This window comes from Silurus aristotelis, assembly GCF_946808225.1.
Source record: "Silurus aristotelis genome assembly, chromosome: 15".
Lineage (NCBI taxonomy): Eukaryota > Metazoa > Chordata > Actinopteri > Siluriformes > Siluridae > Silurus > Silurus aristotelis.
In genome coordinates this window covers 1,033,216-1,105,304 of record NC_139588.1, presented here as the reverse complement: position 1 = coordinate 1,105,304, position 72,089 = coordinate 1,033,216, and the positions used below count along the sequence as shown (strand labels likewise).

Below are 72,089 nucleotides of genomic sequence, written 5' to 3'. Positions count from 1 at the left end.
CTATCACTAGTGTTGATTATATTCATTCCCTCTCACTTTATCACATCTCTGTATCTTAACTCTATCTGCTATTATAAGCACTATGCCGGCTGTGTGTCTGTCTTTCAGCACAGGTGAGGGCTCGTTCGAGTTGCAAATGGTGGAGTTGAAGATGGAGGTTTTAGAGAAACAAGCAAAGCATGCCCAGCTGTGAGAGTGGAATGCGGTGCTGGAAACATCCCGGACGGACGCTCACTCGTCCCAGATAAATTCCCGGGTTGAATCTAACTCTCCCAGCAACTTAACTCTGCGTGTTTCTCTGCCCAGACACAGCGCACCTACAACGCGGCCCGCCCGGGTATCGTTCACTCCAGCACTGGTGCACCAAAAGAGGAAAGGAAGAGGAAAACGGTGCGTGTGCTTACTCTTTGTTTCAGTACTGGTTTATTTACTGAGTAATGAACCTATTTATCCCTGATCATGTGCTATTTATTTCCCATTAAGATCGTTGTCCGAGATGCTAACCAGGACAACAAGGACATCACGGAGGAGATCATATCAGAAGCTGGCAGAAGTCGGAAGCCCACTCTGCCAGTAGGAAATGTCTTTTCCGTCCCTATGCCTCTGCAGGTAACAGTCACACACGCATTCATAGAGGAAGCAGATTCTTCTGGCGAATAGCTCACCAGCCTTCCTCCTTATATTTGCCTGTATTACCATTTCCCTTTTCCACTATTTTTTACTCATGTGAGCCCGGTCCTGCACAAGCCGTCACACCAAAGCCAGGTGCCAACACTGGAGTATTTCTTTAAATAACTATATATAAAGATAGAAATGCTGTCGTTCACTTCGGTGAATGTGTGAAACCTACATTTACACTACAAATTCACAGTAATCCTGGTGTTTTATTATTAATTGGGTGTGTTTGTGTGTTAGGATAAGCCAGAGCTCGCTTTCCAGCAGTCTGACTTTGACCTTGAGCCAGTCTCAACCACAGTCGAGAATTTCAGTGTGTCTCCTGTGGAGCATCTGGCTTCAGCAGAAACACCAGCAGATGAGATCGAAGTGAAGGAAGCTGAGCCGCCGAAGAACGAACCCACTCGTTCCTTCCTCAGAGCCTGAGAAGGAGAATAAGAGGACACAATATAGTAGAGAGTTTCTTTTGAGCATCCAGTTCATGCCTGATTGTATGCAGAAGCCAGAGGGGCTTCCATCCATACCTGATGTGGTGCTACACAAGGTAAGCCTCCTGACATGTGGGCTTTATTTTAACTTTAAAACCAAATAAGAAATATTGTTTCACAGATCATTAGTAATAAATAAATTATATCAGTAATAGCTTAAATATTTTGCCTTCTTTTTTTGCTTTATAACGTTTGCCCTTTTAGCAGCCGAATGCAATTTGGAGAGGCCTCCACCCTGCAAGTTCCTCTTCAATGTGCTATGAATGAAGAGGTGGAGTTGAAGAAGGCTGAGGATGCCTGGAAGCCTTCCATGAAAAGAAGGAATTCCACAGAGGACCCCGAAACCCAGAAAACTGATGTTAGCACATGATCCTGCAGTTGCACACTGTCGTTGCAGAAAGATCTACATTGCAATAAATTGGTCTGTTGGATGCAGATATGAATTTAAAATACAGTCGTGCTGATGTTGTGTGTTGTGCAGGAGCTTTTCCGGACGGTGCCGGTATCCTTAACAAACTGACGGCAGAGATGTTCAATCAGCTGATGAAGCAGGTGAAAGAGCTCCACATCGACACAGAGGAGCGACTTAAGGGTGTCGTCAACCTGATTTTTGAGAAAGCTATTGATAAGCCCAACTTCTCCGTGGGGTACGGGATCATGTGTAAGTCTCTGGCTGCGGTAGGTAAAACATCACATCTCCTTCTTTATGTTTTAGTGCATTTAAGCTTATTTGTGATTTTAACTGTGGAATTTTCTTCTTATTTCTCTTTTTAGTTAAACGTGCCCATGGCCAAAAAACCCAAAAGCAATGTGAATTATCCAAAGTGGATCATCTGTTATCAGGCTTGAACCCGTCCTTCTGTAAAATTTCTATGGTATCTTCATGTGTAATATTTGTATTTTTTTAATTGCACAGATTTTTTGTTTTTATGACAATAATGATTGTCTTTTCCAGGCCAGTAATCGTGAGGGGCTTCAGGATGAGCTGGAGAAGGCAAAAAACAAAGCTCGCAGAAAAATCAAGGGTAACGTCAAGTTCATCGGGGAGCTGTTTAAGTTGCGGATGTTGACCGAGTCCATCATTTATAACTGCGTGGTGAAACTGCTGAAACAAAATGACGAGGAAATTCTCGAGTGCCTCTCTATTCTCCTCACGACCGCCGGCAAAGAGATGGACTTTAAGAAGGCCAAGGTAAACAACCAAAGACGCCATTGTAGAGCATTTTCATTGTTCGAGATTGTTCTAATTACCATCCTGCAAAGTTGTACACTATTATACCTTTAATGTAGCATATTGAATATGCATTAAGTCTCTACCTTTTGATTCAGGCCTCGCAGTAAATCAATTCATCATTCATCTTTCTGATCATTGTACATTTCCAATGCCAGCTTGAAAAGAATTTTAGATTGTATACATGGGAAAAAATGATCACATATTCCCATGTTTTGCATTTCCAGTATCAATAACGAATTTGCTGTGTTTCTGGACTGTGTGCAATTTTAAATTATGCTAAAAAACATAGGATACCAAAATTATTTAGATTTTTTTTTATTACATTTTTTTAATAGAGCAGTGTTGTGCTGTGTCATTGGCAGCGTATTCACTGGGATTTCACAGTAGTGAAATTAAAGTTTGTGTGTGTGGTTTAGTAAGCTTTTGCTGCTGCTTATGTAATACTCGGCTTTGGAAAAGTTTCAAGTTAAAGCCTGTAATCTTTAACTGAGCACATGTTAAGAGAGCACTTGCTTATACCGTATTTTTCGGACTATAAGCCGCTACTTTTCTTTTTACAAACTTTAAGCCAAAAAACTGAACCCCATAACATTAGACCAATTAAATTTCCAAACGCAAACGAAAAAAACGCACCTCACCTGTGTTCTGAGCTGCACAGCATCGGGAGAAAAACATCGCACGACGATGCCAAAAGATAAACAACCCAGAGAAATACAGTGGTACCTTGACCTACGAGTTTAATTCATTCCGTGGACAAGCTCGTATCTCCATTTGCTCGCACATCAAATCAGTTTTCCATATTAAAAATACTTAAAATGGCACGCCACAGAAAACGCCACATCTCCTGTGTGTGTGTGTGTGTGTGTGTGTGTGTGTGGAGGGGGGTAAAGGCGATAAGCAGAGGCGGAGGGAAAACTCGTTTTTTTACTATCACTCCTATTCACTACGTATCCCTAAACTTTAAAATTTGTACTTTTTCTTCTTTGCTTATCTTAATTTTCGTCACAATCTTCGCTTTCTGGCTTCGCTTCGTCATCTAGCAGCGGCGTCTCGAGCTCCTACCTCAATTTTTTGCTGGCGTAACAAAGCAAAAAAATCGACCGAGTGACCGCTCGTACCTCGGAAAACTCGTACATTAATGCACTCGTAGGTCAAGGTACCACTGTAGTTGTGAAAGGAAGGAGGAAGACAGTGAACAATGACTTTCTTGGTTGGCTACTGTTTAGATACAAGCCGTTGTAACGCATTGAGTCTGGGTGAAGGGAGAGCTCACTAACTCCAGTTACAACAGAGATCATATAAGCACAGACAGGTTTCCAAAACTCATGCTTTTTATTTTTGTTTGCAACAGCGTTACGGGTTAGTCAAAGAAACTTAGAAATGAGCATCAGAAAAAAAAAAGGACATAATCCTCAGTCTCCACACATGCAGTAATACCAGAAGTGTGCAGTGCCGGTCTTTTTTTCCAAAATACCGCTCTGCTCCTAAAGGAAGCGCAACATATTTCACCCGTTACACCGTGTGTAATGTGTCTTTCGTTAAAGCCTTTGTAAAGTACGTTAGTGTAGACGTACAGAATACAGTATATGAAAATGAGCTCCAAAAACGTCCTCATAAAAGTGTAAGTAGCACACACTTGCAGTAGGATAGATTCTGTATACCAGAAATGTAAATGATCATGATACAAAGTGTACTGATAATTAAACAATCAATGGCTGTTTCTTCCAGTGTTATAAATCACTATATACTGCTCCTTTATCTGCTGACACTTCAACATTAGAGGCCTTTTTCAAAATGGATGTATTCCTACAATAAGTGAGTTTATATCTGATACAGAAACAGCCTTAGCAAGTCTGCCATCTGGTAAATCTGGAGAAAGTTCTGCCTTGTGTTATTTCACCTGACCAGACAGGCTTCATCAAGAACAGTTACTCTTCTTGTAATATTGGGCGCATGTTGAATGTTATATATAACCCATCTCTATCTGACACTTCTTTAGAGGTGGAGGAGCAGAAGGTGGAGAAGCAGAAGGTGGAGAAGCAAATGATGGAGGATCAAAAAAGAACAGACTGAAGTCCTTCGGACTTTTGGAGACTTTAGAGAATGTGAGAAAATGTAGAAACTGTGTGTAGATAATCAGGTAAATTATTATTTATGAGTCTGACTTTGTTGAAGGTGTTTATGTCTCACCATAAATCTGATTATCATGAATCACACAGCACAACTTACTCAAAAGTCCAATGCTAAATGTTTCCTGTTTTTTTTTTTTTTTTACCTAAAGAAATGTAAATGAAGTGATGAACACACTGCATGTTGTTGTTCTGTAGACAGTCACACTGCTGCTGAGAAATCTGGACTGTACTGTGGATGACGGACGTGTATGAAGCGTTCCTGAGATTTGGGACTGTCCTCACTGCACACGTCATTTATAACTACTGATCCTTACATTTTCCTTCTTTCCCAGTAACTTGGGGTTTCCTCCCCGTACTCAGCTGGAGTATTTTCTGAATGTGGAGAGCTCTGATATTGTGAACCTCTAACACGTTTGATGTGCGTTCTTTGCTTTGTGTTTCTGCTCGCTGTCCCGTACAGGTCATGATGGAGAACGGACGCTTAAAAGACATCGGGTATGTGATGTTTTCATCTCCTGATGAGGTTCGAGTAGAAAAAACAGGGTGCTGGGCAGCAGGACTGTGTACTTAAGTCCCTCTCAGACCACCCAGGGACGAAGTCATGGCAAGAAGGTAGAAACCATCTCACCTTCAAAACCCTGCCCAGACCCAAGACCCAACGCCAACAAGAACATCCATCCACAGAGTGAGTCAAAGCCGTCCGATTAGTTTTGTGTTAAGTGCAGTTAAAGATTTAAAACAGAAGAGAACTATTAATGTTAGCTAAATTTACCTTCTGAATGGATGCTTACATGAGATGACTGTCTGCATCTACAGATGTTCCAGTTGCAGATCCTGGAAAAGAAAACCAGCAGCAGTGGAACAGGCGATTCACACCGCAGCCTCTCAGACTGGACACACAGGTACTGTTCTGATTCTATTTCCAGTGTGTTTTATAGAGACTTTCATGATCTGGAGCAGGTTTTGGTCACGGCTGTGTTTGGTCACATGTAATAATTGGTTAATACTGAGTGATTGATCAGTGTGTATTATTGAAGTCAGCAATACAAACACACACATGCACTCAAACATTGGTTGCTGAATTTGTTCTGTTTTCTGTAGGAAGTGGAACTGTTTGTGAAGAACCTCAACTACGGTGTGGATCAAAATCTCCTGCGTGATTTGTTCTTGCCTTATGGAAACATCACCAGTGCAACTGTCACTTACAATCACTAATCCCTATATTTTATTCCTTTCCCAATAAAATATTCACTCAGGATCAGATCCTCTATTATACCAGAACCAGTGTACACTTGCAGCAAGTTTCTGCTCTCAGAAAATGACCTTTTAAATAAAAGTGCTTCATTGTTCATTCACCAGTGAGACCAGAACATTGATAATAAAAGAACACAGCTGATCTGTTTATATTATGGGATACAGACAGTGCTTGTTATTTCTCATGGTTTTCTACATGAGAGTGGTGTAATGCTCATGTTTTTGCTTTCTCTATCTCCTCACTCACTCCTTCAGGTGGTACTGCACAATGGATGGTGCAAAGGCTTTGGATTTGTCTGATATTCCTCTCTGGATGAAGACACTAATGCCATCAGAGAGTTGAATGGAAAGCTGGTGAGCAGGAGGTCACTGTGTATCACTATGGCTGAGCAGTGGACAGGGAGCAGCCGCCCCACCAAGCCCTACCTCCATCCATCCAGGAACATGCAGTGGTTCCATCTACAGCGTAAGTCATACTGTCCTCATAATGTCCTACAAAACTTTACTAAACACACACTGTGTACCGGTCAAACACACACATTATGTAAAGTAACACATCTCTGTTTTTCTCTTTCAGGTCATCGTGCTGTCGGTCTGTTCCACTGGATTCATCATTTTATTTATTTTGCTTTTAATTATCATTTCTTTCTCTTTTTTACAGAAATAGTTTTATTACTGTAAATAAATATGTAAATAACTAACAGTAATGAAGGTGTTTCATTAACCCAGCCATTAGGGGGGCACAAGCCAGTGTACTCTTAGTGCCGGTCCCAAGCCCGGGTAAATGGGGAGGGTTGCGTTAGGAAGGGCATCCAGCGTAAAACATGTGCCAAATCAAATATGCGGATCACAAATGAGAATTTCATACCGGATCGGTCGAGGCCCGGGTTAACAACGACCGCCACAGGTATCGTTAGCCGACAGGGTACCGGTGGAAATTGGGCTACTGTTGGCCGAAGGAGGAGAAGGAGAGGAGGAAGGCGTCTACAGAGACGGCAGGAAAAGGAGCAGTGTAGGAGAGTGGAGGTTCGGGTTGGTACTTTTAATGTTGGTACTATGACGGGTAAAGGGAGAGAGATAGCTGATATGATGGAGAGGAGAAAGGTAGATGTGTTGTGTGTTCAGGAGACCAAGTGGAAAGGGTGTAAGGCCAGGAACATTGGAGGTGGGTTTAAACTGTTTTATCATGGTGTGGATGGGAAGAGAAATGGTGTAGGGGTGATTCTGAAGGAAGCGTACAGTAAGAGTGTAGTGGAGGTGAAGAGAGTTTCTGATAGGGTGATGATCGTGAAGGTGGAAGTTGAAGGGATGATGATAAATGTCATCAGTGCCTATGCTCCACAAGTTGGCTGTGAGATGGAGGAGAAAGAAAGATTCTGGAGTGAATTAGATGAAGTGGTAGATGGTGTACCTAGGAAAGAACGATTGGAGATTGGGGCAGACTTTAATGGACATGTAGGTGAAGGGAACAGAGGTGATGAGGAGGTGATGGGTAGGTATGGTTTTAAGGAGAGGAATGTGGAAGGGCAGATGGTGGTAGATTTTGCTAAAAGGATGGAAATGGCAGTGGTGAACACGTATTTTAAGAAGAAGGAGGATCATAGGGTGACGTATAAGAGTGGAGGAAGGTGCACACAGGTGGATTATCTTCTGTGTAGGAGATGCAACCTGAAGGAGATTGGAGACTGTAAGGTGTTGGCGGGGGTCAGTGTAGCTAGACAGCATCAGGTGGTCTGTAGGATGGTTTTGGAGGCGAAGAAGAAGAGGAGGAAAGTAAGGTTTGAAAGAAGAATAAGATGGTGGAAACTGAAGGAGGAAGAGTGTAGTGTGAGGTTCAGGGAAGAGGTCAGACAGGGGCTCGGTGGTGGTGAAGAGGTGCCGGATGATTGGGCAACTACTGCAGGAGTGATGAGGGAGGCAGCTAGAAAAGTACTTGGTGTGACATCTGGAAATAGAAAGCAAGACAAGGAGACGTGGTGGTGGAATGAGGAAGTGCAGGAGAGCATTAGGGGAAAGAGGTTGGCAAAACAGAAGTGGGATCGACAGAGTGATGAGAAAAGTAGGCAGGAGTACAAGGAGATGCGGCAGCAGGTTAAAAGGGATGTGGCGAAAGCCAAGGAAAAGGCATACGAGGAACTGTATAAGAGGTTGGACACTAAGGAAGGAGAAAAGGATTTATACCGATTGGCCAAGCAGAGGGACCGAGCTGGGAAGGATGTACTGCAAGTTAGAGCAATAAAGGATGGAGAGGGAAATGTGTTGACTAGTGAGGAGAGTGTGTTGAGAAGATGGAGGGAGTATTTTGAGCAGCTGATGAATGAGGAAAATCAGAGAGAGAGAAGGTTGGAGGATGTGGAGTTGGTGAAGCAGGATGTAGATAGGATTAGTAAGGAGGAAGTGAGAGCAGCGATTAAGAGGATGAAGAATGGAAAGTCGGTTGGACCAGATGACATACCGGTAGAAGCGTGGAGATGTTTAGGAGAGATGGCAGTGGAGTTTTTAACCAGATTGTTTAACAGGATTCTGGAAGGGGAGAGGATGCCTGAGGAATGGAGAAGGAGTGTGCTGGTACCGATCTTTAAGCATAAGGGAGATGTGCAGACCTGCAGTAACTACAGGGGAATTACGTTGATCAGTCACACCATGAAGTTATGGGAAAGAGTAGTGGAAGCCAGGTTGAGAGAAGAGGTGACCATCTGTGAGCAACAGTATGGTTTCATGCCGAGGAAGAGCACCACAGATGCCTTATTTGCTTTAAGGATGTTGATGGAGAAGTATAGAGAAGGACAGAAGGAGCTGCATTGTGTATTTGTGGATTTAGAGAAAGCGTACGACAGGGTGCCGAGAGAGGAGTTGTGGTATTGTATGAGGAAGTCAGGTGTGTCAGAGAAGTATGTGAGGGTGGTGCAGGACATGTATGAGGACAGTGTGACGGCAGTAAAGTGTGCAGTAGGTACGACAGACTGGTTCAGGGTGAAGGTTGGACTGCATCAAGGATCGGCCCTGAGCCCTTTCCTGTTTGCAGTGGTGATGGACAGGTTGACGGACGAGGTCAGACAGGAGTCTCCCTGGACTATGATGTTTGCAGATGATATTGTGATTTGTGGTGAGAGTAGAGAGCAGGTTGAGAAGAGCCTGGAGAGGTGGAGATATGCGCTGGAGAGAAGGGGAATGAAAGTCAGTAGGAGTAAGACAGAGTACATGTGTGTGAATGAGAGGGAGGGCAGTGGAGTGATGCGGTTGCAGGGAGAAGAGGTGGAGAAGGTGGAGGAGTTCAGGTACCTGGGGTCAACAGTGCAAAGTAATGGAAAATGTGTTAGGGAAGTAAAGAAAAGAGTGCAGGCAGGGTGGAGTGGGTGGAGAAGAGTGACAGGAGTGATTTGTGATAGAAGAGTATCTGCAAGAATGAAAGGGAAAGTTTATAGGACTGTGGTGAGACCTGCGATGTTGTATGGATTAGAGACAGTGGCATTGAGTAAAAAACAGGAGGTGGAGCTGGAGGTAGCAGAGCTGAAGATGTTGAGGTTTTCGTTGGGAGTGACGAGGATGGACAAGATTAGAAATGAGTTTATTAGAGGGACAGCACATGTAGGATGTTGTGGTGACAAGGTGAGGGAGGCGAGATTGAGATGGTTTGGACATGTGCAGAGAAGGGACGTGAATTATATTGGTAGAAAAATGATGAAGATGGAGCCACCAGGTAGGAGGAAAAGAGAAAGGCCAAGGAGGAGGTTCATGGATGTGGTGAGGGAAGACATGCAGGTAGTTGGTGTAAAAGAGGCAGATATAGAGGACAGGGTGGTATGGAGACGGATGATCCGCTGTGGCGACCCCTAATGGGAGCAGCCGAAAGAAGAAGAAGAAGAAGAATGAAGGTGTTTCATTATTGATCATTCATAAAATTCCCTCTTAATACATAAGAACTTTCATTAGAACTAAAAGAGACGGCGCTGTGAAAAGAGAACAGTAATAACAGAATTGTGTTTGTGAAAACCCTGGAAACAGATCATGTGAATACACGACTCTGACGCTGACACCATTTATTTAATGGATGAATAAAATTGATCTGAAATAAATTCAAATATTTAGGCTGTAATACTGCACTGTAATTAACATATAATATCATTATTATTATTATTATTATTATTATTATTATTATTATTATTATATATTGTTATAATTTTAAATGTACTGATAGATTTTTTTTTTAATGTTTAATTTCAGATTAATTTCAGTTAATAACTTTTTTATTGTATTTAATTTTAGTGTCGGTTTATGTTCTAATCTCTAATATACACTAAAAGCCTTTATATTTATAAATGTGTATTTGAATCACAGATATTAAAAAAAAGAATAATATCTAAGAAGATCTAATATCTACCAAAAAAATCACTCAGTGTTGAATTGAGATGTTTGGACATTTCTTCCAGCTCATAAATCCTATAAAACATGCAGCATTAAACATGAACTTCCAGCAGATGAACATCTCATAATACTGTCTGGAAGTGAGAAATGTACAGGTTGCTTTTACTCCATACACATGAACTTACTTTGATCAGAAACACAATCATACTCCAAATCAATTAATCAATAAAGTCAATAAAAGAATCCCAAACTGCTGTGTGTCTTGTCCTTGCTATTAATGACGTCATTAGAGCTCCACTACTTCTAATGACCTGCTGTGACAGTGAGCTCTAATACACATCACACTGCCACCTACTGGTCATTTATGATTCTGCAACATTCAGCACATGCGCAGGAGAGCACAGATGTGACGTCGCAGAAGAAGGGCGGGGCTTCACTGTGTGACGTCACAGTAGGACAAGTCTGTATAAGTCAGAACAGTCAGTATTTCTCATTTCTCTGATCAGTTACTGTGAGTAACAAGACATAAAGTTAAGAATGGAAGTGGAAGAGATTTTTCAAAGCATAAGAGAAAAGAAATTTAAACAGGCTGCTGAAAAGAAGGAGGCACTGAAACACATAGAGAAAGTAGCAGCAGAGTTGGATTCATTTCTTAATCTGATAAAGGAGAAGAGAACACCAGAGACAGAAGAGAAAGACATTCTGGTACAGATGGTACAAGAGCTGGAGGCTACTTTGGCCTCTGAGCGAAAGAACCGGAAACAGGAGATAAATGAGAGAAACGCCACATACCTCCAGAACATCACTAAGCTTCTGTCTTTACTGAAACTCCATGAGGAACAAGAGAAAATTGTAGAAAGTGAGAGAGAAAGCTGGGCAAGAGAACAAAAACAACTGCAGGAACGTGTTGCTCAGTTGGAGGCCACATTAAAAAGAGAGAAAGGAAAGAAGGCAAAACTTGACATGGAGGAGAGGAACAAGTTACAGCTCCAGACCATCACGGAGCTTCAGGATTCCCTGAATTACTGTAAAGAAGAGCGGAAAACTGCAAAGAATGAGAGAGAGATTTTGATTAGAGAACGAAGACAACTGGCGGAACAAGTCGCTCAGCTGGAGGCCATTCTTAAATATGAGAGAAATTATTGGGAGAAGAAAAGAAAGAAGGAAAAGCGAGTCATGAAGACGAGTAATAACTTACAGCTCAAGACCAGCAGGGCGCTCCAGGATTCCCTGAATCACTCTGAGGAAAAGAAGTGTGCAGATCATGAGAGAGATCATTTGAGGAGAGACAGAGAGCGACTGGAGCAACGTGTTGCTCAGCTGGAGGCCACTTTGAATTTTGAACAAAATAAATTTGAAAAGGAAAAAGAGATGATCAAACTAGACATGGAGGAGATGATCACCATACACTTTCAAACCATCAGAGAGCTGCAGGATTCCCTGAATCATTGTGAGGAAGAGAAAAAAGATTTAATGAGAGACCGAGAGCGACTGGAGGAACGTGTTGCTCAGCTGGAGGCCACTTTGGAATTTGTACAAAATAAATTTGAGAAAGAAAAAGAAAAGGCCAAACTAGACATGGAGGAGATGATCATTAGACAGGTCCAAACCACCAGGGATCTGCAGGATTCCCTAAATCATTGTGAGGAAGAGAAAATTAATTTAATGAGAGGCCGAGAGCGACTGGGGAAACATGTTGCTCAGCTGGAGGAGACTTTGGAATTTGTCCAAAATAAATTTGAGAAAGAAAAAGAGAAGGCCAAACTAAACATGGAGGAGATGATCACCTTACAGCGCCAAACCACCAGAGAGCTGCAGGATTCCCTGAACCACTGTGAAGAAGAGAAGAAGATTGCAAAGCATGAAAGAGAAAGTTTTTTTAAGAGACCGAGAGCGACTGGAGGAACGTGTTGCCCAGCTGGAGGAGACTTTGGAATTTGTACAAAATAAATTTGAGAAAGAAAAAGAGAAGGCCAAACTAGACATGGAGGAGATGATCACCTCACAGCTCCAAACCACCAGAGATCTCCAGAATTCCCTGATTTACTGTGAAGAAGAGAAGAAGATTGCAAAGCATGAGAGAAATAATTTAATGGGAGACCGAAAGCGACTGGAGGAACATGTTGCTCAGCTGGAGGAAACTTTAAAATTTGAGCAATATAAATTCAGGCAAGAAAAAAAGAAGACCAAACTAGACATTGAGGAGATGATCACCTCACAGCTCCAAACCACCAGGGATCTCCAGAATTCCCTGATTCACTGTGAAGAAGAGAAGAAGACTGCAAAGGATGAGAGAGATCATTTGATGAGAGACAGAGAGCGACTGGAGGAATGTGTTGCTCTGCTGGAGGAAACTTTGGAATCTGAGAGAAATAAATGGAAGGAAAAACTAAAGGCCAAACGACAGATCAATCACTTAATACACAACTTCCTCAATAATTCATTAAGAACAGGAAATAGCAGCAGTGGAGAGCAAAATATCTGCAAAGCTCTGGGCAGGTTTAGATTCTGCATGTGAGCACATGTTATACATATAATAAAGTACAAAAATAGATCTATCTTTATTGTAATAGTTAATACAAATTACATGTTTAAATATAGTGTGTGTTTTGTTTCTGTTATTAAAGAGAGAGAGTGAGAGAGAGAGAGAGAGAGAGAGAGAGAGAGAGAGAGAGAGAGAGAGAGAGAAAGAGAGAGAGAGGGTGACAGGAAGAGAAGGATATGGATTATTAAGTGTCTTTATTTTGTTGTATGAAAGTTTTTGTCACTGTGCAGTTTGGACTCCGGCAAGACTCGCTATGGCAGCATAACTAAAAGGGAGAAGCAGAAGGAAACACAGACATGAGGGATCTCTGGGATAAGAGACGACCCACCACACCACCGTCAACAAACCCGAGTGAACGTGTGAATGTGAGGGGACGACAGCGTAAACTGAAAAAACCTTCAAAATGAGCGTGTTAATAACACGTTAACCCAAATTCATTTTAACAGCACTAATATTATTAATGCACAATTAATGCAGCACACATTTCTTCATTTTTATTAAAATAGTATTATATTATATATAGTATATAACTAAAATTAGTTATATTTTTATCATGCCCCAACAAACACTTAAATCTTGGAGAGGTTTTCCATACGAACTACGATTCCCATGGAGTCTTTTCTGATCAGGGAAGAATCACACAGCACACAGAATGATGCATATGTTCTTATTCAGTTTAATGCAAATAACAGACAAGTTACGAGCATCGCGCTAACAACAAGCAAACGGCTAGCGCTCAACTACTCAGCTTTCCTTTTCCCAAAAGTCTTGGGGATCATCAAGATGTTTTCTGGCAAAAAGTGAGACGAGCCTTTACGGTCATTTTGCTTAGCAGTTTCGTCTTGGAAAAAACATTTTTGCCAGGTCTTTTTCTCATGGTGGAGTCATGAACACTGACCTTAACTGAGGCATGTAAGGCCTGCAGTTCTTTGGATGTTGTTGTGGGGTCTTTTGTGATCTCTTGGATGAGTGGTCGCTGTGCTCTTGGGGTAATTTTGGTCAGCTGGCCACTCTTGGGAAGGTTCTCCACTGTTCCATGTTTTTGCCATGTGTGAATAATTTCTCTCACTGTGGTTCGCTGGAGTCCCAAAGCTTTAGAAATGACTTTATAACCTTTTCCAGACTGATAGATATCAATTACTCTCATTTGTTTCTGAATTTATTTGGATCTTGGCATGCTGTCTCGCTTTTGAGGAGCTTTTGGTCGACTTCACTTTGTCAGGCAGGTCCTATTTAAGAGATTTCTTGATTGCTAACAGGTGTGGCAGTAATCAGGCCTGGGTGTGGTGAGAGAAATTAAAGTATTTCACACAGGGCCATGTTGTTTTGGGTTTTGTTTTCCCTCAATAATAAAAAAAAAAATACAAAAAAAATACAAAAATTAAAATTGCATGTTGTGTTCACCACTAATATATATATATATATGATAAGAGAATGAGGAGAAACTAATTATGAAGCTACCAACAGGCCAACAGCAACACTGAAGGAACTACAGGAATTTCTGGCAGGTGCTGCTCACACCTTACATGTGACTACTGTATACTGTATTCTGTACAAGTCTGGGCTGTGGGGTAGGGGGCAAGAAGGAAGCCATTTTTACAAAGAACAATATGCAAGACTGTCTGTCTTCTTCTTCCTCTTCTTCTTCTTTCAGCTGCTTCTATTAGTGGTCACCACAGTGGATCATCTTTCAAACCAACCACCTGCATGTCATCTCTCACCACATCCATTAACCTTCTGCTTAGCCTTTCTTTTTTCCTCCTTAGCCTTCTCCAATATACCCCCCCCCACACACACACACACACACACACACACACACACACACACACACCAATATCTCAAAAACCCAAAGGTGATTGGGTTAGGGTTAGGGTTAGGGTTTATCAGAGCTATTGGTTGGTCAAAATTAACACCATAAAGCAGGGGTCACCAACATGGTGCCCGCGGGCACCAGGTCACCCGCAAGGACCACATGAGCCGCCCGCAAGCCTTTTCTAAAAATAGCTGTTTCCTACTTTGTTAAATCATTGTTGATAATTATTGTGAGAAATCATTTAGATTATCAGTGTCTTCACATAGATCAGGGGTGTTAAACTCAGGCCCGCGGGACAAATCCAACCCGACGTACAATTATATACGGCCCGCGAGATGATTTTATAAAGATCTATTATTATTATTATGAATGGCCTGGCGATATGTAGCTCTGATAACACAAACTACAGATCCCATAATGCAGCGCTTCAGCTGTCTTACCGAACTCTAGACCACCTGGGAACATTCCAGCGTCAATCAAGTGGAGCTTCTGTTGATGTATTTAACCCTATTGTAAAGTTATTGTGAAACAGCGCCTCACAGTGGCGAAGAGAAAAGTTGATTCTGAAAACAGAGCCTTTCAAAACCGATGGGATTCTGAGTAGATGATTACTGACACTGGCGGTATATACTGTGGATAACGAGGATTTTGTGCTCAACAAGACATGCACAACATGAAATAAAAATTTGATCACAGTGTTCTAGTTTTGTACTTATTTGTTTGGTATTGATATTTGTTATTTATTTCTTCTTCTTCTTCCCCACAGCGGATCATCCGTCTCCATACCCCCCTGTCCTCTACATCTGCCTCTTTCATACCAACTACCTGCATGTTTTCCTTCACAACATCCATAAACCTCCTCCTTGGCCTTCCTCTTTTCCTCCTTGCTGGTGTCTCCATCCTCAGCATTCTCCTACTGATATACCCCATGTCCCTCCTCTGTACATGTCCAAACCATCTTAATCTCGCCTCCCCCTTACCTTGTCTCACACTTCACTCTTCCTCTTTCAGTTTTCACCATCTTATTCTTCTTTCAGTCTTCACTCTCCTCCTCCTCTTCTTCTTCAACTCCAAAACCATCCTACAGACCACCATCCGATGCTGTCTAGCTACACTGTCCCCTGCCAACACCTTACAGTGTTCAATCTCCTTCAGGTTACATCTCCTCCATAGAACATAGTCCACCTGTGTGCACCTTCCCCCACTCATATACATCACCCTATGATCCTCCTTCTTCTTAAAATACGTGTTCACCACTGCCATTTCCATCCTTTTAGCAAAATCCACCACCATCTGCCCTTCCACATTCCTCTCCTTAAAGCCATGTTTTATGCTGGATGTCCTTCATAACACAATCCTCCACATTTATCCAGACTTGAGACCGACACTAAGAGTGACCTGACTTGTGCAACACTAATGACTGTGTTCTTCATTAAACACTGTAAACCCTTTATTTCAGCTGATTTCTAACAGTAACAGCGTTAATCAGCGGCACGTTCACACACACACACACACACACACACACACACACACACACACACACACACACACACACACACACACACACACACACACACACACACACACACACACACTACACTTCCACTCTGTAAGTCTATAATGTATTTAAATACTAAAGTTATAATATTTCTGTGTGATTTATCAGAAGTATTTAGTGTGTGATTTTAGACATTAAGGAATCTCACTGACTCAAAATATCAAGAAAATAAAAAAAGATAATATTAATTATAAATAAGTGTTATTTATAACTGAATAATGCATAATTCTCCTTATTGTTCCTTATATTATGCTAAATGATGGTATCACTAGATGATATTGTGTAAAAGGTTTGTGAAGATCGATGATCTCTGATCATGTAAAGGTTTTATATGAGAGATTGAAAATCAGGAAGCTCTTGAAGCTGGAATCCAATTTAGAAACACTGAAGTCCATCTCACCATGTCCTCAAAGGACACAGGAGAATTTCTTAAAAACACCAATCACCTGCATGTACATGTGATCTGGGAGGTAGAACTCCTTCCACTCCTCTAATATCTCAGGTTCATTTCTGTATGATGTTTCTGCCAAGGATCCGACCGTGAAACTGTGCTCCTCTATCTGTTTTAGATGAAGCTTTGAACCGCTGTGTTTTGCAGCAACACAGAGTGAATCACAACCAAACATCACAGAAGAGCTTCTTCATTCTTCTAAACGTCAGGCTCATCAGCAGGTTTATAAACTCTTAGCATTTGTGGGATCAGGGAGAAGAAAGTCCTTCACAATGTCTTCCTCTTTACTGCAGGAGCACAGAGGAGAACATCATTATATTATAATATTATATTATCATTATTATTAATACTATGATGATGTGGATGATGATTATTTTTATTGTTATTATTAATATCATTATTGTTATTATTATTATTATTATTATTATGAATAGTATTATCATTATTATTATTATTATTGTCATGGTTGTTGTTGTTGTTGTTAAAGTTTTATATCTGGAGATTAGGGACCTGCTTACCTCACGTCTGTTGACATTCTGGTGATCGGATGAAACAGAACTAAAAACCCAAAACAGAAGAATAAAACACGGAGCTCTGTCAACAAGATCTCACCATGGCAACGGAGTGACGTTACCGCGCATGCGCACAACCAGCCTGAGAGTTTATAACTGCTTTTTATATCAGAATTCTTGTGAGTATCGTAATGGATTCTTATTCCAAAGAGTAAATATGAAAATACCTTGTCATCAGGAAAATGACACAAAGCTGTTTAGCATAAAAACTTAAAGAAGTCACGTGTTCTGTAAGAATCACATCACGTGGTTTTCTATGGTGCTTTTCCACAAAGTGCCGCAAATCCACGAAAAAATTTACAGAACTGTGACCTTAGTTTTTTTACTGCCGGAAACAGGCTTCCATACATATCTGATATTCCGAGAGGAGAGAGAGAGAAAGAGAGAGGGGGAGAGAGGGGTAGAGAGAGAGAGAGAGAGAGAGAGAGAGAGAGAGAGAGAGAGAGAGAGAGAGAGATAGAAGAGACTTTAAGCAATAACATTCCATGACTTTACCATGATACAAAGTCGTGATGAACTTCATCAACATACCTGGTGGATTTACACCCGTCTCTAAAATTCTGATTCGTGATCCGCATATCAGATTTGGCACATGTTTTAAACTGGATGTTCTTTATAACACAACCCTCCACATTTATCAAGGCTAGAGACCTGGTCAGTGATGTGAGTGTGATGGTCAGTGATGAGAGTGTGATTGTCAGTGAAGAGTGTGTAATGGTCAGTGATGTGAGTGTGATGGTCAGTGATGTAAGTGTGATGGTCAGTAATGAGTGTAATGATCAGTGATTAGTGTGATGGTCGGTGATGAGTGAGATGATCAGTGATGAGTGTAATGGTCAGTGATGAGTGTGATGGTCAGTGATGTGAGTGTGATGATCAGTGATGTGAATGTGATGGTCAGTAATGAGTGTAATGATCAGTGATTAGTGTGATGGTCGGTGATGAGTGAGATGATCAGTGATGAGTGTAATGGTCAGTGATGAGTGTGATGGTCAGTGATGTGAGTGTGATGGTCAGTGATGAGTGTGATGGTCAGTGATGTGAGTGTGATGGTCAGTGATGTGAGTGTGATGGACAGTGATGAGTGTGATGGTCAGTGATGTGAGTGTGATGATCAGTGATGTGAATGTGATGGTCAGTAATGAGTGTGATGGTCAGTGATGTGAGTGTAATGGTCAGTGATGTGAGTGTGATGGACAGTGATGAGTGTGATGGACAGTGATGAGTGTGATGGTCAGTGATGTGAGTGTGATAATCAGTGATGTGAATGTGATGGTCAGTAATGAGTGTAATGATCAGTGATTAGTGTGATGGTCAGTGTTGTGAGTGTGATGGTCAGTGATGTGAGTGTGATGGTCAGTGTTGTGAGTGTGATGGTCAGTGTTGTGAGTGTGATGATCAGTGTTGTGAGTGTGATGATCAGTGTTGTGAGTGTGATGGTCAGTGATGAGTGTAATGATCAGTGATGAGTGTGATGGTCAGTGATGAGTGTGATGGTCAGTGATGGAAGTGTGATGGTCACTGATGTGAGTGTGATGGTCACTGATGTGAGTGTAATGGTCAGTGATGAGTGTGTAATGGTCAGTGATGTGAATGTGATGGTCAGTGATGAGTGTGATGATCAGTGATGTGATTGTGATGGTCAGTGATGTGAATGTGATGATCACTGATGATCAGTGTTGAGTGTGGTGATCAGTGATGTGATGGTCAGTGATGTGAATGTGATGGTCAGTGATGTGAATGTGATGGTCAGTGATGTGATTGTATAGAACAGTGATGAGTGTGATGATCAGTAATGAGTGTAATGATCAGTGATGGTCATCGATGTGAGTGTGTTGGTCAATGATATGAGTGTAATGGTCAGTGAAGTGAATGGTAAAGTTAGAGAAGAGAGTTAATAGGAAATGTTAACAGTAAGTGAATCGTATTCTGCAGGATTCGAATCTGCGCACTACTACACAGTTAGTTGTCACCCCATACTTAAACTGGAATCCCTATTACCACAAGAAAACGCAAATGAACAATATCTGTATAATTAATACGAAATGTGAACAGAAAACGAATCGTAGTCGGCAGAATTCGAACCTGCGCGGGGAGACCCCAATGAATTTCTAGTCCATTGCCTTAACCACTCGGCCACGACTACTACACAAGTCTCTATCTTCCCCTACTTAAACTGGAAGCCCTATTAACACAACAACCTGTAAACTAACTGGAATCGGGGTAATTAATAGGAAATGTAAACAGAAAGCAAATCGTAGTCAGCAGGATTCGAACCTGTGCGGGGAAACCACAAAGGATTTCTAGACCATCGCCTCAACCACTCAACCACGACTACAACAGAAGTCTTGACTACCCCCCTACTTAAACTGTAAGCCCTATGAAACACAACATACTGTAAGCTAACTTTATCGGGTAATTACTAGGAAATGTAAACAGAAAGTGAATCGTAGTCGGCAGGATTCGAACCTGCGCGGGGAGACTCCAATGGATTGCAAGTCAATCACCTTAACCACTCAGCCACGACTACTACACAGTTAGCTGTCACCCCTACTTAAACTGGAATCACTATTAACGCAAGAAAACGCAAATGAACAATATCTGTATAATTAACAGGAAATGTAAACAAAAATCAAATCGTATTCGGCAGTAATCGAACCTGCTTGAGGAGACCCCAATAGATTCCTAAGCCATCGCCTTAACCACTCAGCCACGACTACTACACAAACCTTTACCATCCCCTACTTAAACTGAAAGCCCTATTAACACAACAACCTGTAAACGAACTGGATTGGCATAATTAATAGGAAATGTAAACAGAAAGTGAATCGTAGTCGGCAGGATTCAAATCTGCGCAGGGAGCCCACTAATGGATTTTTAGTCCATTTCTTTAACCACTCGGCCACAACTACTACACAAGTCTTGATCAGCCCCTACTTAATCTGGAAGCCCTATTAACACAACACCCTGTAAACGAACTGGATCGGTGTAAATAAAAGGAAACGTAAACAGGAAGCGAATCGTAGTCAGCAAGATTTGAACCTGCGCAGGGAGACCCCAACGGATTGCAAGTCAATCACCTTAACCACTCGGCCACGACTACTACAAAATGTTCTATCATCCCCTACTTAAACTGGAAGCCCTATTAACACAACAACCTGTAAACTAACTGGATCAGGGTACCTAATAGGAAATGTAAACAGAAAGTCAATCGCAGTCGGCAGAATTCAAAACTGCGCGGGGAGACCCTAATAAACTTCTAGGCCATCGCCTGAACCACTCGGCCACAACTACTGCACAATGCTCTATTATCCCCTACTTATACTGGTAGCCCTAACAACACAAGAAAACGAAATTGAACCATATCTGTATAATTAAGTGGAAATCTCAGTTGTCAGGATTCGACCTTACGGGGGGAGACCACAATGGATTTCAAGTCCATCACCTTTACCATTTGGCCACGCCTACGAAACAGATAGCTGTCACCCCTACTTAAACTGCTATCACTATTAACACAAGAAAACGTAAATGAACAATATCTGTATAATTAACACGAAATGTGAACAGAAAATGAATCGTAGACGGCAGGATTCGAACCTGCACAGGGAGACCCCAACGGATTTCTAGTCCACCGCCTTAACCACTCGGCCACAACTACTACACAATTTTCTATCATCCCCTACTTATACTGGAAGCCCTATTAACACAAGAAAACCAAATTTAACCATATCTGTATAATTAACTGGAAATGTAAACATTAAACAAATCTCAGTTGGCAGGATTTGAACCTGCGCTGGGAGACCCCAATGGATTTCAAGGCCATCACCATTACCATTTGGCCACAACTACACTGTTAGCTGTCACCCACTACTTAACCTGGAACCCCTATTAACACAAGAAAACACAAATGAACAATATCTGTATAATTAACAGAAAGGGAATCGTATTTGGCAGTAATCGAACCTGCTCGAGGAGACCCCAATAGATTCCTAGTCCATCGCCTTAACCACTCAGCCACGACTACTACACAAATCGCTATCATCCCCTGCTTAAACTGGACACCCTATTTACACAAGACAACGAAATTGAACCATATCTGTATAATTAACTGGAAATGTAAACATTAAACAAACACAACACCCTGTAAACTAACTTTATCGGGGTAATTAATAGGAAATGTGAACAGGAAGCAAATCGTAGTCGGCAGGATTCGAACCTGCGTGGGGAGACCCCAATGGATTTCAAGTCAACCCCTCTGTCCCTGATGGTAGGAGAGTGAAAAGTGTGTGTGACAGGTGTGTGTGGTTGTCCACAATGCTGTTTGCTTTGCGGATGCAGCGTGTGGTGTAAATGTCCATGATAGAGGGGAGAGAGACTCTGATGATCTTCTCAGTGGTCCTCACCACCTTAGTGGGGTCTTGCGCTCCGAGACTGTGCAGTTCCCAAACCAGGCAGTGATGCAGCTGCTCAGGATGCTCTCAATGGTCCCTCTGTAGAACGTGGTCAGGATGGGGGGAGGGGGAGGAGCTTTCCTCAGTGCTCTCAGGAAGTAGAGATGCTGCTGGGCTTTTTTGGTGATGGGGCTGGAGGAGCCTTTCCTGTTTGCACATACTTGGTTATTCACCATGAAGTTAAAAATCCTGAATCGCATTGACCTGGATGCTTCACCAATAATTTAATACAGTCCTAATAACTAATATGTTTAGCTTTTTTTGCTGTTGTTTTTCTGTTACTTAAACAGCAAATACACAATGTTGTGATTGCAGCTTGAGAAACTTCATGCCATTGGATACAAGCCTGTTCTGCTTCTTGGCAAGGAGACCAAAAAGAATGAAGTCAAGTGTGAAATATTAACCCCTCGCTGCACACTCACCAACTATGCCCAGGACTACCTTCAGAAGATGGGTTCACTTTATGAATACCTTCGTGAAGGTAAGATGCAGCACTGCATTCTTAAAGTCACAGTTCACAACATGTGTTAAGTATGGCAAAGATTTGCATCAACGTTTAAATCTTAAAGGGACGGTTCCCCCCTAAAACTTGAATTCATCGCCTTAAACTCCTAACCTCCTTGACAGTGGAAACTTAGGAGAGGTTTCCATTTTTATATAACCAACACAGAGTGTGTTAGCACAATACTGGGTCTTTTAATACAATTCAACTTTTTAAATATTAATTTAGCTTTAGACACGACCAAACAGCACTTCCTCAAACCATTTTCTAATATTTGGCAAACTACAACATGTCTCCAAAATATATTTTTTACCTGTCCACTGTCACAGTTTTATCTGCATAGTATTGTGAGGATTGAAAGGAAATGCACAAAATTTGCTGATGAAGAACTATGACGGTTTGATTTTCATATTCATCAGTCGTTGATGACTGAAATGTAGTTTTAGAGTGAACCATCTCTTAAACTATTTTCTTATTCAGTCCCCAAAAGAGAGCAAGCTTTTGGGAATGTTGGGAAGAGCACAACACATGCATGTCAAGTTCCAGCTTACCACATTTGCAATTTGGCATCCACGAACCCACAGAATTTGACTGTATGATTTAAACAGATTAACATTTAAAACATAGAGATTAACCATGAGTTTAAACTACACCTGTTTTAAGTAAGCAAAACACTTGTTCAACTTGCAGAGGATGGAACCAGGATTCCAGTGGCAATGATGATAAGCTGATGACGCTGCATCTCACACCCTGTGATCCATTGGAGAACACAAGCAACCCGGAGGAGGTGAGGACCACACAGGTGGAAGAGACAAGAACATGATGGTGGAGCCCATGAGTAATACAGAAGGGCAGGTGAAGCGGATGAGCACTGCAGAGGAGCAGGTGGAGCAGATCAGCACTATGGAGAAGCAGATCAGCACTATGGAGAAGCAGGTGGAGCAGATGAGCACTACAGAGGAGCAGGTGGAGCAGATCAGCACTATGGAGGAGCAGGTGGAGAAGATCAGCACTATGGAGGAGCAGGTGGAACAGATCAGCACTATAGAGGAGCAGGTGGAACAGATCAGCACTATGGAGGAGTAGGTGGAGAAGATGAGCATTACAGAGGAGCAGGTGGAGCAGATCAGCACTATGGAGGAGCAGGTGGAGAAGATCAGCACTATGGAGGAGCAGGTGGAGCAGATCAGCACTATGGAGGAGCAGGTGGAGAAGATCAGCACTACAGAGGAGCAGGTGGAGCAGATCAGCACTATGGAGGAGCAGGTGGAGAAGATCAGCACTATGGAGGAGCAGGTGGAGAAGATCGGCACTATGGAGGAGCAGGTGGAGAAGATCAGCACTATGGAGGGACAAGGTAATTAAGACATCTTTAAAGTTAGTTTAATTTTGTAAAGGCTTAAATTGTTTAAACCATGTGGTACCTTAAAATTGCTCAATGTCTGAGGCTTTTCCCCATTGAGCTTTATGCAGGTCCGGGTTGCATGATATCTTTTCAGCGTCGGCGCTGCAATGTAATAATGCAGTAAGATAATTACACTTGATAAGATTTCTTAAAATAAGAAAACATACCTAGCCTTTAGAAAATAGCAAAGTGTTTTAAAACAAGGATTAAAATACTTATTTGAAGCAGTATATTTAGTGTCATTTACTTAAAACAAAGTTGTTCATTCCTTTTTTTTAAGAGTTTGCTTTTCTTAATTTGAGTGAAAAGATCTTAAGACCAGAGCTATTAAACAAGACAATTCTTCTTAATTTAGGATTTGTCATAAGGTAATCTGTCTTAAAATGAGTAAAGCATTTAAACTTAAAACACGGTTATATAAACTAAAATCAAGACAATGCATTCAGAGTCAAAAATTATTTATTCAAATGAAAACCTGTCTTCTTACACAGAATAGTTACCATGCACAAAACAAAGCTTACTTTGTACAAAAACATACAAGTCTTCTGTATAAAGACCCCCCAAACACACACAAAAAAAGAGTTAAACTCACTGAATTGACTTTAACATTTACCCCTACTACTTCCCAGTAATCACCAATATATTACTTCCCAATAAAGTCTTTCCACTCTGTCATGGCTTTTTTTTATGAAGCTGTGGCACCCCCCCCCCCCCCCCCTCATGAATTGAATCCCCTAATATTTCTGTCTGAATGATGCAATTGCACTTAAAACTGGAAATTAATAAATTGTAATAAATAAATGGGTTGTACATAAATACAACTCTAAAATAATATGTATGTAGGCTTGTTAAAAAAAGGTCAAGTTTAATTGCTTCTTCTGGAGAAGTGGGTGGGTTTAGATAGATTTCTGACATTACTAGGCAACAAACAGTCTCATCACATAGATGTGGTCCTCTTGACAGGCATTCCTCTTTACAAGCGTGTACTTGTTGCTAGTGTAACGAAGGTCATAAGAACCGTATCAAAACCAAAAAAGAGAAGAATTATACAAATGCACAATAATTTAATATCATATTTTAAATATTTTATTTTAAGGTTTTGGGAATCAAATATTGCCAAAAGAAATTAGTAAATGTCACAAACCAGAAATATTTATGAGATTAAATAATTAAGAGTAGCTCCGCCCTTAATGATTGTTCTTCGTCATCATTGGTGCTGATCAGAGGGGGAGGAGCCTTGAACAGAAAAAAAGATGCATGCCATTAGCAGTACTAAAAAGGACAAAAAAAACTAAATGAAAACCCAAGCTGATGACTTTGTGAAAGGGATTTCCCTTAGTTCATCTGGTATTATTTAATACCATTTCTCTTTCTTGGTGTTAGTTTTTTCCTTTTTTTTGTGCTAAGACAACCTTATTGAGTTATGGGTTGTGTATTGTTCAGTCTTTTGTGAAGTCAGACATTTTAAAATCATACTGTGGATAATTCCTCTGAAATGTTTAAACATCTGAGTGAAGTGATAAATGAACAGTTGATTTGCTGCTTAAGTGTTCATGTAGATTGCCAATCGTATTAGTGTGGTGTGTGTAACATAGGTCATGTGGTGTTCTGCTAACCATGCAGTCTCATGCTCTGATATCAGCTATAGGCGGATTGAATGCTCACAGATAAATTAAGCAATTATTCAGATAAAAGAAACAATTTAGTGTCAGTAAATGTGTTGATGCATTTTGAACATTATTACATTGAAAATTATAATTAGAAATATTAATGTGTGTAAATGGGAATTTACTGCAATAAATTATTTTCCTGCCTTGTCTTCGCATGGTTGTTTTTTTTTTTGTTCCCTCCCTTTGTTCCCTCTTCCTAATTTGTTTGATATCTCTCTTTGATGCTGGATGAGGAGTTCTCGGAGCTCTGGAATTAGAATCGTTTCTACCATCAGCTAGGAGCTCAACATTGATGGAGACTGGTGAGCCCCTTGTTTCTTCTGAACCTGGATCATTTTCTGTTCTTCATCTGTGTGGTAGAACCATAAGTGCACCATTTCCCTTTCCTTTTTTTCTCTCTTCCTGGATTTCCATGAACTTTTTTTGGAATGTGTTGCAGGTCTGAATGACAGGAAATGATGTATATTTACACATGACATGAAGTTGACCAAACAAAACATGAAATATTTTGTGTTCATATTGTCTGAAATGAAATACAAGTCAAAGTAAATTTAGAAATCACTACTTTCTTTTTTTATTTGCGTTTTCCATACTGCCCCAACTTTTTCTGATTTGGGGTTGTAGTTTTCAAGTTTTTCCATTGCGGGACGATTTTACAGTCTTTAAAACGATTTGCATGAAAACTGAATACATAGAATCTATCGAGTCTCGCCATAGATAAAACATTATCCCTGCTGTGGGCCATGTTTACTGCCTGGTCTTAGTATTCATGTTCCTCCAAATGTCACACAAATCAAAGTTCTGATCAGCTGTACAGGTGTTTTTTGAGAGCTAATATGTGGTTCTATGTGATTCCTATCCAGTTTATCATCTTCAGTGCAATTAAAATCTCCAGCTAGAAACAAAAAACCTTCTGAATTGATGTTTTTTAAAGTGGAGCTGATTTTGTTTAGAAAGAGGATTTTTTTCTGCCCCTTCGTAGGTGCGTAAACATAACAAAAAAAATGTCTGTGTTTTCGAATTTTGCTTGTACTTTTAAAATGTGCCCTTTAACTATTTCTTCCATTTTGTAAGAGGTTGGTAGAAAGTGTTTTGAAAAGAGTATTGCTACTCCTCCACTAGTAGAGAACATCCGATCCACTTCAGTTTTATGATCCCTGTGTGATTCCTGAATAAACATGACATCAATCCGTTTCAGCTTTATAAACTCAAACAACACCATTCTTTTCTGACCAGCTCTAGCAGCATTTAGATTAAGAGTTCCTACTTTTACATACTTCATATTGGAAATAGAGAACAACATACCTATACAGTACAGTACAGTACAGTAGTGACACTGGGCGCCAGTTCTTCAGCTGTGTCAGGTCTCCCTTCTTTGGCAGCAGGCGCTTTTCTTTTAAACAGTTGTAGCTGCTAATTCCAGGTCTTTCTGAAGCTCTCCACAAGTGGTCCTTGGCTCTTGGACAACTCTTTTGATATTCTTTTTGCTCCTCTGTCTGAAATCTTGTGAGGAGCACCTGGTCATGGCTGCTTTATGGTGAGATGATGTTCTTTCTACTTCTGGATTATGATCCTAACAGTTCTCGCTGGAACATTCAGAAGTTTAGAAATCCTTCTGTAACCAATGCTAATAGTATGTTTTGCAACAATAAGGTTGTGAAGGTCTTGAGAGAGCTCTTCACTTTTACCCATCATGAGATGTTTCTTGTGTGACACCTTGGTAATGAGACATCTTTATACAGGCCATTAGTTGGGACTGAAGCAGCTGATATTGATTTTCACTGACACGGGGAAGGACTGCTTTCTAATTACTGATTGATTTCAGCTGGTGTCTCGGCTTCCATGCCTTTTTTCACCTGCCTTTCTTCATGTGTTCAACACTTTTCACCAGATGGTGAAATATAAAATTAAAGTAACGAGTCTGTTTTTGAAAATGTAAGAAGTAGAAAGTACAGATATTTATGGGGAAAAAAATAATGAGTAAAAGTAAAAAGTTTTGCGAAAAATAAATAATAAAGTAAAAAAGACTGATTAAAATTACACTTAAATTGTACAAGAGTCTGTTATTATCAATATAATCATCTTTATAATAATAATAATAATAATAATAATAATAATAATAATAATAATAAATCTAGTAATATATCTTGTAGGTTCCCTGGTGGTCTTTAGGCCATTAGGGTTGCACAAGCCTTAGTGCCGGTCCCAAGCCCGGATAAATGGGGAGGGTTGTGTTAGGAAGGACATCCAGCGTAAAAACATGTGCCAAATCAAACATGCGGATGATCCGCTGTGGCGCCCCCTAATGGGAGAACCCGAAAGAAAGTTTTAGTAATGTATTTTGTATCTAACAATATTCTACATATATATAAAAAAAAGGATAGCTATTATAAAATTTTAAAAAATATAATAAAATAAAGAATATATAAAAGTAACAACAATTTCATTCATTTTATTAATCTTTATCATTACTGTACATTCTGCCCAACATTTAACATTCATTTGTGTATACAATGTATGTGTATATATATATATTTTTATATATAGTAGACTGTTTATTCAGCTTGCTACTCCCTAATGCCATAATCTTGTGATCTGTAACCTTTCATTTCTGCACATTTTCTTAATTACTGTACACCTCTATATTTATTCACTGTACTTCTGAATGTCCACACATCTCTGCACTGAAATAGCCTTTATATTTATTCACTGTATATACTTTCATATATACCACTTGCTGTAAATATGCTAGATAGTTATCTGCACTGTAAATATGCTAGATATTTATCTGCACTTTTGCACGACTGCTAAATTTTGCACTTCTGGTAGATGCCAAACTGCATTTCGTTGCTGTGTACCTGTACTATGCAATGACAATAAAGTTGTTTGTATCTATCTATCTATCTATCTATCTATCTATCTATCTATCTATCTATCTATCTATCTATCTATCTATCTATCTATCTATCTATCTATCTATCTACCTATTGTTGTGTATTTCGTCGTCTTGATGGAGTGTAGCTGTCGGTTGGAAGGAATCTCCGTAGACGCAGTTATTTCGTGTAAATAATGATTTTTATTCAGCACAGAAATATAGCATCTTTACAGGCCTTCCGGTCAAGCCTGGAGTCAGCACGCTCTGATTCAAAGTCTGACTCCCGATCCATGGCTGCACACTCATTATATATTCTGATCATTCTCTGGGTCCGCCTCTTAATGCATAACAGATGTATATGAGCCTACTGTGCAATAATGTTTATCTTAAAGAGAAACCTGTCTTTGTCCAGATTTAATATATCTCAAATGTACCAGCGCTAACTTTCCCAGACCATTCATCTTAACATACAGTGAGAACGGGTCAGAGGTCTTTTCCCAAGAGGATGTGCATCCTGGATCATATTCTATACTTCGGCTTATACTGATTTAAAGACGACCATCCGTTTCATTTTCTCAGTCACGGCTCATAAGATAAGCACTATGGGCCTTTCATACATTTGGCTTAAAGGAAAACATCTGGCCAGATGGTTCAGTAATTAACTTTGGCCGTTTCAGGACACCATTTGTAGAATTGTATGAGTTAAGGCTTTTAGATATTACACATTTAAGATACTATACGTTTAAGACACTACATATTTCCCCCCTTCGGGGGATCAATAATCCCACGATAAACAAAAAATATAACATACATATTCATCATTGGTTACAGAAATAGTAACAATACATTCTGTCACAGAACCTTAACAATATAATGAATTTATGTAGTGTGAGAGTGAAAAAACCTGTCAGGCAGCCGTTTCTCCTTAGATATCCTTCAAACAATCAAGACAGGAAAACCGCTCTCACGGCCCCTCTGCCCCAGGTGGCCACAAATTGTACTCCAGCCCAATCAAGATTTTAACAAGAAGTAATACATATGCATTGGTTATGTATCAGAAGAAACTTAAAAACTATCATGACTTACTATGATTACTACTAGTATAAACATTTTCTATCAATGTCACTGGATATACTGTAACACATAAAATCCTATAATAAACATATATATGTGTATGGGGGAAATGTCCATCCGCGGCTGCGTTGATTCTCAGTATGGGGTCACCGATGTGTAGAATCACAGCATTCCTTGTTCCGAGCCTTCAAATCTCCCCCAATATTGTTTCCTTGGAGAGAAGAAAAGAAAAAAAAAAAACAACCAGTATCGTCTTCTCAGGCAACAAATGAATCATATCACATTCCATTCCCCCCTTTCACCCGAACACAGTATAGGGGGAAACTATCAAAAAGTAAGCCTATAGCCAAATAACATGAAGAATCACAATAAGAACTAATATAAAAACGGATACTTCTCCATCAGTTCACCATCTAATTCCATTCCATCCTCATCTCGTATGTTTCGCAGCAGCGCCATCTGGGTACCGTCCCCAGGCATCACAACTCCAACCCATCGCAATATCATCGCTTTCGCAAAGGTCAGCAACAGCGTGCAAAAGCAAAACATCACACACAACGATACGACAACTGCCATAAAAATCTGTACTAGGACAGCACCTAACGGACCTAATTTGTCTTGCAGCCAAGAATTGGCAGACCATCCGGCTCCTTCAGCTGGACCGAAGGCATCTCGTATGTTTCGCAATGCCTCTATAACACTAGTCATATTATCAGAAGAATCGGGGATCAAGGTGTAACATGCGTCACCAGTTAAGTTCAAAGCCACACATAGGCCACCTTGCTTGGCCAATATATAATCTAACGCCATGTCATGCTTTAGCAGGGTCAATCTGTGACTTCTTTGAGTATTAGACAGAAAATCAAATCCCCTTATTGTCTCATTGGCGAAACCCTGTAATGTATAAGTGATGTTATCAATATGATCAGCTAAAAATGTCACACCATACCATGGGAACAGACCTATACCCCACTTTTCTCCTAGGCTTATTCTCCAATGGTATGACTCCAAATTATGGAACTGTGCCAATGCTCTTTTCCTCCTATTAGCAGAAACAACATTTGACTGATTTGTATCAGGACCGTCTCCCTTCTGTACTGTAAAAACCTCATATGGGAGCTTCAGTTTTGCCATGTAACAGCATCCTATCCATCCATAAGGCAGAAATATATATGCCTTATCACCACAAACCCACCAAATATCTCTAAAATTTCCTATTGTCACATTTCCAGGCAAATCTTGATTCCTTACCATCAAAGTTTTACTATATTTCTGATGTGGCGCACGAAACTTTACTTCATACAACTTACTAATATTTTTATTATCATGTTGGCCCAAATTCATCAAATAGCTGTTACAATCAGATACTCCCATATACATCCCCGAACCAGTATACGTTTCATTTGAACAGAAACAACCAGCAGCTTTCACAGGTGTCACTTCCATCGGCTCAGGGACTGCTGTTATTATATTTTCATGTTGATCCAGTAGATTCACATAAGGTAATTCTTCCAACCATGAACAATCATATTTAGGTCTAAACAGACTACTTGACAAAGCCATTATTATATCCGTCGATGCCTGCTGCTGAAACAACAACCATGATAATGCAAAGGACTGACACCTAATAGTTAGTGGTTCTGGCACCGTTTCTAAAATTGAAGGCCATGTGCCTGGTGATGAAACTTTCACCACACATGGACAATTCAAATTTCTAACTGATCTAACAGAATGAGTTATCTGCTGGAACCATAAGTTCCTACTTGCCCAGGGGTCAGCAATCTGTAACACCGATGAATCGAAACCATATGCTTTCCAGTCACTGTCTCTCTTTTGCAAAGTACGAACTTGAGTAGAATTAAAATAGTCACTCATTGTATCTGATATATTTTCCTGAGTTATCTCAGCTGAGGCTACAACATGCTCATCCCACATCTGTTTCCCGGCCTCAAAGGTCTCTCCTCTACCATTTACTGTAGGCTTTGTTTTTAACATGGGTTCCTGAGTCATATTTAACACTTCTGTCGATTCTAAGGTCACTACGTCCGGCGCCTGTGTTACGTTTACAAACTTCACAGGCATCAAAGGTATTGGCACTATTGTATCATTATACTCTTTTACAATCGTAGATAAAGTAGGAGTAGTCTGGGTTAATGTAATAACACCCGTAGTTGTATCCAGAGCTGTAGTGACAAGCTTTATCTGTGACAAAGTAGTAGTCTGGGTTGATGTATCAACATTCTTAGTTGTACCCAGCACTACTGTAACAAGCTCCGTTTGAGAATTATTCATTCTCTGAGTAGTCATTGCATTAGATTGATCTTGAACCTTTGTAATATCCGCGACATTTCCACTAGGTTCCAAACCTTTTATCACAAGTGTCACTTTACGCGTTACATAATCATCCTCCCAATAATTAAGAATTGGCACAAATTTAAATGCTGGTTCTAAATAAGTGCACACATATTCACCTGCATCTTCCCATGTAGCATTACGCAAAACTAGTGAACAATCCGTCTGCATCTTCACCAACTTCATGTCATTGTACAAAAAATACTTTCTTTGATCGCGAGGCACACTTTCAAATCCGGGTCCTGTCAACAACACATCTTCACCACGATTATTCCTCCACTTAGGAGGATTAGTACTACCAACATTCCATCTTCCACATTGACAAGGAAGAACAACCGCTTTCCCTAACTTAGCTCTGATAACAACCTTCGGAGGAGAGGGTGTTGTAGCGATCTGCTGAGGAACTATAGCCACATGGGCTCTAGTTCTCGTATCGTTTTGGTCTAACCCTTCTCCGAGCCGGCCTCGGACTCCTTCTGTCAGCTGTCTCTCTTGATTCTCCTGCAGTTGAGTTACAGTCCTTCTTAACCTGTGACGCATTTCTCTCCACCGCCACAGGCTCTGCTGATTCGGGAACCTGCTGGAAATCAATGTCCCCAAATGTTCTTTCCTGTCCGTTAACTGTACTGTCATTTCTGGCATCATCAAAAGCATACAAATCATCATCACCATTGCCCATATCACGGACAATCTCCCCTTCTGGGATTTGACTCTGGTTATTGTCATGCATCTCTTCTCCTGCTGCATGCTCACCCATACCTTCTTCCAATTCTCTTGAACCTTCAACATCCTGACTCTGGGAACACGTTATCTCCTCTTTTGGTGCTTTAACACAATGTGATAAATGATACCACGTTGGAGACCCTTTGACCTGGACCGCTGTTCCAGTACTGCGGACCACTTCAAATGGTCCTTCCCGACGTTCGTTATACCACTTTCTTCTAAACACTTTCACAAACACCTTGTCTCCGGGTTGCACTGTGGTGCTCTTTTGCTCATCAAGTTTCTGCTGCGCCTCGTCTTTCCTCTGCCTGTCAAAAACATATGTGGATATCTTTTTATGTAAGCTGACCATATATGTTACATAAGTTCGCATTTCGTCTTCCAAAAGTGCTAGACTTGGACCTTTCCCACTGGTACGCAAACAAGGAGTCGGCATCCGTCTTCCCGTTAGCAACTCATGAGGTGTCATATGCAAATCACGCAGCTCACTTGATCGACACGCCATCAGTGCCAACGGAAGCGCTGCTACCCAATTTAAACCCGTATGCTGACAGATCTTAACAATGCGATTCTTTAAAACACCATTCATTCTTTCACACATTCCTTGACTTTGTGGGTGGTACACTGCTCCAAGACGCTGTTTAATTCCCAACTTTTGTAAGATTAATTTGACTGTTTTATCCACAAATTCTTTACCGTTATCTGAGGATATTCGATCCGGAAGTCCCCACCTGCTTATAACCTCTCTACACAAGAACTTGGCAACAGACTGAGCATCCTTTCGCTTAGTTGGACAGGCCTCAGGCCAACGAGAAAACCTATCCACGACGACCAACATATACCTTTTCCCTTCAACTGGTCTTATCATATCAACAAAATCCACAACTAATTCGCGCATAGGACCCCTCGGAGTGGGAATGTGCCCAGGAGGAACTGGCACACACCTTCGAACGTTATTTTTCAAACAGATAACGCACCTACCTATGACATAATCGATCTGTTCAAGTAAACAGGGTGCCCAAAAACCATATTCCTTCATGATTTTCCTTCTAACTTCCCCCCTTGCCACATGAGCTAACCCATGTGCTTCCTGAATCAACAGACCTAACAAATCTGGAGGTGCTATTATCAGTCCCTCATGATTTCTCCAGAGACCAGCAGAATCCTGAGTAGCACCTCGATCTAGCCACAACTGTTTATCCATGGCGGGAGCAGCTTCCTGCATTAAAATCACATCTCTAATGGTAATTTTGTCTTCCAAATCCACTCCATGAGTAATCAGAAACACTTTACCCAATTTGTCCGCTCCTGTGACAGCCTTAGCAGCTTCATCAGCTGCCTTATTCCCTTGAGTGGCCCTTGACATATCCATCCTATGTGCTGCACACTTAGCTATTGCTATTTCCTTAGGTCTCATCATAGCATGTAACAGCTTCATTATTTGAGCATGATGTTGTATTGGAGAACCATCTGTCTTCTTAAACCCTCGGTTCTTCCATACAGCTCCAAACAAGTGGCACACATTATGCGCATACGCGGAATCAGTATATATTGTCACTCGCTTGCCTTCGGCTAGCAGACATGCTTCAGTCAGCCCCACAAGTTCAGCAAGCTGAGCAGATGCAGGCTGTGGTATAACTTCAGCCTTTTCTACTACAAACCCTGCTCCTTGTGCTCTTACCACTGCGTAGCCAGCACTCAATTTATCTCCCACCCGATAGCAGGACCCATCAGTCCAGTACTCCAAATCTGACTCACGCAGCGGGAGGGCTTGCAGATCTGATCTAAGCCTGGAATATTTTTTTGCTTCTTGTACACAGTTATGGGGTTCGCCATCTTCTAGAGTTGGCAAAGTTTCAGCTGGGTTCACTGTAGCACATCTCACTAGAGTAACATCTTCCTGCTCTAGGAGTCTATAGTAATCTCTGAGTCTAGGCATAGTTAATGTGTATTTACCATAATTCAAGAGATTTCTAAGGCTATGATGGGTAAGGATTGTTACTGGGTAACCCATAGTGACAGATGAAGCTTTATCGTACATCAAATAGACCCCTACCATTGTACGATAACACCACGGTAGCCCTAGCTCTACTTCTGAATATGCGGTGGAATAATAAGAAATGGGTTGGGGGCTTGTCCCAATACCTGTTGGCTGACAAAGAACTGCACATGCATATTTACCTCCGGTTGAAGTAGATACATACAACAAAAAATTATTTGTGTAGTCAGGAAGTGCTAACGCTGGAGCCTCCTGCAGTCTCTGTTTAATCGTTTCAAATGACAAAAGGCCATCCTGCGTCCAGGTAAGATTACAATGAAGCTGAGCATTGCCAGTGTCTTTAATCATAGCTCTCAAAGGCCCTGTTAAACTAGCATAATCTTCTACCCATGCTGAGGAATAACCAGCAATACCAAGAAATGTCATCAACTCTCTGACAGTCCTAGGCTTTGGGGCCTTACGGATGGCTTCTACCTGGTTGCCGGAGATGCTTCTGTGTCCCTGCATTATTGTCTGACCCAAATAAACTACCTTCTCTTGACAATACTGTAGCTTTTTCTGAGAGGCCTTATGTCCCTTCTCAGCCAGTATCTGTAGCAATTTAATTGAGTCCTTGTGACACGTTTCCTTATCTGGTGAACAAATAATAATATCATCCACGTATTGAACAACAGTACTTTTCAATACCTGATCTATCCCTGTCAAATCATCCTTCAATACTTTGTTGAAAATATGAGGACTATGTTTAAACCCTTGTGGCAATCTTCTGTATTCATAACTCTGACCATTGTACGTAAACCCAAACAATCCCTGACTTTCAGCACTGAGTGGGACACTGAAAAATGCACCACACAAATCTAAAACTGTAAAATGTGTTGCATCAGGCGGAATTTGAGCTAATAAAGTATGTGGATCCGGTACGTCTGCCGGAAAATCCGCTGCTATGTCATTTACTGCTCTTAAATCATGCACCAAACGATAAGAATTATCAGGTTTCCGCAAAGGTAGCAACGGTGTATTACTCTGTGGATTTTGAGTTATTTTCAAAACATCGGCTTTTAAAAGTCCCTCAATTTGTGATCCAATCCCTCTTATTGCCTCTTCTTTCAGTGGATATTGATTTCTCCACGGGGGTTTAACTCCTGGTCTAAGTTCCACTTTCACTGGTTGTGCTGACTTCACAAGTCCTATATCCGTGCTATGTTGAGACCACAGACTTTCTGGGACTTGCTTCAACATCTCCTCTCTCATGGGGTCTGAGTCTATTTTGACATTACAAATTGACTCATGTGTCAGCCGCACGGTTTGTGGCTGTCCCAAACCTTGAGCAGAGATCATGCTCTTAATAAATCGTTGATCTTCACTCTTCCATATGGTTAAATTCTCTGTTAACGGCACAAAAACGGCTTTCCCTGCTTCTGCCATCATCTCTCCTACATGCTTCTGATCATACTCCTCAGCTACCAACAAAGTCACATGTGGAACACTGTTCTTAATATCAAATTCCTTTTCCAAATAATCATCCACGTGCACCTTCATAGCTGCTCCTTGTGGTCCTAAAATGATACAGCTCGAACTGAGTTGAACTTGGTATGGCTGACTCCTCAACCATTCATCTGGGCTTGTTTGAGCAGTATTCTTAAAATACTTAAGCGTGCAATGTAGTGGATACTCGGGAGTTTGCACATTGGGCATATTTGCCATAATAAATTTTTCCCACAACTTAGCAGGCTCCAAAAATTCAGCACTAAGACTTCCAACCCAGAATACAGAGGAAGCTTCAGTTTCCTTAGTCATCAACAATTCGCAAGCAGTGTCATTTGGCACTTCCACCCGACAGCCGTCAGGTGTGCATTTTATAGTACAATTCAATCTACACAAAGCATCTCTTCCCAAAAGTGCAATAGGTGTATGTTCTGACACTAATATAGGTATTGTAGTTTTCAGATTTTTATAGCAGAGCTCGATTGGTTCCGTGAGAGGAATCAGCTGTTTTATTCCCTCAAACCCGATTGTCCGAATCAATTGACCAGACATGGGGAGATGTGTAGCATCTTCAGGCCGAATACAGGTGAAAGCAGCTCCGCTATCTGCCATTACTTCTAATGGTTTATTGTTTACTTTCACCACTATTGTTGGATCTATCTCCGGCCCCGATACTACCAGCTGACATCCCCCGCTCGGATCCTCTGGGCACCCCTAAAAACCTGGTTCTGGGCCCCTAAACGGGTTCACCAGTCGTCCAGATGGCCTAAACTGGCCCCTGAAATTTCCTCTGAAATTTTTCTCTGGAATTTTCTCCTTGTCTATTGCACTCACGGGCGAAATGACCAATCTGTCCACAATTGTAACATGCTTCCTGTGGCTGTTGGAAGTTTAAATTAAATCTTCCTCCTCTACCTCTCCCAAAAGTTCCGCGACCTCGACCTCTCCAGGTCTGAAATTGACCTGGAGCTGGCTGTGGATAAGAAATCGCTGGACCTGCTGATGGTGGCTGCGGTAATTGATACTGAAACTGATATGGCTGAGATTGTGCCTGATCCACCGGGGGCGGAGCCTGCACAATCACAGCCTGCTTTTTCTCTTTCTTTTTACTATCCACCAACTGTATCTGATTAAGCTTCCTAAGGGTCTCTAGGTCCTGCTGTTTCTGATCAAATTCTTTTTTACGATATAATTCCACCTGATGAGCTATGTTATCTATATATGTCCCCTTTACAGCATTCCTAAGACCGACCACTTCGGCTAACTTACTCCTTACTGGTTGGGGCAGTCCCTTCTCTATTTTAGCTCTTAAAATAGACTGCTCCATCTGGTTCAAATCTGGATCATTTCCTGTGATGCTTCTCCACACCTGATGAGCTCTTGACACATAGGCCCTCGGATTCTCTTCCTGACCTAGCGGCTCAATAAAAATGTTATCGGGATGTACATTTGTTGGAAATATATCCCTCAAAGCTCTCCACACACGACCTCTGTTTGCAGAAAACAATTCTGAATCATTAACAGCGGTTCCCAGCCCTCTGTAGGACTTCCTCCATGCCTTGAACCCCAAGAAGACTGGCTAATAATCTCTTAATGTCTCCTATAGCCATTTGTGTTCCCACCATAATCTCTTCCAGCTTTGAAATCCAAGGGTATGCTCCACTCTGTAGAGTAGGCAACTTTTCAAGTATGTCAGACATATCTGTATTCTGCCAAGGCTTATATTCTAGATTTTGTCCTCTTATTAGTACTGGGCACAGTGCATCACAATCCTTTACTTTAGAGCGTAAAGAGTAATGCTTCTCTGTTTTCCGAGACTCTCTCTCCTGTGACCCTTTCTGCTTTGAATATGACCTCTCCAACTCCCTAGGGGTGAACAGATGCGAAAGCCGTCGACTCATGCTTCCTTCCATCTCTGTTGAGGCACTATCTTGGCGCTCCTCTAATCCCGGGCTAAATTTCTTTGAATAAAATTCTCTCAAACCACTCTTATTCTCCAAATCCTCATCACTATCTCCTTCCTCACTATCTGTAGAGCTATCGTTCCTTACCAACTCTCTATCCCTCATTCTATCTCCTTGTTTTTCTGCCTTGGATAATATACGCCTGACAGCAGGATGATATCCACCTAATGCTCCGCCTTCACTCTGATCACCATCATCCATAACCTTTGTCCTTCTAACCCTCAGATTCCCCTTGTTTCCCAAACGTGTTGCTTTTCCCTTACTTTTGGTACTTGGATACATTTCTATAGTCATATCTGCCTGCCCTGTTTCTATTATCCGATCATTATCGTCTCTGATACTGTAACCACCTTCCTGGTTAATTATTGGGAGCTGAGGATAAATGTCCTCAAACTTTACCTGTTTCTCATATGGTGGGGGATCCTTTGCTAAATCCACATGAGAGAAAGGTGCGTTAATCTTTGCCATCAACTTTTCTGTCTCTTTCCCACTTTTTGCTATGGTCTCCACACCCTTATTTCTCTCATCATTAACAGCCTTTGACCGCTTCTGTCCCTCATTTTCAAATAACTTGAGAATACCCAGCTCTATCTGTCTTTTATCATTACGCTTTTTCCCTCTCTTACCGGTTTTCTGCTCCGCTTTATACGTTGATATAAGCACATGCATTGTCTGGATCACCTCGGGGTTAAAGGTCCCCTCTTTGGGCCATGGTCGTTCAATATCAGGCCATCGCTTATGCCATTTCTCCATCATCTTTACGATGCCCTTAAGTAAAGGATTATACTTCTGTACCACATCTACAGGAGTAATTATTTTCGACATTATTACAACTTTCTGTACTTTTGTACGCATAAATTGATACCAACTGCCAAATTAAATACTACTTAAATTTAACTTCAACGAAAAACCCACAGATAAATTGTAAAACTTACGACAACAACGCTTGACCGAGTACAAATCAAATAATTCACTAGTTAAATACCACGACTGGTCAGTCCGTTGCCAAGTCTCCTTTAAACTGCATAACACAAAGGTCACACACAAAATGTAATTCACTGCGATACTTCTCAAGCTGAGAGATCAAACCGCACAGTAACAAAAATAGATATTTGAATACGCACACATGTTCAAATACACATCCAAGCATTTAAAAAAAATATTTTATTTATTTATTTATTTATTTATTTTGGATAAAACAGCACTGGCCTTAATCAAACAGAAGCCATGCGTTTATCATGTTGCTCCGGTCACGGGCCTCAATCCGTGTGACGTTCTAAGCAACTGTCTCAGCAACGCGCACACACCAAAGATTCAACAAAAGAGGCAGACAGGACCTTAGATCCTTTCTTAGATTTTTACAGCTAACACCACATATAATTCAATATAATTCACACACAATATCCATCAGCATTTAAGATTTTATACTTTACAGATTTCCTATTTCCTTTTAACCTCTAAACACCATTATTGTTTAAACTTTAATTTGCTTTACTTTAATAATCACCCCAACTTTTTATCAATCAGTATTACTCAAACAATATATATACATATACAATAATCACTTTATAGTTGCTCATACACGCACACACACACACCCTCATTAATTTCTCTACTTAAAATTTCCTTTTTTGGGAATTATATTATTCATTCAGGGCAGGGGAGTGTTTTGTCTCACTGTAGGGATATCTTTGTTCATTCAGTATTAAGGGGCTTTGACTTAGTATTTAGGTCCTGTTAAAAAGGCTCATAAAGTTATTTGGCCATACACAAAACATTTTCTCAAAAAGGCTCATCTTTTTTTATCTTGTCTTTTGTTATTTAACAGAAGAAGGTCTTCCGAAGGAAGCTCATAAGTTTTAACAGATTCAGTCCTCTCATGTAATGAGGCTCATTGTTTTATTCTTAATAGAAGATAAATATTATCCTTATAGTTACTAGAAACTAACCCTTGTTTTCCACCTTAACTCTCCTATGTATTTATTCATATCTATATATCACACATCTCAGCACATATTGCAATCAGTCACGCACACACAAATTTTCCAGAGAGTGAGAGAGAGAGAGAAAAAGAGAGAGAAAGGGAGGGAGAGAGAGAGAGAGAGAGAGAGAGAGAGAGAGAGAGAGAGAAAGAGAGAGAAAGGGAGGGGGTCCCGCCCGCCTGCAGCGGAGCGCAGACCCTCACACGCAGAGAGACAGAAAAGCAGAGGGAGAGAGGGGGGGTTTCGCCCACAGCGGAGGAAGAGGTACTTCACTCGTAGCTGAGCGCACACGCGCAAACACAAACACACACTTAGTTCCGCGCGCACAGAAAGGGAGAGACACCCCTTATCTTCTCTTATTATTATTTATTTATTTATTTATTTATTTATTTATTTATTTATTTATTTATTTTTTTCAAAGCGCACACACGTTTTCCTCAACACACACACACAAATTCCACATACACTATAGTCGACTCAGTCATACAAACTTATAGCATGCTATTTTGCCGCACCTTTATTCTATTTTCTCTTTATTTCCTTCCTTTATTAAATTTTTGCTACCTCTTTGATATGCAGAAATTCAAATGACAGTTGCATCATCACCTAGCTCGTCAGCTAATTAGTCAGAGTGGGAACTTCAATTGAATTTTAATTCTGCATCATCCAGTTCCCAGAACTGACCTGAAATCCACCTAGTGAATGCCCAGGTTTTGTGGCCTGACTTAAATGTCACCTCCCTGAGGGTTTTTGTCCAAATCTTGCGGCTTCCTCTTTAAACCTTATTCTTACTTTTCCCTTTTTATTTCAACCTTTATATTCCTGTTTTCCTTTATTTCCTCAACTTTTTACCATATTTAACTCTTTCTCAGAGTCATTCACCTTTTACTTTTTACTTTAGCTTCAACTCTTATTTTCTTCACTTCTCTCTTTATTCCTGTTCCTTTTTTTTTTTCCTCTTGAACTTTTTTACTTCGCTTCTTTTCTATTGTAATTCAACGTTTAAGTTTCCTTAAAGCATTATTACAGTCAAATCCCCCCTTTTGCGCTGCCCAGCAGTGCAAAAAATTTTAGAACGGAGAGCCACCCAAACCGACAATCACAACACAACACTCAACAACCCAATAACCCACACACAGGCCTTTAACGGTGCGACCCAACAGCAGATAAACGGAACCCCAAACGCTCACCGTTTCAGCCGGCCGGACAGATCAGGGAGCCGTCGTCGGAGCAGAACCCGCGAAGCTGAGGAGGCCGCAAACCGCCCAGGATTCGTGACGCCAGGAAATGTTGTGTATTTCGTCGTCTTGATGGAGTGTAGCTGTCGGTTGGAAGGAATCTCCGTAGACGCAGTTATTTCGTGTAAATAATGATTTTTATTCAGCACAGAAATATAGCATCTTTACAGGCCTTCCGGTCAAGCCTGGAGTCAGCACGCTCTGATTCAAAGTCTGACTCCCGATCCATGGCTGCACACTCATTATATATTCTGATCATTCTCTGGGTCCGCCTCTTAATGCATAACAGATGTATATGAGCCTACTGTGCAATAATGTTTATCTTAAAGAGAAACCTGTCTTTGTCCAGATTTAATATATCTCAAATGTACCAGCGCTAACTTTCCCAGACCATTCATCTTAACATACAGTGAGAACGGGTCAGAGGTCTTTTCCCAAGAGGATGTGCATCCTGGATCATATTCTATACTTCGGCTTATACTGATTTAAAGACGACCATCCGTTTCATTTTCTCAGTCACGGCTCATAAGATAAGCACTATGGGCCTTTCATACATTTGGCTTAAAGGAAAACATCTGGCCAGATGGTTCAGTAATTAACTTTGGCCGTTTCAGGACACCATTTGTAGAATTGTATGAGTTAAGGCTTTTAGATATTACACATTTAAGATACTATACGTTTAAGACACTACACTATCTATCATGCTACCTATGTTGTGCTACTATGGCTCTAATTCGAATCATGTTGTGCTGGTAGGTCCCTGATGTGAATCACAGTTAGCATTAGAGCTATAGTAGCAGCACAGTGTTTCACATCAGGGCCCTAGAGGCACAACATATATTAACTTAGAGCCATAGTTGGCCCACATGATTAGTTTGGAGTCATATCGGCGTTACATAATTAGCATTAGAGCTACAGTGGCACATCAGTGTTTTACATCAGGGCCAGCACAGCATGAATTGAATTAGAGCCATAGTAGCACAACATAATTTGAATTAGAGTCATAGTTGGCTAACATCATTTTAATTAGAGTCACATCAGCACTACATAATTAGCATTAGAGCTACTGTAGCACAACAGTGTTTGACATCAAGGCCCTAGCAGCACAACATATTTTAAATTGGAACTACAGTGGCACGCCATCATTTGACCTAGAGCCATAGTTGGCCAAAATAATTAGAATTAGAATTATAGTAGCGCAACAGAATTAGCATTAGAGCTATAGTTGAAGAAGATTGATCCACATTAGGGCCATAGCAGCACAACATACTTCCATTCAGAGGCATAGTAGCACAACAGAATCTGAATTAGGGCTATAGTAAAACAACATAATTTAAATTTGGGCCATGGCCGCACGACATAATTTCTATTACTGCCATAGTGGCACAACATCTTTTGAATTAGAGTCATAGTAAGACTACATAGTTAGCTTTAGAGCTGTAGTAGTACAACAGTGTTTCACATTAAGGCCATAGCAGCACAACTTAATTTGAGTTTGGCTTAGTGCAGCACAAAGGTATTCAGCGTTAGGGTTACCACTTTTCAATTGAGGGTTAGAGCGGCCTGAATGGAACAGGGTTAGGGTTGGCACTGTTCGAATTAGGGTTAGCGCAGCCTGAATGACATGGAATTTGGGTTAGGGTTAGGGTTGGCACTGTTCGAATTAGGGTTAGTGCAGCCTGAATGACATGGAGTTAGGGTTGGGGTTGCACTCTTCGAATTAGGGTTAGCGCAGCCTGAGTGACCTGGAGTTAGGGGTGGCACTGTTCAAATTAGGGTTGGCGCAGCCTGAGTGACATGGAGTTAGGGTTAGGGTTGGCACTGTTCAAATTAGGGTTGGCGCAGCCTGAGTGACATGGAGTTAGGGTTAGGGTTGGCACTGTTCGAATTAGGGTTGGCGCAGCCTGAGTGACATGGAGTTAGGGTTAGGGTTGGCACTGTTCGAATTAGGGTTGGCGCAGCCTGAGTGACATGGAGTTAGGGTTAGGGTTGGCACTGTTCAAATTAGGGTTAGCGCAGCCTGAGTGACATGGAGTTAGGGTTAGGGTTGGCACTGTTCGAATTAGGGTTAGCGCAGCCTGAGTGAAATGGAGTTAGGGTTAGGGTTGGCACTGTTCAAATTAGGGTTGGCGCAGCCTGAGTGACATGGAGTTAGGGTTAGGGTTGGCACTGTTCGAATTAGGGTTAGCGCAGCCTGAGTGACATGGAGTTAGGGTTAGGGTTGGCACTGTTCAAATTAGGGTTGGCGCAGCCTGAGTGACATGGAGTTAGGGTTAGGGTTGGCACTGTTCAAATTAGGGTTAGCGCAGCCTGAGTGACATGGAGTTAGGGTTAGGGTTGGCACTGTTCGAATTAGGGTTAGCGCAGCCTGAGTGACATGGAGTTGGGGTTGGGGTTGGCACTGTTCAAATTAGGGTTAGCGCAGCCTGAGTGACATGGAGTTGGGGTTAGGGTTGGCACTGTTCGAATTAGGGTTAGCGCAGCCTGAGTGACATGGAGTTAGGGTTAGGGTTGGCACTGTTCGAATTAGGGTTAGCGCAGCCTGAGTGACATGGAGTTGGGGTTGGGGTTGGCACTGTTCCAATTAGGGTTAGCGCAGCCTGAGTGACATGGAGTTAGGGTTAGGGTTGGCACTGTTCGAATTAGGGTTAGCACAGCCTGAATGATCTGGAGTTAGGGTTAGGGTTGGCACTGTTCGAATTAGGGTTAGCACAGCCTGAGTGACATGGAGTTAGGGTTAGCACCGTTCGAATTAGGGTTGTTCTGCTACTATAGCTCTAATGCTAACTATGTTGTGCTACTATGGCTATAATACAAATTATGTTGTGCTGCTAGGGCCCTGATGTGAATCACAGTTAGCATTAGAGCTATATTTGCAGTACAGTGTTTTTACATCAGGGCCCTAGTAGCACAACATAATTTTAATTAGAGCAATAGTAGCACAACATAGTTAGCGTTAGAGCTATAGTAGCAAACCAATGTTGTGCTACTATGACTCTAACTCAAGTTATGTTGTGCTGCTAGGGCCCTGATGTGAAACATAGTTAGCATTAGAGCTATAGTAGCAGTATAGTGTTTCACACCAGGGCCCTGTAGCCACATTAGGGCTGGGGTCCCTAGCAGCACACCATAATTTGAATGAGAGCCATAGTAGCACAACGTACTTTGAATTAGAGCCATATCAGTACTACATAATTCTCATTAAAGCTACATTGGCGGAACAGTGTTTCCCACTAGGGCCATAACAGCACAACATAAATTGAATTTGGGCCACAGTAGCGGAACAGTGTTTCCCACTAGGGCCATAACAGCACAGTTGGCCAAGATCATTTGGATTAAAGTCATAGTAGCACGACATAATTAGCACTAAAGCTGTAGTAGCAGCTCAGTGTTCCACATCAGGGCCCTAGCAGCACAACACAATTTGAATTAAAGTCATAGTAGCACAACATTGTTCTGCTACTGTAGCTCTAATGCTACCTATGTTTTGCTACTATGGCTCTGATTCAAATTATGTTGTGCTGCTAGGGCTCTGACGTGAAACACAGTTAGCATTAGAGCTACAGTAGCAGCACAGTGTTTCACATCAGGGCCGTAGAGTCACAACATATATTAACTTAGAGCCATAGTTGGCCCACATGATTAGTATTGGAGTCATATCGGCGTTACATAATTAGCATTAGAGCTACAGTGGCACATCAGTGTTTTACATCAGGGCCAGGACAGCACAGCATAAATTGATTTTGGGCCACAGTAGCGGAACAGTGTTTCCCACTAGGGCCATAGCAGCCGCCATTATTTGAATTAGAGCCATAGTAGCACAACATAATTTGAATTAGAGTCATAGTTGGCTAACATAATTTTAATTAGTCACATCAGCACTACATAATTAGCATTAGAGTTACTGTAGCACAACAGTGTTTGACATCAAGGCCCTAGCAGCACAACATATTTTAAATTGGAACTACAGTAGCACACCATCATTTGACCTAGAGCCATAGTTGGCCAAAATAATCTGAATTAGAATCAAAGTAGCGCAACTGAATTAGCATTAGAGCTAAAGTTGAAGAACATTGATCCAGATCAGGGCCATAGCAGCACAACATACTTCCATTCAGAGGCATAGTAGCACAACAGAATCTGAATTAAGGCTATAGTAAAACAACATAATTTGAATTTGGGCCATGGCCGCACAACATAATTTATATTACTGCCATAGTAGCACAACATCTTTTGAATTGGAGTCATAGTAAGACTACATAGTTAGCTTTAGAGCTGTAGTAGTACAACAGTGTTTCACATTAAGGCCATAGCAGCACAAATTCATTTGAGTTTGGCTTAGTGCAGCACAAAGGTATTCAGCTTAAGGGTTACCACTTTTCAATTGAGGGTTAGAGCGGCCTGAATGGAACAGGGTAAGGGTTAGTGCTGTTCGAATTAGGGTAAAAGCAGCCTGAGTGACATGGAATTAGGGTTAGGGTTGGCACTGTTCGAATTACGGTTAGTGCAGCCTGACCTGATTGGAATTAGGGTTAGAGTTAGCACTGTTCAAATTAGGCTTAGGGCAGCCTGAGTGACATGGAGTTAGGGTTAGGGTTAGGGTTGGGACTGTTCGAATTAGGGTTAGCGCAGCCCGAGTGACATGGAGTTAGGGTTAGGGTTGGCACTGTTCGAATTAGGGTTAGCGCAGCCTGAGTGACATGGAGTTGGGGTTAGGGTTAGGGTTGGCACTGTTCGAATTAGGGTTAGCGCAGCCTCAGTGACATGGAGTTAGGTTTAGGGTTAGGGTTGGCACTCTTCGAATTAGGGTTAGCGCAGCCTGAATGACATGGAGTTAGGGTTAGGGTTGGCACTGTTCGAATTAGGGTTAGCGCAGCCTGAGTGACATGGAGTTAGGGTTAGCACTGTTCGAATTAGGGTTGTTCTGCTACTATAGCTCTAATGCTAACTATGTTGTGCTCCTATGGCTATAATACAAATTATGTTGTGCTGCTAGGGCCCTGATGTGAAACACAGTTAGCATTAGCGCTATAGTAGCAGTACAGTGTTTCACATCAGGGCCCTAGTAGCACAACATAACTCGAGTTAGAGTCATAGTAGCACAACATTGTTCTAACTATGACTCTAACTGAAGTTATGTTGTGCTGCTAGGTCCCTGATGTTTCACACCAGGGCCCTGTAGCCCCGTAGCCAAATCAGGGCTAGGCCCCTCGCAGCACACCATAATTTGAAAGAGAGGCATAGTAGCACACTGTACATTGAATTAGAGTCATATCAGCACTACATATTTAGCATTAGAGCTACAGTAGCACAACAGTGTTTTACATCAGGGCCAGAACAGCACAAAATTATTTGAAATTGGGCCACAGTAGCGGAACAGTGTTTCCCACTAGGGCCATAGCAGCAAAACAAAATTGAAATTAGAGCCATAGTTGGCCAACATAATTTGACTCAGAGCCATAGTTGGCCCACATAAATTGACTTAGAGTCATAGCAGCACTACACAATTAGCATTAGAGCTATAGTAGCAGCACAGTGTTTCACATCAGGGCCCTAGAGGCACAACATATATTAACTTAGAGCCATAGTTGGCCCACATGATTTGTATTGGAGTCATATTGGCATTACATAATTAGCATTAGGGCTATAGTAGCAGCACAGTGTTTTACATCAGGGCCCTAGAGGCACAACATATTTCAAATTAGAGCCATGGTAGCACAACGTAATTTGAATTAGAGTCATAGTTGGCCAACATAAGTTGAATTATAGTTATAGCAGCACTACATAATTAGCATTAGAGCTATAGTAGCAGTACAGTGTTTAACATTAGGGCCCTAGCAGCATAACATAATTTGTATTAGAGCCATAGTAGCACAACATAGTTAGCATTAGAGCTACAGTAGTAGAACAATGTTGTGCTACTATGACTTTAATTCAAATTGTGTTGTGCTACTAGGGCCAACCCATAGTTGGCCCACATGATTTGTATTGGAGTCATATCAGCATTACATAGTTAGCATTAGAGCTACAGTGGCACATCAGTGTTTAACATCAGGGCCAGGACAGCACAGCATGAATTGAATTTGGGCCAAAGTAGCGGAACAGTGTTTCCCACTAGGGCCATAACAGCACAACATGATTTGAATTAGAGCCATAGTAGCAGAGCATCATTTGGATTAGAGTCATAGTAGCACAACATAATTAGCACTAGAGCTGTAGTGGCAGCACAGTGTTTCACATCAGGGCCCTAGCAGCACAACCGAATTTGAATTAAAGTCATAGTAGCACAACATTGTTCTGCTACTATGGCTATAATGCTACCTTTGTTGTGCTGGTAAGTCCGTGACGTGAATCACAGTTAGCATTAGAGCTATAGTAGCAGTACAGTGTTTCATATTAGGGCCCTAGAGGCACAACATATATTAACTTAGAGCCATAGTTGGCCCACATGATTTGTATTGGAGTCATATCAGCGTTACATAATTAGCATTAGAGCTACAGTGGCACATCAGTGTTTAACATCAGGGCCAGGACAGCACAGCATGAATTGAATTTGGGCCACAGTAGCGGAACAGTGTTTCCCACTAGCGCCATAGCAGCACAACATAATTTGAATTAGAGCCATAGTAGCACAACATAATTTGAATTAGAGTCATAGTTGGCTAACATAATTTTAATTAGAGTCACATCAGCACTACATAATTAGCATTAGAGCTACTGTAGCACAACAGTGTTTGACATCAAGGCCCTAGCAGCACAACATATTTTAAATTGGAACTACAGTAGCACGTCATCATTTGACCTAGAGCCATAGTTGGCCAAAATAATTTGAATTAGAATCAAAGTAGCGCAACAGAATTATCATTAGAGCTATAGTTGAAGAACATTAATCCACATCAGGGCCATAGCAACACAACATACTTCCATTCAGAGGCATAGTGGCACAACAGAATCTGAATTAGGGCTATAGTAAAACAACATAATTTGAATTTGGGCCATGGCCGCACGACATAATTTATATTACTGCCATAGTGGCACAACATCTTTTGAATTGGAGTCATAGTAAGACTACATAGTTAGCTTTAGAGCTGTAGTAGTACAACAGTGTTTCACATTAAGGCCATAGCAGCACAACTTAATTTGAGTTTGGCTTAGTGCAGCACAAAGGTATTCAGCGTTAGGGTTAGGATTACCACTTTTCAATTGAGGGTTACTTCCCGTGGGCTCACCACCTGCAGGAGGGACCATAAGGACGGTGCTGTGAGGATTGGGCAGCAGTCGAAGGCGGGGGTCTGCTTAGACTGCTGCCCCCGCGACCCGAATTACGGATAAGCGGGAGAAAATGAATGAATGAATGAATTGAGGGTTAGAGCGGCCTGAATGGAACAGGGTAAGGGTTAGTGCTGTTCGAATTAGGGTTAAAGCAGCCTGAGTGACATGGAATTAGGGTTAGGGTTGGCACTGTTCGAATTAGGGTTAGCGCAGCCTGAATGACATAGAGTTAGGGTTAGGGTTGGCGCAGCCTGAATGACATGAAGTTAGTGTTAGGGTTGGCACTGTTCGAGTTAAGGTTAGCGCAGCCTGACCTGATTGGAATTAGGGTTAAGCGGGCAAGGAGGCACACCTGTCGGCCTGGGACTACTAGAGCACGGGGCCATGCACGAGGCGTGCCAGGCCTAGTGGCGAAGACCAGACGATGACAAAGACATAGGGAGTCCGGCTGCGGGAGGCACACGGGGAGTTTGCACACCTGCTCCATACACTAACACGTGCTTCACACAGCCCACAAGAGCCAGCGTTCCCAATACTACGCACAGCATTCACACACTGCCAATGCGTCAGACACATTGACAAGGCTCGCCGTTCACGTGAAACACACGCTGTTCCGCCGACATGGATGTAACTCACCCCTTTTTACACTGCACTCTGCACCAAATGCGTCGAGCGCCAGGCGCGCGGTGCACTTCCGTGCAAAACGAGAGCGACCACTGCTCTCTATTCGGCCATGACGGGCCTCGCGGAACACTTGCAAGCCCGTACGCGCGAAATGTGTGCATAATAGCGCGGGATCTTGTCTTCGGCGTCTTATTTACGACGAGAAACGCTGCGAGAAAACACACTCGCGAGCGTGTCGCGGAAGCGGCGGCTGCCCGGTGAGTCTACAACGTTCTCATGCTCGGTTTTAAGACCGGCCCACCAGCAGAGGGGCGGGAGGTTTCTGTGTGTTACACAGCGTATACAGAGTCTGACTCGCACTGAGATACTACAGATACTAGAGAGATGGCAGAAGTTGCTCCCGCGCCCGCCGCCGCGCCGGCTAAAGCGCCGAAAAAGAAAGCAGCGTCGAGGGCCAAGAAAGCCGGCCCCAGCGTCGGCGAGCTCATCGTCAAAGCGGTTTCCTCGTCCAAGGAGAGGAGCGGTGTGTCGCTCGCCTCCCTGAAGAAAGCCTTGGCCGCCGGCGGATACGACGTGGAGAAGAACAACTCCCGCGTCAAGCTCGCTGTCAAGGGTCTCGTGTTGAAGGGAACTCTTCTACAGACCAAAGGGACCGGCGCGTCTGGCTCTTTCAAGCTAAACAAGAAGCAGACCGAAGCCACGAAGCCCGCAAAGAAGACCGCAACTAAGGCGAAGAAGCCCGTCGCTGTTAAGGCGAAGAAACCCGCCGCGGCGAAGAAGCCCAAGAAGGTGGCGGCCAAGAAACCTGTTGCCGCCGCCAAGAAGTCCCCGAAGAAGGCAAAGAAGCCCGCAGCGGCTGCTAAAAAAGCCACCAAGAGCCCGAAGAAAGCGAAAAAGCCGGCGACTCCTAAAAAAGCAGCCAAGAGCCCCAAGAAAGCAAAGACCGTGAAGCCCAAAGCGGCGAAGCCCAAGGCTGCAAAGGCGAAAAAGACAGCGCCCAAGAAGAAGTAAACATGTTTGTTTGTTTATTTCATCTCTACCTTAACTAAACGGCTCTTTTAAGAGCCACCTATATTTTCCCCCAAAGAGCAACATTTTGAATCCTCCCATGATGAAAGTGAAAGCGAATACAAGATAGGGATTTATGACATATGAATACGCAAACTATGTAGTAGTTATAGAGATGCTTATGATTATATGATATATGTGTCGTTGTACACATTTCACATGAATGTTGTTTCCTGATACCTGTGTCTCCCATGAGCGCGCGCTCAATCCTGTCACACACACACACACACACACAGAGACTATTAGGGAGGGGAGGTGTGTGTGTGTGTGTGTGTGTGTGTGTGTGTGGGGGGGGGGGGGGGGGGGGGGGGTTGTTAGGCTGAGGCTGAATGAGTGTCACCATTTGTTCAAACTGTGGCGCTGACTAGGTCTAAGCCAATAATCGTCGAGTGACGTATAGCGATCGATCCAATGCAAGACGAGAGGTTTCGAGACGCCCAATGAACGCGAGGCGTCGTTCAGGCTTAAAAAGCCAGCGTTTGCTAGCGCTTTTCATTCTGTTTTTCTTCCGCGAAGTGCACAGCTCAACGCTATGGCAAGAACTAAGCAGACTGCCCGTAAATCCACTGGTGGCAAGGCGCCCAGGAAGCAGCTCGCCACCAAGGCTGCTCGCAAGAGCGCTCCGGCTACCGGCGGCGTGAAGAAGCCTCACCGTTACAGGCCCGGCACCGTGGCTTTGAGAGAGATCCGTCGCTATCAGAAGTCTACTGAGCTGCTCATCCGCAAGCTGCCCTTCCAGCGCCTGGTGAGAGAAATTGCTCAAGACTTCAAGACTGACTTGCGTTTCCAGAGCTCCGCTGTAATGGCTTTGCAGGAGGCGAGCGAGGCATACTTGGTCGGCCTGTTCGAGGACACCAACCTGTGCGCCATCCACGCCAAGAGAGTGACCATCATGCCCAAGGACATTCAGCTGGCCCGCCGTATTCGCGGAGAGCGCGCTTAAACAATAACTCTGTCCAGTATACACAAAGGCTCTTTTAAGAGCCACCTCATTGTCTCAGTAAAACGAGCAAGTCTATACCGTGGTTGTTTTAAACAAATAATGATTATATATATATATATATATATATATATATATATATATATATATATATATATAACTAGTTATTAGAATGGAGTGCTTCGGCAAACCTCTGATTTTGTGGCTCTGTCGCTGAGCATTTTGTGTATTTTATTATAGATTATTTTAATACCTGGCGACAGTAATAATATTAATAATAATAAATGCAAACAGAAGGTCGCTTGCTGTTCTGCACGGAGCGTGACTGCCATCTTGTGGCCAAAGTGCCACCTCCCATTCTCGTCTTCTCGTTTGTATTCTAAGGGAGACAAAAAAAAACCCAATAAATTGCATTCATCATAGTATTAATTCTCTCACATATAACTTTAGTATGCTGACTACGATTCTGACCATTTAAACATGGTTTTTATGCGTTAGGAACAATTTGACAACATGAATCTAAAGCACTGTATGTATGTTCTCTTTCGTTGTCGTGTATATATCGTGCATATAGGTCCAAACCTGACCACACACACACACACACACACACATGTATATGTGTATATGTATTTGTGTGGGAAAATGTGCAATACCAAGAGCAACACAATGAAATGAATGAATAGTGGCCCTCTCCAAGTACTCATGGACACTAGTGTAATTTTATATTATATTTTAGATTAGATTTATTGTTGACTTTATTGTCATTGTGCAAGATACATGTACAGAGCTAAGAGAATGCATTTAGCATCTGCTCAGAGGTTCGTTAGATAGATCGAAATATATATCTGTATATACATGAATGTGGCAGGATGTACAGTAAGGTATATACAGATACACATAAATATAATAGTAGTGCAGATGGAAGTGAGGCACAATATGTGTAGAGAATGCGGAGTATACAAAAAACAATATGTAACATTTACATATACAGTGCTTATACAGTGATCTAACGGTGTAGTGTAGAGTTCAGTGTGGTGATGGTGGATGGAAATAAAGCTGTCCCTGATCCTGCTGGTTCTGGTGCGTATGTTTCTGTATCTGGATCTTGATGGATGGAGGTTAAACAGTTTGTGACTGGGATGTGAAGGGTCCTTGATGATCTTGTGAGCTCTGCACAGACAACTGCTGCGCACTTTGTTCTGTAACTACTAGTTCAACGGTAAAAGACCTGGGAGTTATTTTAGACAGCAACTTATCTTTTAAAAATCACATCAATCAAGTTACAAAAACAGCCTTCTTTCACCTTAGAAATATTTCCAAGCTAAGAAATATGTTATCTATATCTGATGCAGAGAAGCTCGTCCATGCGTTTATGACCTCTAGAATAGACTACGGTAATGCATTACTAGGTGGATGTCCTGCGTCATTAATAAACAAGCTTCAGTTAGTTCAGAATGCAGCAGCAAGAGTTCTTACTAGGTCAAGAAAATACGATCATATAACCCCAATCTTATCGTCCCTACATTGGCTTCCTGTTAAGTTTCGAATAGACTACAAACTACTGCTACTCACTTATAAAGCACTAAATGGTTTGGCTCCCATGTATCTATCCAGTCTCTTAACACGCTACAATCCGCCACGCTCCCTGAGATCTCAAAACTCTGGGCTTCTAGTAGTTCCTAGAATAGCAAAGTCCACTAAAGGCGGTAGAGCATTTTCACATTTAGCTCCTAAACTCTGGAATAGTCTTCCTGACAGTGTTCGGGGCTCAGACACACTCACCCAGTTTAAGTGCAGATTAAAAACATATCTTTTTAGCAAAGCCTACACATCACACACATCACACACATCACATCATAACCTTGTGCTCCAGAATACATGATCACATGCACATTATCAATTTGTGCTGTTAATATCATGAACAGCAGCTACGCTAATTCCTCTCCACTGCTTCTCTCTCTCTCCCCATCCCGAGGCATCCTGAGGTTTGGCCAGCTCCAGTCACGTCCCACCTCGTGAAGATTATGGACCTATGGATGATCATGGAGAAGTAGATGCCGAGTGTTTAAAGGCCCTGGCATGGAGAAGCTGATGCTGGATCTATGATGATCACAAATTGTTCTGTATTGTTGAAAGATTTATGATCAAACTCTTAATGTCACCCATATGAGGATGGGTTCCCCTTTGAGTCTGGTTCCTCTCAAGGTTTCTTCCTCATATCATCTAAGGGAGTTTTTCCTTGCCACTGTCGCCACGGCTGCTCATCAGGGACAAACGCACACCATTCACCTTCACTGTTGTTTTCTGTAAAGCTGCTTTGAGACAATGTCTGTTGTGAAAAGTGCTATACAAATAAACTTGACTTGACTTGACTTGACCTTTCCAGACAGTGTTTCTTGTGAATGTTCTCCAAGATGGGGAGCTGAGTGCCAATGATTCATTGGGAGATTTTCATTTTCCATTTTATTTTATAGGGCCTGGAGCAGTGCAGTTGCTGTACCACACAGAAATGGTACAGCTGTAGAAGTTCTCCAGTATCCTGTAGCACAGACAGGACTTTTAAAGTGTCCTCAGCAATCACAGGCGTTGTTGAGACAAGTCAAGAGGTCAGGTCAAGAAGCTTTTATTGTCATTCCAACCATATATAGCTGACGCAGTACACAGTGAAATGAGACAACGGAACCTTCGCATCCCAGCCCTGATGCTACATTAAACAACAATTCCAGAAACAGAACACACAGGGCTGGTAAGTGTCCTTGCCACATAAAGTGCATGTGTGCAACCTGGTGCAAACAGTGCAAAGACAACATAAGACAGTGCAAGACAACACAAGTCAGTGCAGGACAATCCATAAAACACATAATAGCTCCGCCAGTGAACCTGTTGTGACAAGACAAATTGAACAAAATTGAAGAGTAGCAAAAATGTAAAGAAAAAGAAAAAGTGTTCTGCAAAGGAGCAATATAGCAGCAGTTCAGAAAGGATGTGCAAGAAACGCATTTAAAAAGTTTCTGGTATTGAAGTGATGTAATATGAGTGGTACTAAAGTCATGGATGTGCGAAGTAGAGAGAAGAGTTCAGTGACCAGGTGAGATCCTCGAAGATAAGGACTTGAAGTAACTTGAGGCTGAATTCACACTCCACAACATCTCTGTTGGTGTGAATTACTAGGCGCTGGATCTCCTCCCTGAAAGTCGTCTCATCTTTACCTCTGATCAGGCCTACCATTCGTGGTGTCATCAGCAAACTTGATGATGCTTTCTAAGGCCTAGGCAGGTAAGCACTCATTAGTGGAAAAGTGAATATAAGTAAGGGTACAATACGCATCCCTGAGTGTGGGACTGGAGGAGGTGAAGGTGTTCAAGCAAGTCCAGGGTCCAGTTACAGAGATGTGTGCTGATGCCAAGCTGTTGACAGGGCTAACTGTCGTATAAGCTCAGCTAAATTCAACAAACAACTTGCTGAAATGAGAGAGAGAGAGCGAGAGAGAGAGAGAGAGAGAGAGAGAGAGAGAGAGAGAGAGAGAGAGAGAGAGAGAGAGAGAGAGACACATGTTATTCTAATGTGACATTATTGACTCTCACTCTGTTTCTCTCTTCAAATTGTAACACAGTACAAATATACCGACACTTTCCAGGATATTGTGCAACATTGGACAAAAGAAGAGATTTGGGAAGAGCAAGAAATAAAAAACAAACAAACAAACACGCACACAAATATTCAAATGATCTAGGAACTTGTGACTATAGTTATGGGCACTAGTGCAATTTGATATATATGACGTGTTCTACTGGCCTATTAGATAAACACGAAGCGAGACAAAAAGGGACTCACAGTTCATTTTAGGAAGAAACCCTGTATACCCTTAAACACTAGTATGAAATGTTTTTGGACTAATTTTTTAAGGTTTAATTTGTGAATGTTGTTTGTTTGTTTGTGTGTTTGTTTTTTCTGATCTCATCTCAAACTTTTAATGCGAAACCTTAGAGTAAATGGCTGTTCCATACACAATAATCACACAAAATGATGTGAGCATCAATTTCTTTAATCTACATTTTTCTGCAACATGTAAACATTGCCACACGATGGCAGTCAAGCTCTACAACGTCCACCGAACTCTGCCTTTATTAGAAATATCCCTGTATACCCTTAAACACTAGTATAAAGTGTTTTTGGTCTTTTTTTTTTTTTCTTTTTTTTTTTTTCTTTAAGTGTAATTCGTGTATGTTTGTTTGTTCTGATCTCATCTCAGACCCAATTCTTCTACTACATCTACTACTACTACTAACAACCATGATCCTAATAATTATTCTTATTAAGTTGAGGAATGAGTTAAGAATAGGGTTTGATGAATACCATAAATAATAATAATGATTGCTTAATGCAGCATGGTGTGTAGTTCTGCATCGGTCTTGACTGCTATTGTGTGACCAAATCTAGAAAGTGCACATTCCTCTCTACCTTTTGTTGATTACCGAAGTCAAGTCAAAGGAATTGTTCACTTTATCAAATGATGCCTGTCTACACTACATGGTACGTTATTAGGAAATATAAACAGAGATATATAGCATACACTGCATTTCCTATTCAGGTGAGCACTCAGTGAGCATACACACTCTTTGTGACAGTGGAGCAGTTACCAAGAAAAATGTGTCGTGATGCGCTAAGTTCTAGAATAATAGTTTGATTGACAGTCTGTACAAGTCAGCGTGACACTGTCCAAATACATAAAGACCTTACTGCATATTTTGCAGCATAGGTAAAAGATGCACACACTCCTAGACAAAGTGTGTGGCCCTGTCCATATACTTCTGGACACTAGTGCAGATTGCGCACTGGGTTTGCTCAGCTTGTCAGCTCCTGCTGTGGTGGAATGATGTTCACGAATGATTTGTGAGTTCCTGTTCCTGCACTCGTATTTGCATCTGCATATATGTTTTCTCAATAAAGGAACATTTCTCCCTTTTTTAAGGTGCCATCAAAATATTTGTGCTGTAGAAGTGACTGTGTATCTGAAGCATCATCTGTCTCTGAAACTTCGTCCTATTGAATTGGATAAATAATATACATATATTTACTCAATGTTCTACAGCCCATGTAGGTACACACAATGCTCACTCATTCTGATGCTTGATGCAAATATTACCATAATCTCCTGGTCTATGTGAGAGATGTATGGATAACTGACTACTACTACTACTACTACTACTTCTACTACTAATACGACTACTACTATTGCTACTACTGCTAATGCAAATAGTACCACATTAATAGAAATGAGAATAATGCTTGTTAATATTAATAATAATCATGGGCCATTCCTACAATAGTCATGCTATATTTCTTGTGTGTTGAAAAGTATAGTACAAGATTAACGCTACTACTACTACTACTGGTAGGGGTGTAAGCAGGGCAGTGGTAGTCCAGCGGTTAAGGCTCTGGGTTACTGATCACAAGGTCAGCGGTTCCCCAGCACTGCCAAGCTACCACTGTTGAGCCCTTGAGCAAGGCACTGGTTGAGCCCTTGAGCAAGGCGTTTAACACCACCGTATAAACATATATCCGGTCTGATCTACGAGGAGACTCGTGGTGTACTGAAGGTGTTCTTGCAGAAAGTCATCCGCGATGCAGTCACATACACCGAGCATGCGAAGAGAAAGACCGTCACCGCTATGGATATGGTGTATGCCCTGAAACGCCAGGGACGCACTCTTTTTTACGGCACTTAGCCCTATCAGCTCCAGGGGCGCTGTACCATGGCTGACCCTGCGCTCTGACCCCAGCTTCCAGATGAGTTGGGATATGCGAAAACCTTTTAATTGCATATGTACAGTAGCTCAATATTTTGTCCCCCATCAGGTTTACACCTTTTTGGTCAGTAGTGGCACAGTGTGTAAGTAACTGAAAGCATAGTGTGTGCAATATTTTGCATTCCTCATGATGATATAAGCCTACTTAATGCAACAAGAACTGCAATTTGATTTATACTTCTACTGGAATAAAAATTGCAACTGAGTCAAAACAGTTTTTCTAATTATAATTCTCAATTCAAATATTTGTGTGTTGAACTGCATTGAGTGTACCATGCTGTGAGCAAAAACCAAATTAAACCAATTCCACTACATGACTATTACTATTTCTATATCACTATGTTTGTGTGGACAAAAAGCCTGAGGAAGTACAAGACTCTAGCATGTTAACGGCTGTGGCGTTTCGCTTTGAAGACATTGTTTTGTGTGATCGTTGGTTTTAGGTCCGCCCCCTCCCCTCAACTAGGTCCTGTGGAGAGAGAATAAATAGGCGGGCATTGCGCGGGGCTTCTTTATTGAGCAGCTTGACTTTGTGAGAGCAGCACCATGTCTGGAAGAGGAAAGGGTGGCAAGGGACTCGGTAAAGGAGGCGCTAAACGCCATCGTAAGGTTCTGCGCGATAACATCCAGGGTATCACTAAGCCGGCTATCCGCCGTCTGGCTCGCCGTGGTGGTGTTAAACGTATATCCGGTCTGATCTACGAGGAGACTCGTGGTGTACTGAAGGTGTTCTTGGAGAACGTCATCCGCGATGCAGTCACATACACCGAGCATGCGAAGAGAAAGACCGTCACCGCTATGGATGTGGTGTATGCCCTGAAACGCCAGGGACGCACTCTTTACGGCTTCGGCGGTTAAACGCTTACCTACCAAATAACGTGAACACAACGGCTCTTTTAAGAGCCACCCAAATATTACAAAATGAGCTATTGTTTATTTTACTGTGTGTGTGTGTGTGTGTGTGTGTGTGTGTGTGTGTGTGTGTGTGTGTGTGGCGGAGAAGGGGAGGAAATAACTATTTTCTCAAGTGTATGTGACTAATGGAATTTGGAATAATTATAGATATATTCTAATAAGGTAGAATGTTGCACAAGCACTACAGTTTTGTCTCAAAGTCTCTCTCTCTCTCTCTCTCTCTCTCTATATATATATATATATACTTCATATTTGCGTGTGCGTGTGCGCGCACAAAACGGCGGGCAGGAAAACAAAGAGTAGCTCAGGGGCGGGGGAGAGGGAACGGGAGAGGATGGGACGAGGGCGGAGCCTTGTATGATGAGGTTTGGATTTGTGACCAATAATACGACTCCTTTCCCTTGTACGTAATTACAATGCAGGTCTGTAAATAGAGAGGCGGCGAGGCGGTCCTTTTTCATTCTCTCGCAGTTTCCTCGAGAAGCAGCATTATGCCTACTGATCCAGCAAAGACCGCGCCCAAGAAGGGCTCCAAGAAGGCTGTCACGAAGACGGCCGGCAAAGGAGGCAAGAAGCGCAGAAAGTCAAGGAAGGAGAGCTACGCTATCTACGTGTACAAGGTTCTGAAGCAGGTGCACCCTGATACCGGCATCTCTTCTAAGGCTATGGGCATCATGAATTCCTTCGTAAACGACATTTTCGAGCGCATCGCCGGTGAGTCTTCTCGTCTCGCTCACTACAACAAGCGGTCCACCATCACTTCCAGGGAAATCCAGACCGCCGTGCGCCTGTTGCTTCCCGGTGAACTTGCAAAGCATGCCGTGTCCGAGGGCACAAAGGCCGTCACCAAGTACACCAGCTCAAAGTAAAGCGTGTTATCGCCGTCTTTAAGATAAAAACCAACGGCTCTTTTAAGAGCCACCCATTTTTTCATACAAAGAGCGGTCTTCTTTGCAGGGGCAGCAATTCTCCCCGCCCGCTGACTATGACCTTTTGTATAACGAGGTAAGTAAACAAACCTTAGCATTAGAGATACAGTAGTACAGCATCATTTAAATTATAGTCATGGCAGCATTGCATAATTAGCATTAGAGCTATATTTGCAGAACAGCACAACATAATTTAATTTTGAGCTATATTTGCACATCATCTTTTGAATTAGGGCCATAGTCACACAACCGTGTTTCCCATCAGGGCCCAGCAGCACAACATAATTTGAATTAGAACCATAGCAGCACAGCATTATTTGAATTGGAGTCATAGTAGCACACCATTGTTCTGCTAACTGTTGTGCTACTATGACTCCAATTCAAATAATGTTGTGCTACTAGGGCCCTGGTGGGATACACTGTTCTGCTCCTATAGCTCTAATGCTAACGGTGTTTCACATCAGGGCCATGTAGCAGTGCAACATAATCTGAATTATAGTCATAACAGCACTGTAATTAGCATTAGAGCTATAGTTGCAGTACAGTGTTTCACATCAGGGCCCTAGCAGCACAACGTAAATTGAATTAGTCATAGTTGGCCCACATGATTTGTATTGTCATAACGGCATTACATAATTAGCATTAGGGCTATAGTAGCAGCACATTGTTTTACATCAGGGCCCTAGAGGCACAACATATTTTAAATTAGAGCCATGGTAGCAAAACATGATTTAAATTAGAGTCATAGTTGGCCGACATAATTTGAAATATAGTCATAGCAGCACTACATAATTAGCACTAGAGCTGTAGTGGCAGTACAGTGTTTCACATCAGGGCCCTAGCAGCACAACATAATTTGTATTAGAGTCATAGTAGCACAACATAGTTAGCATTAGCGCTACAGTAGCAGAACAATGTTGTGCTACTATGACTCTAACTCAAGGTATGTTGTGCTGTTAGGGCCCTGATGTGAAGCACAGTTAGCATTAGAGCTACAGTAGCAGCACAGTGTTTAACTCGAGTTATGTTGTGCTACTAGGGCCCTGATGTGAAACACAGTTAGCATTAGAGCTATAGTAGCAGTACAGTGTTTCACATCAGGGCCCTAACAGCACAACATAACTCGAGTTAGAGTCATAGTAGCACAACATTGTTCTGCACAACATTGTTCTGCTACTATAGCTAACTATGACTCTAACTAAAGTTATGTTGTGCTGTTAGGGCCCTGATGTGAAGCACAGTTAGCATTAGAGCTACAGTAGCAGCACAGTGTTTCAAATCAGGGCCCTGGAGGCACAACATATTTTAAATTAGAGCCATAGTTTGCCAACATAATTTGAATTAGAGTCATAGCAGCACTACATAATTAGCATCAGATCTATAGTAGCAGTACAGTGTTTCACATCAGGGCCCTAGCAGCACAACATAATTTGTATTAGAGCCATGGTAGCACAACGTAATTTGAATTAGAGTCATAGTTGGCCAACATAATTTGAATTATAGTCATAGCAGCACTACATAATTAGCATTAGATCTATAGTAGTAGTACAGTGTTTCACATAAGTGCCCTAGCAGCACAACATAATTTGTATTAGAGTCATAGTAGCACAACATAGTTAGCATTAGAGCTATAGTAGCAGTATAGTGTTTCACACCAGGGCCGTGTAGCCACATCAGGGCTGGGGTCCCTAGCAGCACAACGTACTTTGAATTAGTCATATCAGTACTACATAATTCTCATTAGAGCTACAGTAGCACAACAGTGTTTAACATCAGGGCCAGGACAGCACAGCATAAATTGAATTTGGGCCACAGTAGCGGAACAGTGTTTCCCACTAGGGCTATAACAGCACAGTTGGCCAAGATCATTTGGATTAAAGTCATAGTAGCACTACATAATTAGCGCTAGAGCTGTAGTAGCAGCTCAGTGTTCCACATCAGGGCCCTAGAGGCACAACATATATTAACTTAGACCCATAGTTGGCCCACATGATTTGTATTGGAGTCATATCAGCGTTACATAATTAGCATTAGAGCTACAGTAGCACATCAGTGTTTAACATCAGGGCCAGGACAGCACAGCATGAATTGAATTTGAGCCACAGTAGCGGAACAGTGTTTCCCACTAGGGCCATAACAGCACAACATGATTTGAATTAGAGCCATAGTAGCAGAGCATCATTTGGATTAGAGCCATAGTAGCCGAGCATCATTTGACTTAGAGCCATAGTTGGCCAAGGTCATTTGGATTAAAGTCATAGTAGCACAACATAATTTGAATTAAAGTCATAGTAGCGCAACATTGTTCTGCTACTGTAGCTCTAATGCTACCTATGTTGTGCTACTATGGCTCTGATTCAAATTATGTTGTGCTGCTAGGGCCCTGATGTGGAACACTGTGCTGCCACTAGAGCTCTAGTGCTAATTATGTTGTGCTACTATTACTCTAATCCAAATGACCTTGGCCAACTATGGCTCTAAGTCAAATGATGCTCGGCCACTATAGTAGCAGCACAGTGTTTCACATCAGGGCCCTAGCAGCACAACATAATTTAAATTGGAGCCATAGTAGCAGAGCATTATTTGACTTAGAGCCATCATTCGCCAATATCATTTGGATTAGAGCAATAGTAGCAGCACATAGTTAGAGCCATAGTTGGCCAACATAAATCGCATTATAGTCATAGCAGCACAACATAATTAGCATTGGAGCTATAGTAGCAGCACAGTGTTTCACATCAGGGCCCTAGCAGCACAACCGAATTTGAATTAAAGTCATAGTAGCACAACATTGTTCTGCTACTATGGCTATAATGCTACCTATGTTGTGCTGGTAGGTCCGTGATGTGAATCACAGTTAGCATTAGAGCTATAGTAGCAGTACAGTGTTTCATATCAGGGCCCTAGAGGCACAACATATATTAACTTAGACCCATAGTTGGCCCAAATGATTAGTATTGGAGTCATATCGGCGTTACATAATTAGCATTAGAGCTACAGTGGCACATCAGTGTTTTACATCAGGGCCAGGACAGCACAGCATGAATTGAATTTGGGCCACAGTAGCAGAACAGTGTTTCCCACTAGGGCCATAGCAGCACGCCATAATTTGAATTAGAGCCATAGTAGCACAACATAGTTAGCATTAGAGCTAATGTCCAGGTTTTTTTTTTACCTCAAATTTAATTAAAATTACACTTAAACTGTACAAGAGTCTGTTATTATTAATATAATCATCTTATTAATAATAATAATAATAATAACAACAACAACAACAATAATAATAATAATAATAAATCTAATAATGTATCTTGTATCTAATAATATTCTACATATATAAAAAAATAGGATAACTATTATACAATTTTTAAATATATAATTTAATAAAGAATATATAAAAGTAACAAGGATTTTTATTATTCCTTTTTTTTATTTACTTAATTATTCATGATTCACTCAGAACTCGTCCATTGTTATAAAAAATAAATATAAAAAAGGACAAAAATTGTAACTTTATTTAAAAACTTATTCACGACATCCTTCATTTAGTCAGATATTAAAAAATAAATCCACCGAGAAATAAATATTAAACATTTATTTTTACTGATTAAAATCTGGCATGAAGCACAGGTCCGACAAGTAAAAACCATCCGTGTGGAAACAGAGCAAAATTACCAAAAGTACCGCTCGACAAGTTGCAATGTCTCATATCACCACTAGATGGAGGCATTTTACTACTACAAAAATCGCCGATGTTTAGATTTTTTTATTTTTTTTTTACCTCAAATTTCATTAAAATTACACTAAAATTGTACAAGTCTGTTATAATCTATATAACCATATTTCTAATAATAATAACAATAATAATGATAATAATAATAATAAAAATAATAATAATAAATCTAATAATGTATCTTGTATATCTAAAAATCTAATTTAATCTAATTTAATCTAATCTAAATCTAATAATGTATCTTGCTACAGGGCAGGTCGTGTGATGACGTCACATAATGGGCGCTACATAATCAGTACATGTCCCGCCCCTTATCATATATGATTGGCTAGAACATTAAGCAACTCATGCGCTGATTGGACAGTTTACATACATACTAACCAGTGGCTGATAATCACAAGGCAAAAAGTTCACTTATTTTGCATCTTATATGTTCCAACAGAATATTGTGAGGGACACATATGCTGCAATAAACACATACAAAATGCATAATATGAATGTATTTTTAATCATATATGTTCTATAAGTCCTACATATGACTAAAACCTTATAGATGTTCATGATGTAAAAACACAGGGAAAGATAATTGAATATGAAATCTGTACTTCACTCATGACTTTGCTCTTATCTTCACCTACGTGTGGTCTTTATGCCTATAGTCAATAATAGTCAATATTTTTGATTTAACTTTGATTATTTACAACAATATGTTCTGAATTGTTACAAACAACAATGAATGTAAACACATGGTCTCATAATATCATTGCTGTCAACTGCAAAGGTTAATTATATTTTGACAGTAGATCCTCGAACCAGCTTCTGCACTGTACAGTTTCCACATTTTTCTGACTGCATATAGGCGATGTTGGTCATCACTGACACAGAGAAGGTATGAAAACATAAAAAATACTGCCATCTTTTAATATAACAAAAGAGTTGTTCATTTTCTTTGTCTTTGTATATGTTTGGCTGTGAATGACTTATCCATTGACAAATCTTCTGTTGTAGTAGCTGCCAGTAGAGGTCACGGGTACATCTAGCAATGCATGTAATGTGTTCATATCATTTTCAGACACAGGACTAATCTTTGCCACTCCAAGTGCAGTCACTCTGTCATATCTAGCACAGTTCCTTATGTGATGTTTACTGGAGGTCATTTCTATGTAGAATGATTTTATTTCAGGTGAGACATCAGGATACAGCAGGATAGCTATGTAACATTTCCTTTTGCCCTGTCTTAGCACTCTACACAGGGGACTTAAAAGATACAGCAGGCCTTAGCTATGCGTGGCAATGCACAAGACCATGCTACCCTTTTGTAAATCTGCTGAGGTACTGCATTACTGATTTTTACTCGCTTAAGCAAGTAGCCATTATAATTCTCAAACATGAAATCAGACTGGGCATAGAGAGGACCTACATTCTCAACACTCTCTCAAATGCAGGAGCACATTGTAGGTCATCTGATCTTCACCATACAAAGACTGAACTGATTTAACATAAAGCTCAAGAGCCTCATGAGCATGGTCAATATCTTCTTGACAAATGTCTGAACCTAGCAAAATGTACATGTAAAACCCAGTGGCAAAGATACTTGTTTGGACATTTCCCCTTCAGGACTGGCAAACTGTAATATTAAAGCCATTTCTGCCATTTGGGAGCTTTCCAAAACCTACGCTCAACAATAGACCGTGGGATTCAGGAAAAAAAGCTTGGAAGCTTGATTGCTAAAAGATTTTCATCTACTCTTGAATTGTTCAAACCAGTATACCATGGTTGACTGTAGCTTTTAGAATTAAACCATGAAGTGGCTATTAGCAGCCAAACCCTCAGCAACACACGATACATGTAATCAGGGACCACACCATTGATCAGGTGAAAATTGGGTCCACGATTGGAGATGCCCCTTTTATGACCAAAATGCTCTGTTCGTTATTTTTGCCAATCTCACCTATTTGCACAGTTGTGTTGTGATCTCTAAGGTCTGGCATCTCCTCCAAACAAGGATACACTCGCACAGTCCCAGTGCCTTTTCTCACTTGAACACCTGGATGAAGACTGTTTGAAATTTTGCAGCAAAGGTCGTGCAACAGCATCACATACAGCACTTAATGCATAGACCTTTGTGGTTTTAATTACTTAATCTACTGGATCTTGCCATTAAGGTCTCGTTTGTCCAAGAATTTAGCATTCCTCCACAAAAGGTTTGAGGAAGCTTGTCATTAGTGGTTCAGATGAGCCAAACCACAAGGCACATAGTAGGACATTTTTATCTCTTTTCTCAGGGGGTACTTCTTTAACAAATCATAGTAAGGGCCAAATGCTGAATTTATATGACTGGAACACAGAAAAGAAAGAATCGCTAACTGATTTCAGATATTTGTACAACTTCCCATCAGAAATATCCGTTATTTCATCCCTGTTTTGGTCATTGTAAATCTTTTTGAATTCATTCTCCAGAAGAGCTTTAAATGGATCCCTCAATGGTATACAAATAAAAAACTGACCGAATTCTACACTTTGTCTCGCAGTTTGTGTTGATGAGCAAATCTGGCATTTTAATCCACTGTCCTTAGACACTGAAAAGCCAATGTAAGAGCTGCAAATGCCACAATAATGAGGATATTCTGATTTGTAGACAAAACCAATTTAAACACCTTTTCTAGAATGTACTTGCTACGTGGGACGCTTGCAGCATCCCCACTAAATAACCTTAACAGCTTTAGTAAGTCCTCCATTAAAGCCCCTCTTACATTGTGCTTCATAGGAAAGCAACTATGTTCATCCAACTGGTATCTGTGACATGGTTATTTGAGAAACCTGACGTGGCCCAGTTGATATTCAATAACAAATGGAAAAAGAACAAAATAAGGATCATATTTAAAGTATTTACTAAAAGATATGTGTTAAGCTTTAATGTTGATCTACTTATTTTTAAACTCGACAACATTGCATTCCGCTATGTCCTGAATTACGCATCACATCTTACGTTCAGTTTATCTACACATTTAGAGACGTACAAAATGTGTGTATGTAACAAAATGTGAACCAAAATGACATACAAATTTCCTTATTCACCTGCACCTCTGATGAAGTCCCCTCTTCTGCACTTTCTGATGGATGAGACACAGGGCTGTAACCCTTAAAAGACTTATAGAAGATATACGAGTTGAACTATAATAGAAAATATAGCAATAAAAACATGTAGAAATATAGCTAAAATAGAAATATGAAAATGTTTACCTGTATTTTTTGAATATAGACTCCTCAGTCCTCAGTGAAAGATTGACCTGGATTAGGGGACAAAATGAACTGATAAATGTGAATATGAAGAGAATGTTATTTAAGAAATAAAGATTCAAGTATTAAAAGATGGTTCTTTTCGACGGAGGGAAACTCACATTAGTGTTTGATGATCGTGACTGTTTGTCGACATCCTCAACAGCAATTTGGAAAATCACAGTGATGAATTTAAGTTTAAATCCAAACCCCATGTGTAATTAAAGAAACTCTTTAGACAAAACTGACAGTCCAGTAGATGCATTAAGAACAGAATTTAGTAAAGATTTAGACTAAGATTTAGTTTGATACTGAATGATGGTGTTTTTTTCTAAATATTGATCAGTTGACTTTTAATTGGTCTTTATCTAAATTGTCCTGCAGCTTTATTTTGTATTTTCTTGGTAAAATCAATGGTAAAAACTTATTTTTATGATTTTCACACGAGTGTGTTGTGGCATTGTGCTTACAATTGCAGTTGTGTCAAAATCTATTGTTTAGTACATGGTATTATTATTAACCCAAACCAAGACAGACATCTTTTATTATTGTTCTTTACAAACAAAAAAAATTGTACACTTCTGCAAAGCACTTCCTGTGTGAAGTCCAATCAACACATCTGTTTCCGATTTAGCGAGTTAGAGAAATGTAAACAATGTGTGATTCTACTCAAGAAGTTCAGTATGAGTGCTCTACTGGGATTATAGGAACTTGTGTTATGTCTTTCAACCATTCACAATATGCAGAGTTACTGAACTGTTGTAAAAGTAAGCATGTAGTAAATGTGTATTTATTTATTTATGTATTTTTTTTATACATTTATTTTGTTCCAAGTCCGTTTTGACTTGCATCAGCCGCTATATGTTTGTCAAACATGCCATCATCAGTGGACCCCTGACTGAAGGACATCCTTCGGAGTGGCTATTGGCCAGCTTCTGTCAACAGTTCCACACTTTATACACTGGACCTCCTGAGCTGCTTTCAGGAACTCAAGGTCATCTCTCCGGGATTCTCCAGACAAGCCTTCACAAAGCAGCTGAAACATCGCACTAAGATTGAAGGAAGAGTAACTGTAATTGTTTTACCATATTATAAAACTTCTTTCTGTAAACAGACATCACATATTCTATTATATATGTATATATTCCAGTCTGGACATATCAATGTCGATACACTACAGCGCAGCTTCTTAGAGTTTTCATCTGCTTCATTTGAGGAAAAACAGCTCTGCTGTGGTGCTCCTTTCACCTGCACACATGTCCAGTCTGTAGGATTTAGTGGTAACTAGCGGTGTGGTTGTAGATTACAACCATCTTCCTCCAAGCTGAAGTAGAAAAAGTGATTGGTTCTATCTAGAGCCAGTAGTTTGTTTTTCCATTGTGGGTTACCGTAGGAACATGGCGGCTTCCGTGGAAGGGGACCATATTTAGATAAAAAAAACTGCTCATTCCAAAGTAATTAAAGCACAATTCTTATTTTTTTTTTTTTTTAGGTGCAATAAATTTTCACTTGTTGAACAGTGTTGTGACAAAACCTCTACCCCTGTACTTCCTGTATTTCTAGACAGCAGCACGCTTCCACCGCCTTAGAAGGAAGCTGGCAGAAGACAAAAAACTCCTTCTTCAGGAGATCAAGAACTACAATGGTCTTGTACTATACTCTGAAACAAACATTGATGTAGCTGTGGTGGAGCATTCCCTTACTGGAGAGAGCACCATGTCTCAAATATGGTCGTGGGAGGTTCATGGCAGTGGTATGTCAGCTTTCAGACGCTTCACAAGAATGTATTTACAGGTCAGCTATATAGAGTACAATGAACTAGGATTTAATTTGGATAAAAGAAGTATGTGTTTGTAGTTACAAAACAGTGCCATGCTATTATGCAAGATCGTCTCATATAAACATATAACTATTGTTGATTCTTAGCAAACATTTCAATCAAGAAGCAAATGCATGACCAAGTGATGTTGACAATGTGACTGCAAGAAGACAAAAGCATTTTGGTGTTGGAGATGGAACAACACTGCACATGCTTGCAGAGCCTGCCAGTTGTTCTCAAATACAAGATAGCTGAGGAGTGTAAGTTTAATAAAACCCCTGTCCATATTACAATAAAAAAAACATATCAGTGTCTATCACAGAACTTGGATGAAGTAGAACAGCTCTGTTTGAGATGGTCATTTGTCTTTAAAGTCTTAGGGCTTTAAAGTGTGTCACATTTGCTTAAGAGATTTATTGTATTGTTGCTGTTACATGAAAGCTGAAATGAACTAAATAATTTTGAACATTAGAATTTGTTTCCTGATGTGTAACATAAGGTTAGCATAACATCAAGCTTATTATTATCTCCTCCAGTCAACATAGAAAATCCAGCTGGTCAGCATCATCAAAAACCTTTTTATTAATGTAACTCCTTGAATTCTACACAAGGTGTTACTTTACCACACCTGTAGAAGAAAGATGTTAACATAAAATAGCTATTAGACATTGGCTGCAACACAAATCGCTTTCTGCTGCTTTGGGCTTCGCTGCATAAAGTCACCTCAGTGAGACATCGGAGTTGCCTTAAGTGGGTTTATTCCACAGGTAGCTGGCAGTATGACAATGATGCACAAGAAAATGCCAGCCATCCTGGTATACAGAATTAAATGGGTGAATTGTTGCCTCTTGTATTTTGCGATGTAGACAAGGGAAATGAGGGACTTTGCTGTCTCTTAAGAAGATGTCAGAAAGGTTGCAAGTGGTCCTCTAACAGTACAAGACTGCTTTAGGCCCTGAGGCCTCTGCCCTTCCACATGTTGAAGCAGAAGATCAAAGTGGCCTCAGTAGTCCAGACACCAGTGAGGATGAAGAAGAAAACACAATTTAGGTAATTAACTTATTTAAATGTATGATTGTTTGTTCTAAAAAAAAAATAGACCAGGGTATAGAAAAAAAAATAGACCAGGGTGCTTGAATAAGCATTGTGCTTGTGCATGGAGAACATAAGCAGCCCTGAAGAGTTCAGTCAGTTTTAAGCCTTGTGGCACCTGTTTTTAACAGCCAATCAGCTCGTAGCAAAGTTAGCTGGTCAAGTCCCTAAACTGTCAGCTGGTTGAGCCTGGTTGAAGTCAGTGTTGACTACACATGGCTTAATTAGTTTGGTGGAATGGCTTGAGCCTGCAGTGAATGTTACTGTTAATTCAAGCCAGGTTTTTTCAAGTGAGCACAGCTTTCCATTAACTGTGTTGATGAAATGCCCCCATTGCTGTTACTCTTCAGAATTTCTTTGTGTATTTGTTGATGCTTTACAAGGTCCCCTGGTGGTCTAGTGGTTAGGATGTGGCGCTTTCACCGCTCCGGCCCGGGTTCGATCCCCGGTCAGGGAACCAACCCCGGCCACTCTTAGTGCCGGTCCCAAGCCTGGATAAATGGGGAGGGTTGCGTAAGGAAGGGCATCCAGCGTAAAAACATGCGGATGATCCGCTGTGGCGACCCCTAATGGGAGAAGCCAAAAGAAAGTAAATTTGTTGATGCTTTACACATACAAGAACTGAACTTCACCTTCTTCTATAAAAACCTCTTGCTGTTTTGTTTTTCTGTATTTCTTCAGATGGATGTGCACAAAGGACTGTGTCGAAGGAAATGAACTTGTATTTTTAGAATGCTCTAAACAGGTATGAGACAGGTATGAGGTGTGAGGTATTATGGGAGTGTGAGTGTATTATAAACATTATAACATAAATACTTACCTCAACCCTATTGAACCCAAGTCCTCTTCACCTCACCTACATCAGTACCTGACTTTACTAAGACCCTTCTGTCTGAATGAGCACAAATCTAAACAAACACAATCCATAATCTAGTGGAACATCTTTCCAGAGAGGGAAGCTTATTATAAGAGCAAATGGAGACTGAATGTGGAATGGGATGTTCAAAAATCACATATAAATCTTATGGCCAGGTGTCCACAAACTTTTAGCAATATAGTGTATAGATTAAGCATATTTATATGTGGAATCTTGTTTAATTTGACATCACACTGCATTATTAATTCATCATTTATGGCATGTCTTTTTACTCAACTTCAAACAATCTGATCTTGCTTAAAATTACATCTGAGATATAGAAAGTAATGTGTATAGTAAGGTGTTTATGCATGTTAATGCATGCAGAGCTTTGTTTTAGTATTTGTACATTTACTGCATGTATTTGAACATTCTTCGGGGAACAAGTTGGTGTGGTGGGGATTGGCTGGACCTGGGAGAGTTTTTCTCTGTGTATGTATTTGAATTGTTTTGTCTATTTTGCTTTATGTACAGTAGTTTCTGTCTATTTGTTAAGGACCCCCTTGAGAACTAGATGGTTCATCTTAAGTGGTTTATCCTTTCAATCAACTTACAGAAATATGAGCAAAATGAATCACCTTTTTGAATGAAAATAAAAGTGCATTACTGTGAGAGACGTGGGGCACGGCCTGAAGTACTTGGGTTGAGGCTGAAACCATAGATCTTAGGACTAAAGGAAATACATTGGCTAATGAAACAGATTCTGTCATAGAAGGTGTTTCATTTTGGTAACTGTTTCCACATAAATAGCTCTGAGCTCTTTCCTGTTTGCAGTGGTGATGGACAGGTTGAAGGACAAGGTCAGACAGGAGTCTCCATGGACTATGTTGTTTGTGGAGGATATTGTGATTTGTGGTTGGAGTAGGGAGTAGGTGGAGAAAAGCCTGGAGAGGTGGAGGTGCACGCTGGAGAAAAGGGGAATGAAAGTCAGTAGGAGTAAGACAGAGTACATGTGTGTGAATGAGAGGGAGGGCAGTGGAGGGGTGCGGTTGCAGGGAGAAGAGGTGGAGAAGGTGGGGAAAATATATATTAGTATTAAGATGGGCCTTATACTAGTTCTCTAAACACACATTCCTATGTTATCTGTTCAATGTCTATACAATCTTTATGATGTGAGCATGTAAGGTACACGGAATGTCTTTGTCTGGACTCACACATCTCTGGTTACTGTGTCTTCTTACCCAATCAGAATCAGTTTTAGCTCAGGGGTTTTACAGAGTCTACTGTGTATATATATATATATATATATATATATATATATATATATATACACACAGTGAGGACAATAAGTATTTGAACACCCTGCTATTTTGCAAGTTCTCCCACTTAGAAATCATGGAGGGGTCTGAAATTGTCATTGTAGGTGCATGTCCACTGTGAGAGACATAATCTAAAAAAAAAAATCCAGAAATCACAATATATGATTTTTAAACTATTTATTTGTATGATACAGCTGCAAATAAGTATTTGAACACCTGTCTATCAGCTAGAATTCTGACCCTCAAAGACCTGTTAGTCTGCCTTTAAAATGTCCACCTCCACTACATTTATTATCCTGAATTAGATGCACCTGTTTGAGGTCGTTAGCTGCATAAAGTCAGCTAACGACCTGTCCACCCCATACAATCAGTAAGAATCCAACTACTAACATGGCCAAGACCAAAGAGCTGTCCAAAGACACTAGAGACAAAATTGTACACCTCCACAAGGCTGGAAAGGGCTATGGGGAAATTGCCAAGCAGCTTGGTGAAAAAGGTCTACTGTTGGAGCAATCATTAGAAAATGGAGGAAGCTAAACATGACTGTCAATCTCCCTCGTGGGGTCTCAATGATCCTAAGGAAGGTGAGAAATCAGCCCAGAACTACACGGGAGGAGCTGGTCAATGACCTGAAAAGAGCTGGGACCATAGTTTCCAAAGTTACTGTTGTTATACACTAAGACGTCATGGTTTGAAATCATGCATGGCACTGAAGGTTCCCCTGATTAAACCAGCACATGTCCAGGCATGTCTTAAGTTTGTCAATGACCATTTGGATGATCCAGAGGAGTCATGGGGGAAAGTCATGTGGTCAGATGAGACCAAAATAGAACTTTTGGGTCATAATTCCACTAAACCTGTTTGGAGGAAGAAGAATAATGAGTACCATCCCAAGAACACCATCCCTACTGTGAAGCATGGGGGTGGTAGCATCATGCTTTGGGGGTGTCTTTCTGCACATGGGACAGGGCGACTGCACTGTATTAAGGAGAGGATGACCGGGGCCATGTTTTGCGAGATTTTGGGGAACAACCTCCTTCCCTCAGTTAGAGCATTGAAGATGGGTCGAGGCTGGGTCTTCCAACATGACAATGACCCGAAGCACACAGCCAGGATAACCAAGGAGTGGCTCTGTAAGAAGCATATCATGGTTCTGGCGTGGCCTAGCCAGTCTCCTGACCTAAATCCAATAGAGAATCTTTGGAGGGAGCTCAAACTCCGTGTTTCTCAGCGACAGGCCAGAAACCTGACTGATCTAGAGAAGATCTGTGTGGAGGAGTGGGCCAAAATCCCTCCTGCAGTGTGTGCAAACCTGGTGAAAAACTACAGGAAACGTTTGACCTCTGTAATTGCAAACAAAGGCTCCTGTACCAAATATTAACATTGACTTTCTCAGGTGTTCAAATACTTATTTGCAGCAGTATCATACAAATAAATAGTTTAAAAATCATATATTGTGATTTCTGGATTTTTTTTTTTTAGATTATGTCTCTCACAGTGGACATGCACCTACAATGACAATTTCAGACCCCTCCATGATTTCTAAGTGGGAGAACTTGCAAAATAGCAGGGTGTTCCACAGTCTGAAGCTATTTCAGACCATTATCTCATCTCTTTTAAAATTTG

At 41.1% G+C, this 72,089-nt stretch overlaps 2 protein-coding genes, 2 long non-coding RNA genes and 2 pseudogenes across 7 annotated transcripts; all 6 read left to right on the top strand.

The window, feature by feature from the left end:
• Window positions 1–1,095: 1,095 nt before the first annotated feature.
• LOC310738318 lies at window positions 1,096–1,827 on the top strand. Its single transcript, XR_014537036.1, has 3 exons — window positions 1,096–1,219; window positions 1,368–1,521; window positions 1,645–1,827. It is a non-coding gene; the product is annotated as an uncharacterized lncRNA (long non-coding RNA).
• Window positions 1,828–5,068: 3,241 nt separating this feature from the next.
• On the top strand, window positions 5,069–9,879 carry LOC310738284. 2 transcript variants are annotated; one of them, XR_014537001.1, is made up of 6 exons: window positions 5,069–5,214; window positions 5,346–5,431; window positions 5,631–5,726; window positions 6,039–6,249; window positions 6,361–6,495; window positions 9,659–9,879. It is a non-coding gene; the product is annotated as an uncharacterized lncRNA (long non-coding RNA). The 2 variants fall into 2 exon arrangements; XR_014537000.1 differs by lacking the exon at window positions 5,631–5,726.
• Window positions 9,880–49,056: 39,177 nt separating this feature from the next.
• On the top strand, window positions 49,057–49,714 carry LOC310738154 (histone H1 pseudogene; annotated as a pseudogene). Its single transcript has one exon. The product of its transcript is annotated as a histone H1 pseudogene (transcript).
• A 570-nt stretch (window positions 49,715–50,284) lies between these two features.
• Window positions 50,285–50,759, top strand: LOC310738179 (histone H3.2). Its single transcript, XM_083563179.1, has one exon. It carries the CDS (start codon window positions 50,304–50,306, stop codon window positions 50,712–50,714), a length of 411 nt encoding a protein of 136 aa, XP_083419305.1. The 5' UTR covers window positions 50,285–50,303; the 3' UTR covers window positions 50,715–50,759.
• Window positions 50,760–57,050: 6,291 nt separating this feature from the next.
• Window positions 57,051–57,379, top strand: LOC310738254 (histone H4; the record flags this gene model as incomplete). Its single annotated transcript, XM_083563239.1, has 1 exon — window positions 57,051–57,379. Exon 1 carries the CDS (start codon window positions 57,068–57,070, stop codon window positions 57,377–57,379), a length of 312 nt encoding a protein of 103 aa, XP_083419365.1. The 5' UTR covers window positions 57,051–57,067.
• A 539-nt stretch (window positions 57,380–57,918) lies between these two features.
• LOC310738224 (histone H2B pseudogene) lies at window positions 57,919–58,359 on the top strand (annotated as a pseudogene). Its single transcript has one exon. The product of its transcript is annotated as a histone H2B pseudogene (transcript).
• The last annotated feature ends 13,730 nt before the right edge of the window (window positions 58,360–72,089 follow it).

Bases quoted from the DNA above. Each gene is read 5' to 3' on its own strand.
- LOC310738179 (XM_083563179.1), top strand. From the start codon at position 50,304: ATGGCAAGAACTAAGCAGACTGCCCGTAAATCCACTGGTGGCAAGGCG.